The sequence below is a fragment of the Lactuca sativa genome, chromosome 8 (assembly GCF_002870075.4).
Source record: "Lactuca sativa cultivar Salinas chromosome 8, Lsat_Salinas_v11, whole genome shotgun sequence".
NCBI lineage: Eukaryota > Viridiplantae > Streptophyta > Magnoliopsida > Asterales > Asteraceae > Lactuca > Lactuca sativa.
The window spans coordinates 293,919,472-293,991,560 of record NC_056630.2 but is presented as its reverse complement, the minus strand read 5'-3'; the positions used below and the strand labels follow the sequence as shown (position 1 = coordinate 293,991,560).

Genomic DNA, 72,089 nt, shown 5'->3' with positions numbered 1-72,089 from the left:
GAATATGATTGGATGAGAAAACGGGTGTGGGGAAGATAAGGCAGAATAGGTGGGGGCAGGGGGGGGGGGGGGGGGGAGACGTGTGAACAACACGTATCAGCTCCATCCTTATCTTTACACCACTCTTAATAATTTAAGGGACCAAATTGCCAATATCACAAACTTTAGTACCAAAAATTTGAACCATTTAAAATATAAAAACTTATAGACCAGTTTTGCCAAAAAATTGGAATGTTCACTATTCATAAAGATGGTCATCTTTAATATATATATATATATATATATATATATATATATATATATATATATATATATATATATATATATATATATATATATATATATATATATATATGAATTTGTCAATGCCAACCAAAAGCGCCATTCCGACCACTATTGAGTAGCTGGGATTTGCATCTAGATTTCTGAGTACACCGTTAATTGAGTCACGATTCATGTTACGATATATTGGGATGTAATATCATAGTTTGAGAAAGTGATGAAATATTTTGTTATTAGTTTCAAGAAGAAAGATTACAAAATATATACAACGACTAACAACTAACTTGTACCTAACAAACTTTGTTTACTTAACTAACCTTGAGATATAAGTAACTCTATTTTTAACCAACTAACTTTTAACTATTAACGAACGTACAATGTTATTACCCCCCCCCCCCCCCCAGATGAGCTTTGGAAAATGTTTTTTCAAAGACATCTTGAAAACATTTGGAGCAAGTTTGTGTTTTGGTAAAGGCATTGTGAAGATATCTATGGTTTTATACAAAAGTTTGTCCCGAATAAAGTGGAAATCGATTTCTATATGTTTTTTTTTTCTCTTATGAAATGTTGGATTACAATCAAGTTGAATTGTCGATTCGTTGTCACAAAAGACCAGAGTTGGGTCTTTATGATGTATTCCAAAATTGCTCAAAGGATGATGTAGCCTAATAATCTCATTAGTAACAACAATAATTACTTAATACTCTACTTCCGTGGAGATCTAGAAAGAATGGTTTGTTTCTTAGATTTCTATGAAATCAAAGAATATCCAATGAATATACGGAAACCAAAGACAAATTGTCTTGTGTTAGGACATACAACGCACTCTGAATCTATGAAAGGTCAAATTTTCGAAGATGGTTTTAAGGACACAAACAAATCTTGTCTTAGATTTAGTTAAAGAAACTTAAGGAGATGATTAACATCCAAGTGTGCAACTCTAGGATTAGTAACAATTTGCTTGAGTCTATTTACAACATAGATGATATTGGACCTTGATATTATGACATACATCCGTTTACCAACAAATCTTCTATACTTAGTTGGATTTGTCAATAATGGTCCTTCAAAATTTGATATCTTACACACATGATCCATTACATATTGTCCTGGTTTTGCTGCTAATTAAGCAGTATCTTCAAGCAATTTCAATTTATACTCTCTTTAAGTGATGAATATACCTTCAGATGATGTTGCACTTTCTAGTCCAAGAAAAATTTGCAATTTCTAGTCCAATAAAATGTTGTAACTTTGCTAAATCTTTCGATTAGAGTTTGTTAATTAAATTTTGTTAAATTGCATTAATGATAGCTTCTTTTATTACTTTTTTTAGAGTTTATTTTAGCATATTTCATTCATAATTTAGTTAATGTACTTTCTAGTTTCGTGAGCATAATTGCATTTTTAAGGAGACGAACAGAGCGGGTTCTTTGGGTGGCGAAGGATTTGGAGGACGACAAGGATTTTGGGCTTGATAGCTATGGAGATGATGCATAGTGGGCTCGTTGATTATTTGAAGGCTTGGAGGAAACGAACTTTAAATTTGCAAGAAATGTAAGAATATTCAAGTGTGCAGAGATTTTTGATCGGGAGGTTACGCGAGCTATAGATCATTTGGAGAAACCATCTTGGGCTTAAAATAAAGAGAACTTGAAGAAAAATGCGCTAGAAGCTGAGTAGACTCAAACTGGGCTAGTGAACTAAACAGTGCAGGTGCAACAAATGAAGAGGACCATTCTCCATCAATTCACACGGCCCGCATAAGAATACTATGGGGCCCGCTTGTGTTCATGCGAGGGCAAATTCGTGATTTTACTTTTGTCTTCTATTTGAGGAAGTTTGGTGGGATTCTTTTGAGACTCTTGAACATCTGAACTTGGGAGGATTCTCTGGAGATTTTGGAGCATTTTGAAGCCCAAGAACACCTCAAGAACTTCATCTTTTTTCTCTTGAATCTTGTTAAATGTTTAGTACAATCTATCCTCACTTTGTTTTCTTGTGTTTAGCAATGTTAGTCTAAACTAAACTTGGTTGACTTTTGTGAAATCATTTGAATATTAAAGACTCCATGAATTTGTTCTTGAATCTTTATGAGAATGCTTTGTGTTTTTAACATCTTGTTACTACTTGTATGTTTTTATTCATGAGTTTAAATGTACTTGTGTTGATTAGTTGTCTAATTTCTTGATTAAGTAAAGGATCCTCAAATTAGCAAGAAACAAGTGATTTTTGTGTTAGTTTTACTTCCCACAATCATAAAAACATTTTCTCCAACATGGATGTGAAAGCATTTGACTCCTCTTGGGTTTGGTGACTTTTTGGTTAGTAATGCTACATGACTTTCACTAATTACATTCTTAATGGAAATTGTGACTTTGACTAAGGAAATTGTTATGAGCTTTTCTAACTATTTTAACAACTAAGAAAAGTCTAGGTAATCTCAAGCTTCTTGGATTACTATAGCCAAATTAAGGATTTAAAACAAGTATTGTACCATTGGATTTTAATGACATGTTCATTAAATGTTCAAGTGAGGAAACCTTAAGTCAACCATCTTTTTCTTATTGAATTTACATCAAACTCTTTTTTTTTTGAATTGTCTATTTAAATCTTACTTTAGTTCTAGTTTTATTTTAAGTATTTATAAATATCAGAACCTCCATTTCTACTTTTTATTGTGGCTTTACAATTATTTTTGCAAAGAGACTTTCATAGAGTTATAAAATTGAACCAATCTCCATGGATCCGACCCCTTTACCACTATACACTATTTTAGTGTAAAATATTTAGGGTTATTAATTTTGATGTCCTCGACAACCGCCAAATTTTGGCATTGTTGTCAGGGATTGGTTTATGTATAATCTATTTGTTTCTCTATGCCTAGATCTCATTGTGTAGGTAGTGTAATTTAACACCCCAAATTTTTTTTTTTTAAAAAAAAATATGGTTCGGAAATGAACACTCCTTGCATTGAAACCCAACTTTATGAGCTAGATTAGTTAGTTATGATGACTGTGACCAAAGTGTGCAGCATATGCCTCTTCTTTGCGATGTTTGTGCCTAAAATGGAGATCATTTCGATGTGTGTCCATATTTACAAGGAGAATGGGAAGAAGTGCAAGAGAAGGGAAGCTACTACTACTCAGACCAATGGAGTTATGATCAACCTCAACATGATCAATGATGAGACAACCACCAAGCGTGGGGATACAACCAATAATAAAGCCCATACCCGGCTTAGAGAAGTGACCAATACCAAACAACTCCACGATTCCGACATCCATATCCTCCACCTCCTCAACAACCTGGAATGCTAAGCATGTCGTTAGAGGAGATTATGAAGAGCATTGCCACCTCTTCCCAAAATTTATAGGAAGCAACCCAAGCTAGCCTCAAAATCTTAGAGCAACAAAGAACACAACTTGATCCAACAATAAGTATAACAGAAGCTTAAGGAAAACTACCATCTAAAGATAGACCATGGCATAGCACATATGCTATTCCTTTGAAAGATGAGAAAAGTTTTGATGGCCCAAGAGTGTTATATGAAGAAGAGGAAGAAGGAGTAGAAGTGGAAGAAGCTATCAAGGAAGAAGAAGAAATTAAGAAAGATGTCAATGAAACCATAGAAGAAGTGTTGGGTGTTAACGAAAGAGAGTTTGAGCCAACCACTAACATTGAGAAACTAAATCCAGTGGTAGACCAACCACAAGAGCCGAAAATGATAAAACCGTCAGACCCTTTAAAGGATACATATCACGAGAAGGAAGACGCCTAACCAGTCACCAACTTGACCACCATGTCAAATATGGAAGAGTTGGTCACCTTACTGAACAAGTACAAGAAAGAATATGGTTGGATGATTACTATTATCAAAGGCCGAAGTCTGGTATGGTTCTCCTGTAAAAAGAAAGTCAAATACAAGAAAAGAGTACGAATGGAGGTGTGGAAATTAGAAAAAGTCGACACTGGGCAAGTTTTCAAGGTTAATGGACATTGATTAAAGCCTTTGTATGGGGGTTTTGATGAAAATGTCAAATTCATTATCCGTTTGGGCACCCCAAAATATTGACGAACAGTTGGTAAGACGTCTCGTCGAAGACGTTAAAGAAGGACATTTTTGGGAAGCATTATGCTTTCATCTTTTATAAACTAAATAAAATGATTTTGAAAACGTTTTTTTTATTTGAAGGTGTTCATTTTTGAAAATTTCTAGCCTCATTCTCACCTTTGGTCTAAACTTTTGTTGTGATTTTGAAACCGGGACTTTACTAGAATCATTTTGGTCAAAAATCAAGTGCTTAAAAAAATGTCAAATTTTGAAGTGCAGGATGTTGTTCGGCCCGCGTGAGGATCCCCGCGACCCGTGTAAGGTCATGTACGACTTATGTGCAGCCCATTCCTTGCCTTCGTAGAAGAATTACCACCAACCTTGTTCAGCGCATGCGGCCAGCGTGCGGGTTCCATGCGGCATGCGTGGCTGGTTTCAACACTTAATATTTTTTTGTGCTTCAGTTCACGCGGCCTTTACGCGGCCATTGTGCGGATCGCATGGTTCGACTCAAAATTCTTCTAAACCTTCTATGGACTCGAGAGAAAAGAAAGAATGTTGCACGCGGCCTCCAAGTGGCCCGTGCCCCGCTCACATGTAAGGTGTTGACCGAAATTTTAAGTAGTTTGACTTCAGTTGACCAACGTTGACTGATGTTGAATTTCTTGAGCAAATGAATTAAAAGTCCAATTCACCATTCTTCTTCCCAACACCATTCTCTTTTAAAACCAATGTTTTAAAAACCGGTTTGAACCCGTCGGTCGAACCGGTGGGACCGGGAACCGGTGGAGGGAGCGGTTCAATTATTACATGTTTTATGTTGATTTCTGAACCGGATTGAACCGGCCGGTTTTTAGAAAAAATCCGGTTGAACCGGTCAAAATAAACCTGTTGAACCGATTAAACCAAATAAAAACACATGAAAAAGAATCATTTACATAATAAACTTTGGTGATTTTTTTTTCAAATCTATTTAGTTTTCTCTAAATAAAAACATATAATAAAAGTTATAAAGTTTTTTGATGTGCTTGTATTCATCTAAAACTATATTTTTTTTCAGTATTATACTTTATTTTCTTTTTGACAAATATGGATTTATGTAAAACACTAAAACCTATGGTTACTTGTTATTTTAATGTATTTAGATTCATCTACAACTTATTTGTATGTGTATTTTTGATATTTGAACTTGTAAACATCAAATTCATGATTTATATATGTATGTATGTGTAGGAAAATAGGAAAAACATGAAATATTTTTAAACCGGTTGACCTGGCGGTCGAACCGGTTGAACCAGGAACTGGTCACCATACTGGTTCTACTAAAAAAACGGTTTTTAAAACATTGCTTAAAACTCCGTTGATTCCTCACATAAAAACTCGATTTCTTGGAGATCTACCGCTTAGAATCCTACGAGACCACCCCCATTCTTTACTATTTTTCCTCCTCTATCAAATCCATATCCTCCTTCTGATCCCTCGATATAGGTACATTTGCTCTTACCTTAAGCTTGAGGACAATGATTGTTCTTAAGCTTGGGGTGGGGTATTACCTTTGCTTTTTGCTTTTTCATGTATTTTTTTAGTTAGGTTTGATATCATATTAGTTTAAGCTAGTTTCTATTCATTGTATTTTTATTTTATAAAATTCCAAAATATTTTATTTTCTTCTTTTCCACTTTCTATTTTTTCATAACATTTAGCTTATGACATTAGCATGTATGCATTTTTGTTGTCTATTTACGCTCACCCCTTGGATGCCATGGAACAGGTTCATAAGTATTGTATCATTATCGGTACAAAATCTTGTTGTTATCTCAAACATCGAACCAGGACCATTAGGTTCAGTTTGGGACTTCATACTTGGGATCAACTGTTGGAGCTTTAAGAGGTATGTGATCATGGCCAGGTAGTTTTCATGAAGAATTATACATGCAATACTAACATCTATAGGATATACTATATCAATGGGTGTTCTTACACTGTGGTCCATGCCGCCGAGAGGATCATACTTGATCATGTTTGAATCATTAGAATGAAGCACTAATGCTTGTCCCCGAGTAGAATCCATATTCAGTCTCTTTACATCACCATTTTTTTGTGATTTCCTTAGGGTTTTAAAGAATCTTTTAGCCTACATTTAGACATTTTCATTATATTTGAAAAAATCACAAGTTTGAAAAGGAGCCTACATCTCTATCCTCCACATATGGTAATTTTCACACTTTGACCATTCAGATTATTATTACATTTCGGTTCCACTTACATACTTTTCGGAACCAAATTTGAAGTCAAAAAGTTTTATTGATAAAAAAAAAAATTCGATATGTTAGTGCATTACCTTCAAGTATCTTCTCAAAAAGAAAAAAAAACTAAAAACTAAAAAAATTAAAAAAAAAACAAATTTTAAGTTGCAAGTATTTTAGATGGGTGACCGGTTCAATTATTGAACAAAATTTTCTTACATTTTGGTCACCCAATGTTTGATATTCATTTATATAGGTATATTTTAAAGTATATAGATTGGGTTGTTTTTTCACAAATTGGTGATTTTAGGGAGTCGGTCGAGTCGGATACTACGCGTGGTTCGGGCCAACACTAAGTGAACTAATTCCTACAACGGAGCCAGAGCGATTAAACCCAATCACAGATAAGAGTGGTTGGCAGATGTGGAATCACACAACTTTTGTGATAAGAGTGTACACTTAAAGAAGAGCTCCACACGAGCCTATCTATCTACTTTCTCCCTACTAAAGATGTTCTTCATTGTATGCATTTTCCATTGGGGCTGCGACTGACCATCATTCCTTACTCACTTAGAGGAGTTGTCATGGCTGTTGCTTATGGTTCCATTATCATCGGATGATAAATTCTTAGGTTAATAGCAAGATAAATTCTGGCCATGTTGACTAACTGCGACCAGGTTCTATTGTTCTGTCCATTTTTTTTATTTTTCTTAGGATAGTTCATCCCAAGTTCATTTTAGTCTTGTCTTACTTGAGGAAAAGTACGGTTTAAGCTTTAGGTGATTCGATAGTTTCATTTTATTTACTTTTTTATAGTTTATTTTAGCATATTTCATTCATAATTTAGTTAATTTCCGTGCATATTTTTCTTTTTGTTATTTTATGACCATTTCGGGTACTTTCTTGTTTCGTGAGCATAATTACAGATTTTAAGGAGACCAGCAGAACGGGATCTTTGGGAGGCGAAGGCTTTGGAGGACGACAAGGATTTTGGGCTTGAAAGCTATATAGATGATGCATGGAGTGGGCTTGTTCATTATTTTAAGGATTGGAGGAAACGAACTTTAAATTTGTAAGAAATGGAAGAATATTCAAGTGTGCGGAGATTATCGATCCAGTAGTTACACGAGCTATGGATCATTCGGAGAAGCCGTATTGGGCTTAAAATAAAGAGAACTTGAGGAAAAATGGGCTACAAGCTGATCGGACTCAAACTAGGCTCGTTTACTAATCAATGCAGGCCCAACAAATGAAAAAAGCCCATTCTCCATCAGTTCACGCGGCCTGCAAAACAATACTATGCGACCCGCTTGAGTTCCTGCAAGGGGAAATTAATGATTTTACTTTTGTCTTCTATTTGAGGAATTTTGGTGGGATTCTTTTGAGACTCTTACACTTCCAAACTTGGGAGGATTCTCTGGAGATTTTGGAATATTTTTAAGGCCAAGAACACCTCAAGAACTTCATCTTTTTTCCCTTGAATCTTGTTAAATGTTTGGTACAATCTAAGCTTACTTTGTTTTCTTATGTTTAGCCATGTTATGCTAGAGTAAACTTGGTTGAATTTGGTGAAATAATTTTAATGTTTGTTGAATGCTACAGACTCCATGAACTTGTTTTTGAATCTTTATGAGAATTTTTTGTGTTTTTAACATCTTATTACTACGTGTATATTTTTATTCATGTGTTTAAATGAGCTTGTGGTGATTAGTTGGCTAATTTCTTAATTAAGTAAAGGATCCTGAAATTAGCACGCAACAAATAATTTTTATGTTAGTTTTACTTCACATAATCATAAAAACATTTTCTTTAGCATGGAAGTGAAAGCATTTGACTCCTCTTGGATTTGGTGACTTTTTGGTTCTTAATGCTAGTTGACCTTCACTAATTACATGTTTAATTGAAATTGTGACTTTGACTAAGGAAATTGCTATGAGCTTTTCTAACTATTTCTACAACTAAGAAAAGTCTACTGAATCTCATGCTTCTTGGATTACTATAGCCAGATTAAGGATTTAAAACATGTATTCCACGATTAGATTCTATTGATATGTTCATCAAATGTTCAAGTCAGGAAACCTTATGTCAATCATCTTTCTCTTATTGAATTTACATCAAACTCTTGTTTTCTTGTATTATGTATTTAATTCTTACTTTAATTCTACTTTTATTTCATGTATTTTAAAAATATCAAAACCCCCATTTCTACTTTTATTGTTATTTTACAATTATTTTTGCAAAGAGATTCTCATAGAGTTATAAAGTTGAGCCAATCTCTGTGGATTCGATCCCTTTACCACTATACATTATTTTAGTGTAAAAGATTTTGGGTTACTAATTTTTTGGCTTCAACAAGCACCAATTAATTCCTTTCAAAGAAGCACTTGTAAGCACTATGTGATCAACATACACTAATAGGGCTACATATGTACTTCCATGTCCTTTGTAAAGTAAGGAATAATCAGCTTTGGATTGTTAAAATTTCTCAATAATGAGAAAAGCGGAAACCAGTTCATACCACTATTTAGAAGCCTGTCGTAAACCTTACAATGGCTTCTATAATTCACTGACCATAGCAAGGGATGAAATTGGACATTTATACCCTCGGGAAAATTTTTAAACGTGTGGCAACTCCATGTAAACCTCCTCTTCCAAATCATCATTTATGTGGGCATTGATAACATCTATATGAATAGAAGACAATGATCTTTATGCTGCTAACGAGAAAAATAATTTAATAGTCATTAATTTGCTATAGGAGAATAGGTGTCAAAAAAATCAATATCCTAAATTTGACTGAAACATTTACCTTACTAACCTGGCTTTTAATCTTTCTATTGTGCCATCTGATTTTCTTTTAATTTTTTTATACCTATTTGGATTCAAGAGCCTGTTTTCCAGATGGAAAGGGTACAACACTCCAAGAACTATTTGATGGGTTACCTATATTACTTCTATGTACTTGTGGAATTTCACATAACAAATTATGGACACATGCAACCTAGAATTTCTATGGCTTTTCTCATAATAGGAACATACTTCAAAAATAAATAACCCTAGAAAAATAAAAAATCAAAAAGGTTAGATTACATACCTTATTGCTATTATCGAAAATAGCAATATACTTTAAATATCCCTTCTTGGAATGCTAGCCTCAACAATGTGGAAGCCTCTAATGAACCGCACCCAAACCATAGGAAAAACCTAGGATCGAAATTTGAGAGAGGGAGAGGGATTTCGAAAATTCTTTGTGTTTGTGTAGGTGTCTTGAGTCTTCTGGAGGTCACTACTAATAGTTGTAGGAAACCCTAATTTCAATACAAGATAATAATATTATATTGCAATTCAAATTCATTTTCGTTATTAACCAAGAAGGCTTCCAGAAGCCCTAGATGGGACCCCAAGGGAGGTTCTAAAATGCTTCATTGTTTAACTTTTGAACAATTGCACTCTAACCGTTCGGCCCATTAATTAATTTTAATTAATCTAAAAGAATTAATTAAATTACCTCTGATTAATTCTTAATTAGTTAATTATTTTCATTCGCAATGATATTAATCCAAGAATATATTAATAACTTATATATCTCTCTTTTAACATCAATCCATGCCATTTACTAGTTATGAGGGCAACCCCAAAAGGACTTTTGTATTATTCACTCATTATACCATTTTAGTTAAGACCTTAGACACCATAGTTGAACAGTCTCCCACTTGGATAAGTTGTCTACTACAATAGTATAACACTCTAAATAACTAGTAAAGAGTGCAATCAAATCCACTATGAAACTCTGATTAAATTTGACGTTATCCTTAAGATAAGTGATCAATAATTGCTATATTCTCATGATATCATATGGAAAGGAGACATGTATTAGAATCAATCTCTTGGTCCAATATTATGTTTCTTGATTTACTGATTTGTGATGATGTCACCAGACTACTAATTGAATACATCAATTTAGTCCTGGTTGGGTTCATCACTATAATGCTAACACCAAATCACTAAGGGCCCTAAAGATATTGCTTACCCTCAATATGAAAAAGGAACAAATAAAGTTTGACAGTATAATCATATATTATACTTATCATGCCATACATGGAACTACCCTGCAATTGTTGTGCAATGCCTAATCCCCAAGGATAATCTAAAAACACTTTATGATAGTCTAATATCAATATAAGCTTCCGGAAGTGTGACCGACTGTGGCATTTCGAATAACTTAATATTTAGGAAGTAAAACATGAAAAGTGAAACACAAGAATGAATTAACTGAAAAATGGTATCACACACTTTTAACATAAATAGATATCTATTTATTAATCACCATTCAATCACAATTTATTATTGTTTCGTTATTTCAAGACTATCAACTAACTACCAAAATCTAGAATCTAACATCATCTCTTAGCCTAATGTTCCTTGCATGCTCAAAGTGCTTGATTTTGCTTAATCGCTTTGTGAAAGGATCAAAACTCAAATCCTGGCACCACTCAGGCCTTGTGGCCATGGAGGTTCGCCTGCAGTGATTCTAGTGTATGAGGAAAAGCCTCATGTATGTAGCGGGGGATTAGTCAGTTTGCGAAAGCTAACCCGAAAACCCTCGTGAGGGAAGTTCCCTTTCAAAAAAAAAACGATTATCTTCTGATGATAGCCGAGTCACTAGATCTTTCCTTGTTATAATCAGTGTCGGATATAATGGTATTTTATGTTGATATCCCTTCATATAATATGTTATGTTGGTTCTTTGGTCAAAGAAATCTCACCTTCGTTATCGCACAAATGTCCATTCATTCTTGGATTGAAGAAATAATTCCAATATCTCCAATAAAGTTTCTCAACCATGTTGCTTCCTTTATTGCCTCACTTGTTGTGAGGTACTCGGATTCAGAAGTAGAATCAATCACCGTCCGTTGCTTGGAACTATTCCATGTAACCTCTCTACCATTCAATAAAAATACCTAGCTGGATTGCGAATAACAATTATCGCGATCCGTTTGGAAGCTACCATCACTATAACCACTCATTTTAAGTTCATATTTGCCACCAAATACTAAGATCATATCTTTTATCTTTCCAAAATACTTAAGTATATTCTTCACTACTGTCCAATGAGCCATGCTAAGATTTTCCTGATATCTACTAACCATGCTCAAAGTAAAGGTTGCATCAGGTCGAGTATAGGTCATAAAATACATGATTGATCCTATAGTCGAAGCATATGGTTCTCGACTCATCATATTTATTTCCTTATGACTACATGGAAATTAAGTATTGATTAACTTAACGATATGATGCATGGGTAAGTCCCTTTTCATGGAATTCTCCATATTGATTTGTTTCAATATTTTATACAAATAAGTACTTTGGCTAAGCCCAAGCAAATGTCTTTGTATGTCTCTATAAATCCATATTGCATGCATGTGTTTAGCCTTTTTTAGATCCTTCGTAGCAAAACACCTTCCAAGCCAAGACTTCACCTCTTGCAAAGTAGGAATGTTGTTTCCGAGAATGTCATCAACATAAAAAATTAAGAAGGTCACTACACTCCCACTAGCTTTGACATATATTCAAGAATCATCCTGTGACAACCCGAAGTTATTTCGTCGCCGTAACCCGTTCCGCCCGTGAAACCCGTCTTTAGCAATTCATTCCAATTTCGTTTTTGGGCAAAGTTATTTAAATTTATATGTTTATTATAATCTCATGAGTGTTCAAACCCTTGTAAAACTCATGTAAACGACCCAAATTATTAATTTGAAAATTTTTAGAATCAGTTCCGTTGTGTTACGACAACTTAATCGGGTGCGACCAGAAGCCCCGTTTAACGTCGGCATCGGGTAGAATTCCACCGTGTCCCAAACCCGAACCATATATAAAGTGGTTTACACCTCATTTGAAGCTTTTTCACTCTCTCTCTAACCTCTCTCCTCAAATCCAAACTAAAGGTCCAAAAATCACCAAATTAAGGCTCCAAATCATCAAGGTAACTACCCTAACTCCTAGTATAACATCTTTAGCCTTCAATTTCGAGTTCAAATCATGATTTAGGACCATAAACATGTGTTTACGGCCCTGGAACATTCTTGGGCCGTGAACACATATAAATGGGGTTTTTGAGCCTTAAAACCCTTCCAAACCACCATTGGAGCTTAGACATGGCTTATAAACTTATAGGATTGGACTTAGAACACCTTAAACTCATCATTTATGGAGTAAAAATGAGTTTACTGCCCAAGAACATGCTTGGGCCGTAAACACCGATTCATGGGTAGTAAACTCCTTCTAAGGTGTTAAATTACCACTTACACACCTCCTAAGCCTTGAACTAAAATCTAGAAGCAACCACAAACGAATTAGAAGCCTAAAACTTGATGAAAACAACTCCCTAAGGAGTTCACGGCCATAAACCCTCTAAAGATGGGTTCCTGGGCCGTAAACTCCTAAAACATGATCAAATGGTGCCCAAACTTCACCCCTTGGCTTGTAAAATGGCTTGCAATCACATGTGATTGACTAAGGATCACCAAAACACATTTTGAATATGTATACAAGAGCTTACGGATGTAAACACATAGTTTACTGTCGTAAACTCCTCAAATGGTCCCTAAGATGCCCATACTACTTTCCCATGCCTTGAAACCAAACCTAGAATTAACCCTCGAATGATACAAGGCCATTTAGCACCCTATAACACACCACCATGAGTTTATGGCCGTAAACTCATGGGTAATGGGTCATTAGGGCCAAAAAATCTCTTGAGAGCTTACTCTTGAAGAGTAAACTCCATATCCAAGCTATATGTGTCCATAGATGTCACCCGGGTCCCTCCAAACACTTGTGATGAAGTGTTTTCGTACCTAGAAGTGTATGTCCTCAATAAATTAGTGTTTTAAATCCTAATTAGATACAAATTTGTATCTTTTCATATTACATAGGAATCTTGTGTGTTTGCAAACCCAAAACCGACGTTTAGGATCCAAACCGATGCGTTCCTCAACTGGTGAGTTCATACCCCTACCCTTTTCCCGTGTTTTTCAAATGTTTTCAGGGGGGGGGGGGGGATACAAGCAAAAGTACAAGGAAATCTTGTACTTAAACTTATTATTTTCAGTTCAAATGTTTCATATTATGCATGTTTTTAAAATTCAAAAATCGTACTAACAAATAGTTCGAATTGTAGAGTAAACTGTCAGACTAAAATGTAGATTTCTTTAAAAAGTGATATAATCTATGTTACATATTATGTTTTGCAAAGGAATCGTACTAATCATAAAATAAGATTAATAATAATTAAGTACCAACAGAATGAATACGAAACGAACAGGATAGAACGAATACGAATACGAAAGTAACGAATAAGACAGAACGAATACGAATACGAAAGTAACCAATAGGATAGAATGAATGCGAATACGAAAGAACCGTTAGGATAGAACGAATACGAATACGAAAGTAACCAATAGGATAGAACGAATACGAATACGAAAGTAGAACGAATATGAATACGAAGGTAACGAATAGGATAGAACGAATACGAATACGAAAGAACCATTAGGATAGAACGAATATGAATACGAAATAACGCCTTTGGATGACACCAAGACTTCGGAAATACAGTTTGTGTACACCTTGAGTGTCACCAGAGTTTCGAAAATAATTTGAAAGTACGCCTCTAGACATCGACTGAGTTTCGAAAACATACGCCTTTGGATGTCGCCAGAGTTTCGGATATACGTCTAATGTACTCTTTTGGAAGTCACCAGAACATCGAATATACAGTTAATGTACATTTTTGAGTGTACCCAAATATGCGCAAATACAACTAAGTATAGTAGATAATCGACATTCGTGTGTAGGATAACTAACATATTAGAATACCTAACTAATACTATAAGTATGGTAGTTACTAGTACATCGAAATCTAAACTAAGAACTAACCACAACACTTACAAAAATATGGGATTTTCCTGGGACAACATAACAACTTGTAAACGAATTGAGTAACGAATGGATAACTAAACAATTAGGAAAATATGGGATTTTCCTGGGACAACATAACAAATCGTAAACGAATTGGTAACGAATGGATAACTAAACTGTTTTTATAAGAAAATATGGGATTTTCTTGGATAACAACTTTTTCAGAAAACCAAAATGGGAACTCATTCTTTTCAAAACGAAACCGCTTATGAACTCACCAGTTTTATGCTGATTTTCAAACTACTTGTATTCTTAGGTCCGCCTTAGACAGGTACACCGCCATCTTTTGGAGAAGACGGAGCGTTAGAAGATTCGTCTTTGCTTTAGTTTATATGATATATGTGTATAACAATTGTATAACTTTACTTTCAAACAAATGTAAATGATTCTATGTAATGTAATGTTTTGTGTTTACTGTGTTACTATGTACATTGGTTATGATATTCAGAATGAAGTCACCTCCGCCCCAGAACGTTTCCGCCTTGGGTTTCGGGGTGTGACACATCCTTACATCTAAAAATTTAAAAGTGCTTGACCTTTTCAAGGAAGAAAAGATCCCAGTCGCGAGATGCTTGTTATAATCGATAGATGGAGTTCTCAAGCATGCACACCTTATTAGGGAATTTGGCATGTTCAAAACCTTTTGGCTGATCCATGTCAACATCCTCAATCAGTTTTCCATTAAAGAAAGCAGTTGTAACATCCATCTGCCACACTTCATAATCATGATAGACAACTATGTCAAACATTACCCTAACTGACTTAATCTTGGCAACTGGTTAAAAGGTCTCATCATAGCCAATCCATTGGGTTTTAGTAAATCCTTTTGCAACCAAATTTTCCTTAAAGGTCTATACATTACCATCCAGGTCGGTCTTCTGCTTGAAGATCCATTTGCATATTACCATATTTTGTCACAACTAGCAATTTAGGACTTAAATTGTGAAGCCTGTACATAACAATTTCCTCTATATAACCTTGTTGTATCTAACTAGTGAAATTCAAACTACAATGTTAAATGAAATCATATGTGCATACATTCAGGAATCAAGTTGAAATAGCCTCTCCTAAGACAAAGATGGGTCCAATAGCTCAACAAAATCAATCTTGGGCCATGGCCCTAAAGTTCTCGGCCCAACACCCTATTGGACCGAAAACTCTTCCTTGGGACTTATTGGGACGTAAACTTTTCTTTGGGCCTTATTGGACTGAAAACACTTTTATTGGACCCAATTAACCCCAAAAAGCCCATACACACTCCAAACTAAAAACCCTTCTACCTTTGGGCTTTAATGGACCAAAAACCTCTTAATGGGCCAAGCCAAAACCCGAAAGCCCATGAATTTAGCCCACTGTCGCCGAAAACCCTATAGGGTTTCGGTTAGGACATAAATAAAAAAAAAGAAAATCAAAAATCTTGCCACTTCAATGCTTTACCCTCTACTAACCTTAAGACAACCAAGCAATGCATGTGACTAACCTCCATGCCTCCATGCAACACCTACCATTACCCCCATGAAACCAAACTCTCTCTTTCCCCTCCCTCTTATACTTTCGACCGAGACACCACACACCCCCATTAAACACTTTCATTCACTTTGCTCTTACGTAATTCCTCTCACCTTTTCTCTCAAAATTTTAAGCATCACCGTCATCAAAATCGGTCCATGGCATTTTTGTAAGTTCCTTGTGAAACTTAAAGTGTTTTATGCATGTTAGTGTTAAGATCACTCCATTTACACACCAATTTTTGTGCATATGATCCATAGAACACCACCCATTTTCGAGTAGCCTTCAAGTTCCACAAAGCTAGGCTCAACAACTTCTCTCTTCTTCTTCCTATCACACAAAATCAAGGTTAGCTTCATATCCCACGCTTTTTCGTGTTTTTCATGTATATTCGGGGGGGGGGGGGGGGGGGGGGGGGGGGGGGGGGGGGAGGAACAGAGAGACAAGTCAAGTTTCGTTTAACCATTGGATATTTGCATGCACCTACATATTTATGTTACAATTTGAGCTTATATTGTTGAATATCTCAGGTTGATACACCATAAACTCAAGATTTACAAGCCTCATGTTTTCTAGATTAAGTTTATCTTTTGGACAATTGCATGCATCATGGTTATGTGTTGAATGTGAAACAAATACTTGTGTAAAAAGGTTATTATCTTAAAAAGCTTAATAAAAATTGTGATGAACATGTTCATTAACACATTTGTTATATAAAAATTTGTGGACATGGGTTGGTCACTTTTGGATACATACATACTCCCCTTTTTAAAAAAACCTACACTAATATTTGGATAAAATATTGAGTTTATCATTTATGGTGTTATGAAAGTCGTGACATGTTTGATTTAAACTTAAACAACATATTTGGTGTTATTAACTTGCAAAAATCAGTAAAAAGGATGTTAACATAATCACAAAGTTTGATATTTTACTAAAAATAATATTATTAGTAAAGTAGTTGTAAACTTGTCGTCATCATTTTTTTTGATGGTTTATAACCCCAGATAATATGCTATTTTTTCAACGTACGTTACAACTAGACATATTCACTAAAGTCAATTTATATAAAATTTTGTAAATAATTTAACCGAAATCATATACATAACATTTTTATGACAAAGAAATGTGTGTGCCATAAACTGTCTGTCATAGAACTCACATTGCATAAGTCATAGGCTACATGTCAAGAAATCTGGGAATCGCGTGTCATAAAACAGCATATTACAAAATTCTGTAAAATGCGTGTCATAAAATATCTGTCATGAATTTACACTAGTGATACAATTTCAATATTCAATAAAGAGAGTAGAACTTTACATAAAATCGTTCATGCTCTAGTGAGACACTATCTTCACCGTACCTACATAGCGTACACTCTAATCCTGTAATTATAACCAGAGTCTCCTAGAGGGAGAGCGAGGTAATTGTGTATATATCTATAAAGGGTATGACACCCCACACTTGAGTTGTTCGCTACAGCTAGACGAGGCCAGTCTAGGGTGACAAATATCTTACCGAATCTAACGTCTGAAGAACGTCATGACAGGCATAACAGTCACATCAAGCATGGTTATAAGGACTCACATAGTGATTAACAATTCGATCGTGATTTACAGGAAAACTTACACTTCATTGGTTTTATAAAGTATAAAACTACACACTATTTTCAGTACTCAATTGTCACTATTCCAATCTTATGGTCTAAGACTACAGTGTCATACAATCATATAATATGGGATTTTCTGGGAACATACATTCACGTGATTCAAAGAAACAAGCATAAATATATTCATGGTTTTGGAAATGAACATACAATTCACTTTTATGGAAAATATTGGATTTTCTGGAAGCATATAACTTTTTTTGACAAGCAAAACAGATACAAACTATTTTCATACAAAAATGCTTATGAACTCACCAACATTCTATGTTGGCGCTTTTCAAAAGGACATGTGTTCTTAGGAAACCAGTAAGAAGATACTCGAGCCATGGATTTTGGATATTTTGCTGCATTATGAAATTTACGATTCTGTCGCTTTTGTGTAACATTTGAACAATTACAAATTGTAAATTTATGAAGACTGTAATCTTAATGTATGTCTTTTGGTTTCTATGTCCATTTATATTCAATTGTGATGATACAATACAATGGCGTCATCCACCCCCGGACGTTTCCACCTTCCTGGTTCAGGGGTGTTACAGATTGGTATTAGAGCATTATTTATAATGAAGTAGTATATCTATCCATACAAGATATATAAGTATAAATACAATGGGACTAAGACACTCTGAATAAAAGTATGCTTTAAAAAAATATAAGTATTTTATAAAAAAGTATACCTAAGTGTGAATACATTAACATTATAGTCCTAATATGAAAACATATAAAAAGTATTTAGAGGAGTTGGACATCATGACTAAACTTAGACAGCTATGTTGTCATATCTAGGGTAAATATAGCCTGATCAAAAATATTTATTCGAGATATGACCAACATGTGTTTAGGAGTGGTCGAGGTAGACAACAAAATCTAAAACTTACCAACCATAAATCAAAAGAGGTCTAAAAATAAAACTAAAAGAAATAAAGTACTATAGAGTTATTTTGGTATTCTATCAATTTTCTCGTACTTACATATATTCTCGTATAGACGCCATGGCAGACTTTCATCACCCAGGAGATCCTTTTCCCCTAAAATAAGGGAAACAGGGGATCAATAATGGAGGATCCGGAATAGATTGAGGAGGAGGAGGTCGAAAATGAGGTGGAGGATGTCTCGGAAGCAGAGTCCGGAGTCATCGACCCTCCTTACATGGCTAAGGCAGCAACACATCGATGGGGTTACAATGGCCCTACGCCTCTCTGGGCTTATGATCTAGGGATATGGAGCAGGCACCAAAGGCATCGTCCACTGTTCGGGATGGATTGAGGGTTCTATGATCTTCGCCATGATGGTTCGCCCACCGAGCCCTTCCAGTCTTGGTCTGGCGGATCTCACATATCGATGATCTAGCTCAGACGACATCAAACCAAGCTGGAGAGATGAGAGCTGTTGTGGAGCTCACGACATCACGAACCTAGGACCTCGTGAGGGATCTCCACCCTATGGACCGACTTGTTGAGGACCTTACTACCGCATGAGCGGAAGTAAGGGAATACCATATGACATATGGTGCCCTTGATGAAAGGGTACTGGCAGCCGAATGATGACTTGCTGAGCTGCAAGGTGCTTCCACTTCATCCCAGACACCGCATGGGACTACTCGGCGAGAGTAGGATCTATCCTACTCCCCCGTTATGATAGGCTAGACATTGGTTATGTGTTGGTGCTACCCCTTTCTTTTTATTGTGTATGTAGGACTGACCCTACACTTAAGTGATTACACTACTCGGAGGGTCGTTATGCTGCCAGACTATTAACTTGATGTACTATATTATGTATCACTAGTTTATTACTAATGAAACAAATATGTGTTTTATTTCCAAACGTTGTTATCTGCTATGTATTATCTGTTCATTTTATTTGGTACAACAGGATTTTAGTTATAGGTACAAAGTAATACTCAATAGCCACTAGCTTGATATACATATAAATGCAATGTTACATTAGAATAGTGTTCAAAATGTAACTCTTATAAAAAACATAACATAAATTCCATCTGTGGCACTAAAATGCCGCCCCGAAAGTACACCAAGTGCAAGAATACCATAGCAGCACCACTACCACCATCGCCGCCCGCGCCTCCACCACAAATGGATTTGGCCGCATTCCACGCAACAGTTTTAGCTACAGTCACCACGAGTCTGGCACATATCAAAAACAATGGTGCTAATGGAGGCAGAAGTGGGAATGAAACGGACAGTTCCAACCACGGGGTTCATTAAGGGCCTCAATGAGTATGCTCATATAAAGATTTCACAAATGGGAAGCCAAGTCCATTCAATGGAAGCGGGGGTGTCATAACCCTAACTTGATGGTTTAAGAAGACAGAATGAGTGTTTGAAATTCGCAGATATCCAGAAGAAAGCAAAGTGAAATTTTCAACCTGTACTTTTGCTTATAGAGCCCTTTCGTGGTGGAATGGCCACATCAAGGCTATAACACTTCCAGTGGTGAACTCGATGGCTTGGGAAGACCTTAAGGCCATGATGCTTGAAGAGTACTATCCTAGATGGAGTCTCACTGTAAAGGACTTCAACATTGAATCTTACATTGCCAGATTCAACGACCTGGAAATCTAGTGTCCTAGAATGATCACCTGTGAGAGTAAGAAGGTCGAACGTTTCATTTGGGGGCTAACTCCCCCGATTCAAGGGAATGTAATTTCTTCAAACCAAACAATGTTCGACAACGCTAAACGACTCGCATAAAAGCTATATGACCATGGTGTACAAAAGGGTGCAACGACTTTCGTCATTGAACCGGAGAAAGGAAGTGATAACAAGAAAAACTTGGGAAACAAGAGAAAGGGGCAACAAACTCTGGAATATACAAAGAAGCAACAGATAGTGGCGATTCACACTGCTACCACTCCTGCTACGCTAGCACAGACCAAGCCGTATGCATGTAATCTCCTGAAGTGTGATAAATACAACTTCCATCATGACGGTGCATGACAAGAAATGCATTCCACTAGCTGCAATAAGAAAGGGCACACTACCCGATATTGTAGAACGCCAACAAAACAGACCAATCAACCTTTGAATGCTGGTGTAAGTCAAGTATGTTATGGGTGTTGAGAGACTGGCCACTAAAAAAGAAACTGTCCAAAGGCCAACAATCGAAATACAGGAGGAACAGGAAGAGTCCTAGCAATAGGACATGAGGAAGCTGTGAAGGATCCGACAGTGGTTACCGGTACATTGTTCGTCAACAACATATATGCATCATTTTGTTTGATAGTGGGTAGAAAGAAGTTTCGTGACTCATCAATTTAAACACATACTCAATCAAAATCCCCAAAAATTAAACGAAACCTTCACGGTGGAAATGGCTAATGGGAAAATAGAAACAACAAATGACATATTCATAGGGTGCACATTAACTTTAAATAACCACTACTTTCAAATTGACTTAATGCCGGTTACTATAAGGAGTTTTGATGTGATAATCGGCATGGATTGGTTATGCCCCCACCGTGTTGATATTATGTGCTACGAGAAGGTCGTTCGTCTTTCACCTACCCAATAATGAAACCCTAGTTATATATGGTGGCAAACTTGGTATGAATCTTTGTCTCATCTCGTGTATCAAGGAACAAAAGTGCTTACACAAAAAGAAGCATGCCTTTCTAGCCCATGTGGTGGATAAAAAGAAAGAAGAAAAGAACATCAAGGACATCTCGGAGGTGCGTGATTTTCCAAACATGTTTCCTGAAGACCTTCCAGGAATACCTCCCGAACGACAAGTCGAGTTTCAAATCGACTTGATACCCGGAGCGACAACGATCGCCAAATCTCCATATAGACTAGCTCCTGTAGAAATGCAAGATGATTCCAGTCAATTGAGTGAATTCCTGGACAAGGGGTTTATAAGTCCAAGCTTTCCTCTTTGTGGAGCTCCAGTCCTGTTTGTCAAAAAGAAGGATTGTTCGTTTCACATGTGTATCGATTACTGTGAGCTAAACAAGCTCTCCGTCAAGAATCGATATCGTCTTCCCCGGATTGACGATCTATTTGACTAGCTTCAAGGAGCAAGTTACTTTTCAACAATAGATTTAAGATCCGAATACCATCTGCTACGGGACATCCCCAAAACTGCCTTCCGAACTCGATACAATCACTATGAATTCGTAGTAATGCCTATTGGTCTAACGAATGTGCCTGCAACATTTATGGACCTGATGAACCGAGTCTGCCGACCCTATCTTGTCAACTTCATGATTATATTTATTGATGATATACTTCTTTATTCATGAAGTAAAGAAGAACACAACCAACTTCTGCGACAGGTTTTGGATGTGCTAAAGGCGGAGAATTTGTACGTAAAATTCTCCAAGTGCGAGTTCTGGATCTGGAAAGTGTATTTTCTGGGTCATGTAGTCGGTGAAGAGGGAATACATGAGGATACCTCTGAGGTTTTGGAAATTAAAGGCTGGGCAACTCCATGAACCCCAATGGAGATCAGGAAATTCTTAGGCCTCATTGATTATTATAGGAGGTTCATCCAGAATTTCTCTAAGATTGCCAAGCCACTCAACGCATTAAAGCAGAAGGGTGTACCTTTCATCTGGTAGAAACAAGAGGTTGCTTTTCAAAATTTGAAACAAGCTCTCTGTAGCGCTCTGATACTATCTCTCACAAAAGGAATAGAGGATTTCATGCTATATTGTGACGCTTCCAATCAGGGTTTAGTTTGTGTACTGATGCAGCGAGGAAAGGTTGTACCATATGCGTCAAGGCAACTAAAGACCCATGAGGTGAACTATACCACTAATGATCTAGAGTTGGGAGTTGTGGTCTTCGCTCTAAAAAATTTGAGGCGCTAAATGTACAGGACAAAGTGCACTAACTTCATGGACCATAAAAGCCTCTAACACATCCTGAACCAGAAAGAACTTAACGTGAGGCAACGATGATGGGTTGAGTTGCTAAACGATTACAAGTGCGAGATCCATTACCATTCGAGCAAAGCCAACGTGGTCGCAGACGCCGTGAGCAGATAGGAATACTCGGGTCGCCGAGCAAGAACGCCAACAATAACCATTCATTCCTATTTGTCATCACAAATCAAGGAGGCTCAACTGGAAGCCTTGAATCTGGAAAACATCGCAAACGAAGCCTTGCATGGAATGAACAAGAATCTTCCAATCAATGAGGACTACTACCTCGTGGACCGGATTTGGACCCCTAACTTCACTGGTTTCAAAGATGTGGTCATGAACGAAGCCCACAAAACAAAGTACTATGTTCATCTGGGTTCAGACAAAATGTACCTAGATCTCAAACAACATTATTGGTCGCCGAATATGAAAGTTGAAATGCCTACCTACGTGATTAAGTGCCTAACTTGCGCAAAAGTAAAGGTAGTATATCAGAAGCCCTCGGGTCTACTACAACAACCGAAAATACCCGAGTGGAAGTGGGAACGGATAACAATGGATTTCATAACCAAGTTACCCAAGACAATGGGCGGACTTGACATTATTTGGCTCATCATAGATCGGTTGACCAAATCCACCCACTTTCTGCCAATAATGGAAACTGATAAAACAGAAAAGTTAACTAGGATCCACATAAGGGAGATTGTAAGATTACATGGCATGCCAATATCTATTATCTCAGATAGAGATAGTATATTTACCTCTCGGTTTTGGTAGTCGCTTCAGAGGTCACTGAGGACCCAGCTCGATATGTGCATCGCCTACCATCCCCAGATAGGTAGACAGAGTGAGAGGACCATGAAAGCTTTAGAAGATATGCTAAGGGCCTGTGTGATAGACTTCGGCAAGGCATGGGATGTCCACTTCCCACTGATTGAATTTTCGTATAACAATAACTATCATACAAGCATCAAGGTCTCTCCTTTCCAGCCCCTATATAGACAAAAATGCAGATCACCTCTTTGTTGGGCGGAGATAGGAGACACACACTTGGCGAAGGGAATTGTACCCAACAATACTCTAACTGATCCTGAAATCATCAGAGAACAACCGAGAAGATCGTCCAGATTAGAGAACGACAAAAAGTGTCCACGGACATACAAAGTCTGTCCTTCGAAAGGGATCATACGCTTTGGGAAGCGTGGAAAGCCGAACCCAAGATACATCAGACAATTCAAAATCCTTGTCGGGATTGGTCCGGTGGCTTACAGGATATAGTTACCACTAGAAATCAACAATATACACCATGCCTTTCATGTGTCAAACCTTAAGAAACGCCTATCTGACTAAACTCTCGTTGTTCTGCTTGATGAGATTGTGGTGAATGAAAACCTTCATTTCGTTGAGGAACCCATTGAAATAATGGATAGGTAAGTGAAGCGGAAAAAGCAAAGTCTATTCCCATCTTTTCACTAGTCTTTGAAGGCTGCTTTAGTCCGGGATAAAATTCCCTCTAACGGGGCGATGATGTCACAACTAGCAATTTAGGGCTTAGATTTTGAAGCTTGTACACAACAATTTCCTCTAGGTAACCTTGTTACATCTAATTAGTGAAATCCAAACTACAATGTTAAATGAAATCATATGTGCATACATTTAGGATTCAAGTTGAAATAGCCTCTCGTAAGCCCAAGATGGCTCCAATAGCTAAACAAAATCTATGTTGGGCCTTGGCCCTACAGTTATCGGCCCAACACCCTATTGGACCGAAAACTCTTCCTTGGGCCTTAATGGGCCGAAAACTTTTCTATGGGCCTTATTCGACTGAAAACACTTTTATTGGAAATAATTAACCCAAAAAGCCCATACACACTCCAAACCAAAAACGCTTCTACCATTGGGCTTTAATGGTCTGAAAACCTCTTAATGGGCCAAGCCAAAACTCGAAAGCCCATGAATTTAGCCCACTATGGCCAAAACCCTATAGGGTTTAGGTTAGGGCATGAGTAAAAAAAATCAAAAATCTTGCCACCTGAATTCTTTACTCTCTATTAACCTTAAGACAACCAAGCAATGCATGTAACTAACGTCCATACCACCATGCGACACCCACCATTACCATCCATGCAACCTAGCTCTTTTTTTCCCCTCCCTTTTATACATTCAGCCAAGACACCACACACCCCCATCAAACACTTTCACTCACTTTTCTCTCAAAATTTCGAGCAGCACCATCATCAAAATTGGTCCTATGCATTTTGGTAAGTTCCTTGTGAACCTTAAAGTGTTTTAGGCATGTTAGTACTAAGATCACTCCATTTACACACCCATTTTCGTGTGTATGATCCTTAGAACATCACCCATTTTCGAGTGCCCTTCAAGTTAGGCTCCACAACTTCTCTCTTCTTCTTCCTATCACACGAAATCAAGGTGAGCTTCATATCCCATGCTTTTTCGTGTTTTTTCATGTATTTTCGGGGACGGGTTGGAATACAAGTGAAGTGTCGTTTAATCATTGGATAGTTGCATGCTCCTACATGTTTATGTAACAATTTGAGCTTATAATATTGAAAATCTCATGTTGATACACCATAACTCAAGATTTACAAGCCTCATGTTTGGTAGATTAAGTTTATCTTTTGGAGAATTGCATGCATCATGGTTATGTGTTGAATATGGAACAAATACTTGTGTACAAAGGTTATTATCTTACAAAGCTTCATAAAAATCGTGATTCACATGTTCACTAACACATTTGTTATATAAAAATTTGTGGACATGGGTTGGTCACTCAAAATTTTCTAAATCATAGTATGTATATATCCATGTATGCCATAAAACTCACATTGCATAAGTCATAAGCTGCATGTCATGAAATCTGGGAATTGCGTATCATAAAACAACATATTACCAAATTTTGTAAAATGTGTGTCATAAAACATTTGTCAGGAATTTACACTAGTGATATTATTTTAATATTCAATAACGAAAGTAGAACTTTGCATGAAACCGTTAATGCTGTAGTGAGACATTATCTTCAACTTATCTACGTAGTTTATACTCTAACTCCTATAAGTGTAACCAGAGTCTGCTGGAGGGAGAACGAGGTAATTTTGTATAGATCTATATGGGGATGGACACCCCACGCCTGAGTTGTTCGCTACAACTAGACGGGGCCAGTCTAGGGTGACAAATATCTTATCGAATCCGACGCCTGAAGAACGTTATGACAGGCATAACAGTTACATCAAGCATGGTTATAGTGATTCACATAGGGATTAACAATTCCATCTTGATTTATGGGAAAACTTACACTTCAATTGTTTTATAAAGTAAAAAACTACACACTATTTTCAGTACTCAATTATCACTATTCCAGTCTTAGGGTCTAAGTCTTAAGGTCTAAGACTATAGTTTCATACAATCAGAAAATATGGGATTTTCTGGGAACATATATTCACATGATTCAATGAAACGTGCATACATATATTCATGGTTTTGGAAATGAACATGCAATTCACTTTTATGGAAAATATTGGATTTTCTAGAAGCATACAACTTTTTTCAAGTGAAACAGATACAAAATATTTTGATATAAAAATGCTTATGAACTCACCAACATTCTATGTTGACGCTTTTCAATATGACTTGTATTCTCAGGCCATGGATTTTGGATATTTTGTTGCATTATGAAATTTACGATTCTGTCGCTTTTGTGTAGCATTTGAACAATTACAAATCGTAAACTTATTAAGATTGTAATCTGAATGTATGTTGTTTGGTTGCTATGTCCATTTATATTCAATTGTGATGATACAATACAATGACGCCATCCGCCACAAAAGTTTCCGCCATCCTGGCTCGGGGTTGTGACATCTTTCGACCAGGTGTCTAATCAAACAATGTCCATACCTGGTTATCATAAATGGATTAGAGATCAATATTTATTGCATCCTTCCATTTTGAAGCCTCAGCGGCTGTAATCGCTTCCTTGTAGTTAGTTGGCTTATCTAAATTTATCAGTGTACTATTATTGAGAAACATGTCCTCATCTGTAGTTATATGGATACCGTAAAAGAAGGTGGCATGATAACTTTACTGAATCGACGAAGAGGTTATGAATCATCAATGAGATCAACAGGTTTAACCTAATGTTGAGAGATAGTGTGATCAAAGTTTCCTTCATTGGATGACTCTTGAAGCTCTTCCAGATCAATGGTACTCCCATTGTCCTCTAATATGAGATCATTCTCACGAGAGACTCATCTTCGAGCTATGAAGACCACATTCTCACTTGGTCTGTAGAAAAATTATCCGAAGGAATTCTATGTATAACCAATAAAAATACACTTCTTGAATCTAGGTTCCTGTTTATCAAGAGTCTTACGCCAATGAGAACCTCACAATCCTTGGCCTTGATATGTGCGACCGAGGAAGGTTTCCCTGTCCATGTATCATGAGGTGTTTTGGAAACCTTCTTGGTAAGAACAAGATTAAGGATATGTGTGTTATCTCTAAGTCATACCCCTAGATTGTTATAGGAAGCGAACCTCGACTCATCATGGAATGAACCATTTTAAGAAAGGTCAAATTTCTTCTCTCATCTATACTATTAATTTATGATTTCCTTTGTGAAATGTTTCTACATTCCTTAAGATAGTCTTTAAACTAGATACTAAGATATTCTCCACCTCTATCAGATAGGAGCGTCTTTATCTCCTTACCCAACTGATTCTCTACTTCGTGCTTAAATTCTTCGAACTTTTCAAAGGTTTCTAAATTATGCTTGGTAAGATAGATATACCCATGTCTGCTATAATCATTAGTAAATGTCACGTAGAAGTGATTGGCATATCTTATGGAGGATCTAAAAGGCCAATATACATCTGTATGTATTAGGTCTAATAATCCTTCACCTCTTTCACAAATACTAGTGAAGGGTGACTTAATCAGTTTGCCTAATAGAGACGATTCACATTGACGATTTGACTTAAGGTCAAATGACTCCAATACTCCATCCTTTTGGAGATGGGAAAATGTTTCTTGTTTATATAACCTAGACGACAATGCTATAAAGATTTCTTCTCTAAACTATTAGAAGAATCAATATTATAAACACAATTGCTATGTTTATACATACATATAATAGTTTCATAGACACTACTATAAGGAAAATAGTTGAAAATAAATGCATCATTTTTATATACTAAAATTAGACCATTGTCATTATCCAAAAAATTGTGATAACCTTATATAAATAAAGCATGAAATTAAATTATGTTCGTGTTCATTTCTTACGAATAACAATAATTGTTTAAATCAAACCTAACACTGTTATCAAACATTAGCTTATGAGTCACAATCCTAGTGATATCCAACTTTCCTATATTCCCCATGATTAGGTCCAATTATCCATGCTCAACTTCTGAACTTTCCCTTTGTCTTTGCATATCAAAACAAGTGTGGAAATCACATCTCACATCAAGGAACCAAGAGTTTGAAACATAAGTGTTATTAATTCAATAGAGTATATATCAGATGAAGAGGCAAACACCTTGTCCTTAGCCTATCTTACTTCTTGGAAGTACTTCGGGCATCTTCTCATCCAATTTCTATTTTGGCCACTATAAAAGTAAACAACCTCTTTTGGTTCACCTAGACGAGGAGCATCGAACTTAACATTTCCTTTTGATCAACCAGACTCACTAGTATGGGCTTTCCCTTTTCACTTAGGTTGGGAATAGGCCTTAGTCTTCCTTCCCTTTCCTTGTTGAATATCCATGACTGGGTCACTTGCAGAACTTTGGAATGAGACATCTTCATTCCATCTTCAACGGTTTACAATAGATTATGAATCTTAATCAACGTGGTCTCACTATTGTTCAAATGATAAGTCAAAATGAACAGACCATAACTACTAGGCAAGAAGTTGAGCACCATGTCAATGGAAAGTTCCTTGTAAAAGGTCACACTCAGCTTCTCTAGCCTTTTTATGCGTGTCTACATTTTTTGCATGCCATAAGGGCCTTTAAAACTTCATGACACTCTTACCTAGCTTTCTTGTGAAACATTTGAGCAAGAGCGAAGTTCATCTTGTAAGGCCTGTAGTCCTCATAGGACTTTCAAAAGTTAGGTGGCATGGTTGCAATCATTATGCATGGTTACTTGGTGGTATCATCAGTGTGTTGATTATAATCATCGAGTTCCTCAGGAATAGAAGTTTCTATTTTTATTTCTAGAATTGGATTGTTGAGAATACTCTGTGTTCTCGTAACTCAAGGTCATCATCAAATTTCGCATCCGGTCAATGTAATTGGGACCATTAAGCTTTGCTTTTGAGAGGACTAAAAAGAGATGGAAGTTATAAGTGGGTGGAAGAGGATGAGGAGGACGAAGATCACCATTTCCAGGCATCTAAAATAAGATATAAGGTTTTAGTTTGTTGAATATCCTTAAATATTTTAACCCAATTTAATATTCAAGACTAGGATCCAAACATACATTTCGAAATGATAAAGAGGGATGTCGTAATCTAATTGCGAATTTATTTAAGGTAGGTAAGGAACTTCACGAATTTCGATATATTATGAAAATCCTAAATCTTTTGAGGTTCTTTGAACTTTTCAATGTCATGTTTAATCTTAGATTATTCTCTTCGATGTGATTGGGATGTCGAGGATCAAAAACAAGATGTGAATAACAACGCAAACCTATGTGACAACCTCGTTCCCATTTATGATTTCACATTGACGTGCCAGTTAACTACACATGCTCTATTAGCAACTATAAACTCATGTTTTTCCATTGTTAAACTTTGTAGTTCCCAATTAGTATGCCGGTTAACCACGCATAATCCACTAACGACTCACAAAGAACCAATTTGCGTTTTCATGGATTAGCATACAATTTAACATTTTTATCCAAATTAACTAGATTGGGATTTCAGAAGGTTCTACTACTTATATATATATATATATATATATATATATATATATATATATATATATATATATATATATATATATATATATATATATATATATATATTATACTTTTAGTATGATTATGTCCTATCAAACCCGTTCGACTAACAACCCTTAATCACAAAAAGAAGCGTTGGATGAAAATGACACCTATCCATCGAAAAGTTTATAGGTTGTTTCCTTATACCTCTCTTGTAGTTTGGCTTCGTGAATGAGGTCTGCTATCGACTAAAATGACCTTTTATTTACACAAATAATATTAATTATATCATAAATAAGTATAATGTGTATTTTAAATCCTTTTGAAAATACAAGTTTTAAATTTAATTATCTTGGTTAGCAATTAATTAATAAAAATTTTAAACCATCTTGATTTAATAATTATCATTTAGTTAACACTTTACTTAAATGAATGAAATCATTTAAGAATTGAATAATTATCATTAATTAGACTATTAATTAATTAATTAATATATTTAACTTTAATCTTTCCTTATTTTCGAAATTAGGGTTTAGGTTATCCAGTTTTAGTTGTTCCAACTTGAAGGAAATTAAAATAACAAATAAAGAAACTAGGAAACCCTAGCAATGTTTGAAGAAGGTAAGGAGCCAAGGAAATTTTCGAAACCCTTAGAGGACTAGGCATTTTCGATTCATAGGTTTTTCTTAAGGTTTCGCAAATATGCAAATTATAGAACTAGCCTAAGGCTCTGATACCATTGATGATTTCCTAGATTATTTTTATTTGCTTGCAGAATTTCACAAAACAAATTGCAGAACATGTTACCTAAAAATTCTATGGCTTTTCTCATACTAGAAGCATACTTTGGAAAACTAAATAACCATAGCAAAATCAAAAATCAAAAAGGTTTGATTACATACCTTAATGTTATTATCTAAAATAACAATGTACTTTGAAGAACCCTTCTTTGAATGCTAGCCCCAATAGTGTGGAAGCCTCTAATGAATCTCACCTAAATCCTAGGAAACCTCTAGAATCGAAAACTGAGAGGGGGAGAGGGATTTTCAAAATTCCTTGTGTTTGTGAAGGGTTCTTGAGTCTTATGGAGGTCACTATTTAATGTTCTAGGAAACCCTAATTTTAATACAAGATACCAATACTATATTGTAATTCAATATAACTTTCCTTATCAACCAAACAGAGTCCTAGAAGCCCTAGAAGGGACTTTAGGACCGTCCCCTCCTGGGGAGGTTCAAGCATGCTTCCTTGTTCAACTTATAAGCAATTTCACTCTAACCCTTAGACCCGTTAATTAATTCTTATTAATCCAAAACAATTAATTAAATAACTATGGCTAATTCTTAATTAATTAATTAATTATTTTAATTTCTAATTAGTATATGAATCCTATAATATATTAATAAATTATATATCTCTTTCTCAACATCAATCGAGGCCATTTCCTGGTTATGAGGGCAAACCAAAATGGACTTTACTATTATTCACTCAAATACCAATTTAGCTAAGCCCTTAGACACATTAATCCAACATTATCAACTACTATAGCAAAATGTTCTTCTTGCATAACTTTAACCCATTATGGTGACTTGGCTGCTTTACCATATGCTTTTGGTTCACGGTTAGTAGATATATCATGGGTATAAGCTTAATATCAAGGAGAAAGCTTAGAATATGATAGAACCTAAGACAAAGGGTATACAAATAATTTTTTATTTTTTTAGTGGTAACATTGTCAACCAAATTACAATGATAATCTCTGAGATAAGATGGAGTCTTATTTGCTCTATTTGGTCTTGTTGATACTGTAATAGGAACAATGGGTTTCAAAGGAGCCTCTTCATATTGAACATTAAGACTTTCAGGTATTGGAGTTTCATATGTATCATGTAGATGATCATCACAAGTAGAAGGAATAACAAAATCTTGAAAAGATCAACTTGTCCCCTTTACATGAAATGATGTAAAGGGAAAATATCCTCTTGAAAACCCACATTCTTGACATGAAAACCTCCTTTGATTCAATATCTAGTAGATTATAAGTCTTCATGACCATAAGTTATCCCAAAAAACTCAACATCTTGCTCTTGGAGTAAATTTGTGTCTTGTACTAAGATTAGTAGATGTGAAAGCTAAACAACCAATGGTTTTGAATCTAGAATAATCGAGTGAATTATGATATATTTTTTAAGGTGACATGTTATGAAGGATTTTTGAAGGAATTCTATTTGTGATGAATGTTGTACAAGTAAAACATTCATACCAATAGGTAGTAGGAATGTTATATTGAAAGAAAAGAGATACTGCCATATTAAGAAGGTGTTGGTGTTTTCTTTCAACAACATAATCATTTTCTGATCTTTCAACACAAGAGAATTGATGAAGAACTCCTTGGTTGTTGAAAATATCTATAAATACTAACTCTTTTGCATCTTTTGATCACAAAAGCTTTATTTTGGCATTCAATTGATTGGATATCATAGCAAAGAAGTGTGGAATAATTTCGTTTACTTTATATTTATATTTCATCAAGTATATCCACGTGAAAGTTGTGGTATAATCTACAATTCTGACAAAATATGTATGCCCTTTGTGATCAGTTAAATGATATGGTCCCCACACATCCTAATGTATCAAATCAAATGGTCATCCATCAACATGATTGATAGAATCAAAATAAAATCTTATTTTCTTTGCTAAAGGAAATACAATGAAAAAATGATTATTTCTTGTCTTATTTAACAAAAAGTAGTACTAACAGATTGTGTTTCTCATTTGCAGGGTGACCAAGCCCTTGGTGCCACTAATGAAAAGAAATAGAGTTGATTGAGATTGCTTAAAGAACATCCTCAAACACATAAAGCCAACTCTAAACTATAGGTCTGCCAATTCGGTTCTTGGTTAAAATATGTTTAACAATGGCATAATCATGATAAAATGTAGCCTTGATAATTTTATCTACTGCTAATTATAAGACTAAGACTAAGTTGATTTCAAACTGTTGAACATGTAATACATTCTTAATTATAAGATGTTAATTAATTCGAATGTTTCCCTGTAATTCCTCTTGAATTATTAACTGATTTGGCAATCTAAATTTTTTCCAAAAATTCCCTTTATGTTAATGAATAGATCTTTGTTCTTTTAGATATAACAAGTTCCACCAGTATCTAAGATCCAAATGTTGGATTGATAACAACCAGAACTAAGAGTAAGGACACGACCGGGCACATGATTCTTTTTTTATTAGTAATACTGACAAAATTTTCAAAAGGAAGTTGTCCTATAAGCATGGCATTTAACCGTTCGAATTGTGAATATGTGAGATTTATGACATTATTGCTCCGTTCTTTATCAAACTGAGATGAGGATCAATGGAAATAATATTGATACAAGAATTAGGATTTGACTTTTGAATAAAATCATAATTACGAGGAAATCCATGCAACTTGTAGCATTTGTCAATAGTATGATTAGGCTTCTTATAGTGATCACATATTGGTGATGATTGATTCTTTCCATGTAACTCTCCAATCCAGGTATTACATTTTCTACCTTCAAGTATTTTAATTTTTGCAAAAGGGACCCTTCCAACATATGTTGGGTGTACATTTGGTACTCTTAGCGTACACGAGATCTACGTAACGGGAGTATGAGCTGGTATGTAGGGCATACATGTTAGGTGTCTAAAACCTTCATATATTGACTTGCACCCTATTTAAGCAACCTTATATCATTTGGACCAAACCCTAATCAGAATCCATAACCTCATTTCATCTCTTAAACCTAGTTGTCATGAAAGTGTGATCCTTGAGCTTAAAGAGTGTTTTAGTGGCCATTTTAGAGAGCGTTTAAGAAGGAAAAGGTGGTGAGCAAGTCTTGGGTGTCATTGAGCTTCTAGATCCTACATCTAGTTCATATTGGGGAACTTATGGACGTATAAAGTCATAACCTTGTCATCACTTTTGTTAGTTTGAGCTAAGGTTTTGTTATGAAGTCCCCTTTTGGTTCTTGGACCTTCTCTTGGGAGTTGAGCAACTCCAGAAAGTAGGATTGTTAGATCTAAGCTCTTTCAGCATGGTTGATGCGTAAAGGTGCCATCTTATAGATTGTTTTGATTCCATGTGTGACAACCTGATACTTTTACACTGAGCAATCGATCCATATATCTATAATTCACTTGAATTTAGCATCTTTTAATAGTATATTGAGTCCGCGCTAGTGCTTTAGACTAAATATAACATAGATATGGACCTTAGGAAGGGTTAGGAAGGGTGTTGCATCACAACATCCAACCAAACATATCAAGAGAGGTGTGTGCAGCCGCACACTAGTGTGTGCGGCCAAGCCAGCCGCACACCCAACAGCAAACCCCTCCAGCCTCACACTCAACCCTATATAAAGTAGAGGACCCCCTTCCATTCACTTTTGGCTGCATCCTTTCTCTCTCTAGAAAACCACCCAAGAACACCTAGAAGACTCCCAAAACGTGAAGAACACCATCATTTTACTTGTCATAGAGGTGAAACACTTGAATCCACGTCTCAAACTCATAATGTTCTTCGTGTTCTTCATCCTATGAAGGAGTGCGGCCGCACACCTTCATCAGGTGGCTGCACACACTCATAATACCCTCCAAAGTGAGAGTAAGGCTGCAAAATCGACACATGGGACTCGAACAAGGAGTGTACGGCCGCACACCCCTGTGTACAGCCGCACACACACCCTGTACAGCTGCACACTCTAGTGTGCAACCTCACTCACAAGTCTGGCTGCATACCCCAGCCGCACACTCATCTTTATGGCCATACACACACCCTAATACTCATATTTGGCCTTAAACTTGCATAGATCATTGGGTATAGAACATGGGACACTTAGTCTTAGTAATTACATGCCCTTAGTAAGGATTTCCTCTTATTTTTAGTCATGAAAACACCTTAACTCTAACTTATATATGTGTCACCGTATGATTAATAGGGGCTGCATGCGTTCAAAACATTCGTTCACACTCAGCAGCTATACGAATCGCAAACTTGAACCCTACAGTAAACGGTGAGTTCATACCCCTTAATGGACCTTTCTAATGTTTTCATATGTTTTAGGGGGGGGATACAAGTCAAATATACATTTTTATGGGCATCAATCACATGTGATTTACTATCCGTAGTTCAAATCACATGTGATTTATGACTATGCTTTATAAAAGAACTTTACGCTTTCAAAACTACTTTAGAAAAAATAAACTATTTTCCAAATGTTTTCTTTGGTCAAGATTTTTATTAAATTACTTTTCTTATAAAATGTATCCACACTAATATATTTATATAAGTAAGACTTGAAGGACTTAGGACCGATAGCTCGCCTTATTTCCTGTTCTTGTTTGATGTGGGCTTAGGGTATTTGTTATCCGTTCGACTGTCGTTGATTTCTTAGTTATATATCATGTATATTGGTGTTAGATACGAGCATTTTCATCTCATTCGATGCCTATATTACTTAATTCCCAAGAACCATACACACTAAGTTAACTATAATAGGTATAGTTAAGGTCACTACTCCCTGTTACCGCCACTACTATACATGCTATAATTCATACTATTACAAAACGATACACGAATAAGAGAACACACTACGAACTACATAAAAGACTACTACACTATATTACAAGAGAAAGCACTAATTCGGAAGATAACACACTAACTCTCTATAAGATACTCTACGCGCTATATATTGTGACCAGAGCTTTCCGGAAGGAAGGCGACGCTACATGTATAGATCTATACGGAGCAGACACTATTAGATCCCGACTGTTAACTTCAGTCCGAGCCGAGCAGGCCCAGGGATGGCACTACTTCACTACACTGTGCATGACCGGGAAGGTCATGAGATCCTCTATTACTCACACTATTGGTCACATAAAAGGAATAGACTATATCCACACTAAAATACTAAGACTAAAGTCTCAATTAATATCCCGAAGTAAAATAAGTATCTATTACTAATGGAAGTTCGCACTACTATCACTATCAACATGCATAACTTTTCTTTACCTACACTACGTACTGGAGATTTAGTACCCCACTTTTACAACAAACAGTTTTCAATGATAAAACTTACATGCAACTTAGAGTCTTTCACTTACGATGTATTTTCTGGAAAATATAGGATTTTTCCAGAGTTTTCTACTACTTATAAATGTAAATTCCAGCTTTTCACACTATATGTTCTAATACATTTTATACAAAAATTCACACTAAATTCTTATGAACTCGCCAGCTTTATGCTGATACTCGTTTTCAAAATAACTTGTATCCTCAGGTCAATGATAGACAGGTACAGGTGCAACATTTTGGAGAAGATGGAGCATACAAGATCCATCTCTTATTTTTGTAATACTTTTGGTGTCTATTGAAACTTTACCGAACACACTTGTAATTAAACTCACTATGTAATGAAATGGTTGTATGTTTCTTTTTTTACTATTATGCAATTGTGATGATACTGTACATGACGTCCTCCGGCCCGAAATGTATTCCGCCGTTATCGGTTTTGGGGTGTGACACCATGCATGAGCTTGGGGTCTTAAACAAGGTCTTAATGGGCGTAAAGTAGCCAACTTTATGCCCTAGGACATCTTAATGAACTCAGATCTGAAGGTTAAAGTTGAAATTCCATGTATTAAGCACTTAATGGTTGTTGGTGCATAATTAGCATGTACGTCAGGCGAAATATGATATATGTTGCACGTATAGCCATGGGGCTTAGTACGCTAAGCATACTGGAGTGGTATGTTGGGCCTACGCACCTTAGATGGGGTTGGGTTTTGTTTGGGATTGTGATTTTATTGGGCTTGGTCCCATTGAGTGTTAAGTGGACTGTTATTCTGTTTTGGGCCATAGTTGTATTGGTTGGGCTTATTGGGCCATGTAGCCATAGCTTTTAACATGGATCCTAGGCCCATTAGTAAAGGAAAGACTTTCGGGCCATCATGGACGGGCTTAGGCTTAAGTGTTTGGACTCTTTGAATAGGTTGAATTATAATCCTAATTTAGGGTTATATTTATTATTGTTCAGTCTGAATTTTCAGACTCTTAGACGAGTAGCTATTATGTTCAGTAGATTGAGGTGAGTCTTCTCACTACACCCATGGATCAAAAGCACTAAGGTTGGCCCATTATTTGTTGTGAGATTTTAGTAATTGATTATGCCATGGTTTGAATTGACTGATGTGAATACCATGGAGGGAGCCTATGACACTCGCTAAGACCTTGGGTAGAGCCCATGGCAATGTGATACAAGACCATGGGGGTAGCCCATAACATTCCAAATGAACACCATGAAGGGAGTCCATGACAAACTTATCTTTATGTGTGCATGGAAATAATTGGTTATGTGTTTATGTGTTTTTGGAAAACTCACTAAGCGTGTTCTTACGGTTTTTTTGGGTGTTTCAAGTACTTTTGGTTCTAAGCGCATGGACCCGACATGATGGCGTAGTTTGCACTCCCCAATATATATGCACTTACTATTTGAATACTCTAATCTTTTAAACAATGTGGTTATGTAATGGGATTTATAGAAAACAAATGTGGTTGATATTATTACTTATTTAATGCAAAATTTCCTATGATATTTGGGTTTTTATAAGTTGGTATCAGAGCCTTGGTTTGAGTGATTCAGGCACACTATTGGGTGTGTCAGAACACAAACTGAGGAAATGGTAAACCCTTTTCAAAAAGAAACCAAAAGTTACAAATTTTCTTGAAAAAGGTTTTCGTAAGTAAAAGGGGAGAGTGCAATGTGCGTAATCGTCTGAGCACAATTAAGTGTTCTCGATGTGCTAGCCATGCTATAGTTATATTTAGAAATTTTTTTGGAATTGATTACTTGCTATTAGTATGCTTTTGAAGTTGCACATGTCTAGGATTGCATAGACCTAGAATGATGAATTCTGCCTTATTCATGTTCCTTGTTTGGTTGTGGTTTAGGGTAGAAGCTTATTTGACAGTCTATGTGATCCTACTTGTGTATAACTTGCATGCATAGTGCAACCTGCTACGATTGGCTTGGTTTTCTGGTTAAGTAGGGATTTAGAAATCCTAGAATAGTCTAGGATATAAGTTGGTGTTGTATTTTGTGGGTCATGTTTTGTGGCTGAGTGAATTACATGTATTAGGTAGGGCCTTAGGGAAGGTACAGGTAAGTGTGGAAAGTAGTATTGGACCTGGACTACTTGAAGCATAGGACCTGTACCCGAAACAATGTCAGACCTGGATGCTCTAAATAGTTCAGTGAGGAGGATTCCCTTTTTAATTCCTTATCATTTTTATCATGTGGTATTTTTCAGTTGAGGATGGTGATGATCATGCAAGGTTTGGGTTCAAGATCAGAATCAGGATCAGGTTCAGGCTCTAGTGCAGAGCGCATTGCTGAGAGGTTGCGGAATCATGTCGTGGCTGAGGTTACTCGTGGCATCCATGACGCTACCCCAATGATCTTTCGTACCTTCAAGGAGGGCATCATGTAGATCATGGAGGAACAACTTAGGTCTTTCCAAATCGAGATCGCTGCTGACCAGATTGGGACTAGAGATTTGTCGTTTAGGAATTTAAGGCATGTGGGGTGCCTAGGTTCTATAGGTTCAGGGATCCCATCACTAGTTCACGCTGGGTAGCAGACATGGAGAATGCCCAGTGCATGAGCTTTTTCCCCGAGGTGGAAAAGTTGGGGTTCACAGCTTGTATGTTGAGAGATCGAGCACGATACTGGCGGGAGGAGGTTACCCGCAAGGTGGGATTAGCGGGTGTGGATGATATAACTTGGGAGGAGTTTGTAAGGGGATTTGATTAGGAGATCACTCCGTCCATCGAGGTGCAGCATTTGGTGAGAAGGTTTCAGGATCTACCGCAGACCACGGAGACTTTGGCAGAGATCACCGCCAAATTTCGTGAGAGAGCACTTTTGGTCTCGCAGTACGATGTGAATGAGGAGAAGAAGGAGATGAGGTATCATTCCATATTGAGGGATGATATTTAGGAGTTTTTAAGATTTCCGTGGTGCAAGACCCTGAATGACATGGTGGAGAAGGCCCGAGAGCAGGAAATTGAGTTGGAGCTCCAGACAAAGTGGATGTCGGAGCAGGTTCAAGAAGTAGTGGGTTAGGCCAAGAAGCCTAAGACCTTTGATCCTCCCAGCAGAGGCCAGCATGGCCGTGGAAAATGTGCCAACTGCGGTAAGCCGCACTATGGAGCCTACCGAGCAGCTAGCTCGGTATATTATGCATGTGGCCAACCGGGTCACATGATCATGGGTTTCCCCAAGAAGGGTTTGATTTGTTTCCATTGCAACTAGACCAGTCATAAAAAGATCGATTGTCTGAGGTTGGTGAGAGGAGGAGGAGCGGTAGTAGCGCCTGTGCCCACAACGATGAGGACTACTGATGGCTTCCCGGCAAAGGCGAAATCTCTTCCGATGAAGAGCCACACATTTTAGTTGAATAAAGAGGAGGCCTGAGCAGCGCCAGACGTCATGATCAGTATGTGATCTATTTCTGTTTTACTTATTTTATTGTTTATGCTTATATGGTTATAATCTTGTATAGGGATCATTTTGGTCAATGGTTTTTCGGCTCATATTCTTTTTGATTCGGGGGCTACCCGATCATTTGTGTCTCTTGCGCTCGTCAAGAAGTTTCGAGATGCTCTGAGGACTCCGGACTCCCCTCTTGAGGTGGAGATTATGAATGATCGTACCGTGAGGGCTGCTAGGGTATTTCAGAGGAGTGTCTTGAATATGTTCTGGGCGAGGTTTCTTATTGATGGTTTTGATTCCTTTGAGAGGATTGAAGGTGATCATCAGGATGGATTGGTTAGCGTCCAATGGGGCCATGAAAGATTTCGAGCGTTAGCAAGCGAGGGTTTGAACCTCAAGTGGGGGAGAACTGGTTATCCAGGTAGAGAGCGCCTCACATGGGCCAACTCTCTGTTCAGCTACGAGGGCTAGGAGACTCCTTCAACAGGGTTGTTCTGGGTTCATGGCTTATGTCTCATATGCGAGGGTAGAAGCCACGTTAGTGATGAGCAGTATACCTATTGTGTAGGATTTTCCGGATGTATTACTAGAGGAGTTTCTTGGAGTGCCTCCCGATAGGCAAGTGAAGTTTAATATTGATTAGGTGTCTGGTGCGGCTCCGATAGCCAAGGCGTTGTATTGTCTAACTCTTCCCGAGATGCAGGATCTGTTTATGCAGCTTCAGGAGCTGCTAGACCGAGGATTCATTCGTCCGAGTAGTTCCACGTAGGGGGCACCGATCATGTTCGTGAAAAAGAAGGATGGGTCGCACATGATGTGTATTGATTATCGAGAACTGAACAACCTAACAGTTGTTACGTCCAGGATTCTTAAAGCATTCAGGATCCTCAAACCTCATCAGATATTAAGGATCCTCATCTATCTCAGGATCCTAACTATTACCATTATTATTATTTAACAACATTTATAATGGTTAGATTTTGTTCTTAATTAATACTTGTGCTGAAATAATCAAGAGAATAAGTATTCTCATAAGAGAGTCGTCTCAACTATGCTAAAGACCCGACATACGAAATAAAACAACGTTCACAAAGCTGGTCATAGAGGATCCCGGGAATATCAAACATCTTGTTAGCTAGTTTATACTATAAATTGACACATGTATCTCGCACACGACACACTCTACCTACTCTTAGCTTACTTTACGATCTTTCTCACTTGTTCTTATTGAAATACTCTCTGTAATCATCGTTTTATATTAATAAAATCATCAAGGCAGGTGATCATTATCACCTCCCAAGGTTTTGTGACGGAGATCATAGGAAGGATCAAGGGCTTTCCTTATAAACAATCATGTCATTCTCTTTACCTCACTCTATTGCACAATTCAAACATCACAGCTCGCATTCAATTTGATTGATTTATATTTGTCTAATTTTTTACCAAAACAATTTGGTGCCCATCGTGGGGCCATGGTGTTTAAAATCCTCGAAAGATCATGTCTACACAATCGATCCTTTCTTCTTCCTCTGGTCCTTCCACTCCAAACAAAAACCTACCACCTGCTCCGAGTGGACCCCCTGGTCATAGGAAAGTGTCTGTTACTTCAAGAGAAACATCCTTCCGGTCACTAACCAAAGAAGTTTAGGATCTTTAGAACTCAAGGATCTGAATGCTCAGGTCACTACTGCTAAACTCTTCGCTATGATAAAGAAAATAATGCAACATATAACTCAGCAGCCTGATGAAATTACAAAACTACTTAGAGAAGTGGAGAGGATTAAGGAGGAATTTTGAAGATCCCATGAAACGATGCCCACAGTTGTATAACTAAGGATCTTGAACTTCGACAACGCAGGATCCTCTGGAAATCAAAATTGGAACACGGCTCTTGCTACTACTGCGTCTCCCTGGGTGACAACTACAAACAATCGAGCATCTATGACCAATGATCTCGATGAGCATGTCAATACTCCTAGAATACCTGACTCTAGTAACTTCTGAAATAGCAATACTATCATTACTAACACTATGAATGTTGATTCAGGAATAAGTCCAAACATCGCTAGGGAACTTCAGCAGTTGAGGCGGATGATCTCAAGCATACACGGGGCAGTTCAACCCATTCCAGAAGCATCTCCAACAAGTCACAAGACCTCAAGATTTACTCCTACGATAGTCGTTACCAAAGTTCCTAAGTGCTTCTAGACTCCTAGCATGAAACCTTACGATGAAACTACGGATCCTGAAGACCACGTAGCACAATACTGAGAAAGTGTAAGGGTCGAAGATATATTCTAATGTGTCGAAGTCTGTACCCTTTTTATATTTTGTAATGTATTTACTAAGGTTCTTTTTAGTTGAAGCTTAATGTCATGCCTTAGTATTTTTTGTATACTTTCACTTCTCCTATAAATAGGGACATTTCTTAGAGTTAGATAAGATGTCTTTACAGATCTTGTCTACTTTACTCTCTGTAAAACTGTGAGAAGTATAATTGAGTTGAAACCAGATTCTATTTACTCCTTGTACTCTTACTACATTTCTGTTACTCTGATTTGTTTAATACTCGATTATCACTTCATCAATTGGTATCAGAGCAAGAATCATTACTGCGATCTGATTTTTAGTTGAATCTTTTGTTTTTGAATTGTAAAAATTGATTCAAAAGTTTTTGCACTGTTAGATTCAGAAAATCATCACTGATCATCAGTTTTGATTCGATTCTGCATTTGATTTGCATAATCGAGTGTTTGATTTTGAGTTTCTATTCAATTCATTCAATCTTGTTCAAATTCCTTTAAATTTTCTGAAAATATTCGTACGTACAACAATGTTAAACTTCAACATGAACACGATGACTTCCTTTTCTCATCTGTTAGGTTCTTCCACAAAAATTCTGATGTTGATTACTGAGTATTACGACCAATGGGCCGATCGAATGGAGGATTATGTAAATGGTTTAGATGAAGAACTCTAGAATTATATTTCAGGAACTACTCAGCCTCCATTGAATGTTCAAAATATCGAATCTTCGAATTCCACTACTATTGTTGATGAACAATCCACAAGGTTCAAGAAAAATGAAAGGCGATGTATGAGAGAGTTGAAAGTTGCACTACCTCCTGTGGTTTACAAATACGTGTGTGGTTGTAAGAGTGCAAAGGAAATCTGGAATACTCTCAAGGAGAAGTATTAGGGAAGCGAGAAGTCAAAAATTAATTCTGTAAAACAGTGTCTTATGGAGCTAAAGGAGTTCAGACAAAAGGATAGTGAAACTATTGAAGTTTACTATGATCATCTGAATGAGCTAATTTATCGATGCAATCGATATAGAATCATCAGGTCTGTTATGGAGTTCAATCTTACATTTTTAATGGGACTTCTTAAGGAGTGGAGAAGTGTTAGTATGATGGTGAAGAATCAAAAAAGTTTCGACACATCATCCATTAATGACTTGTACAATCAACTGAAGACTCATGAAAGTCAGGTGAATGAAATAGCAGAGGAGTCGAAGCTCAGTCTGGGAGTTCCTCTAGCACTTGTTTCTAAGTGTATGAGAAAGAAACTATCAAAAAAGGTGATTCCAATGATGAAGAAGGATTCATCATTAATTCTAATGATGAAGCAATTTCTTCTTACTCGAACAACAGAGTTAAAAAGTTTTTCAAGAACCGTTCAATCCGAATTTAAAACAAAACGAAGCAAAAGTAAGTTTTGTGAAAAAGGCTGCAGGAGAGGAGAAGAAGAAGTTTGAAAAGAAGGATGGGAAATTTGTTGAGGAAAAGAATGAAAGAAAGCTGAAAGGAGATTCTGGTGTAGATTGTCATTACTGAAATGGAGCCAATCATTTAGCAAATGATAGCATGCTTCGCAAAAAGGAGGAAAGGAAGAACAAAGTTAAAGACGAAGCATACTATTCTGAAAGGCTAGAATAAGTGAAAGCGATGGCGAAGAACATGTCCTTGGTGGCTAGATGAGAGTAGGAAGATGATGGCACTTATCAAATCTGGTCTTCGGGCTCAGATGATGAGGAAATGCGTAATCCTACGCATAGTGCTATGAATACGAAAATGGAGGATGATTCGGATGAAGAGGTGGAGGGTCGATGCTTCATATCGAAATCTGCTGATAAGTCTCCAATGAAAACAAAAGTACGTTCTATTCTTGAATCTTTCAATATTCCTTTGAGTGCATATAATTCTCAAATTGTTGCTTTTGATGATATTGTTGCTTACTTTGATTCAATTGTGGTGTCCGCTAGTAATGAAGCTAAGAATTTAGAACACAATTGTTAGAGACTTAGAAGAAGATAATCTCGAAAATAATCAAAATATAATGTTTAGAAATGCAGGTTACAAACATCATGTGTGATAGAGATTCCCTTTTTAGTGATGTAAAACTTCTTTGAGCTCAACAAAACATTTACTGTAACTCTGCTAAACGTCTTTATGGGAAACTTACTGCATTGCATCATTCAAGTAACATTAGCAAAGAACAACATAGAAAATTATTTCCTTTTCTAGCATATGAAAGAGAGAAGGTTGATAATATTTCGTATGATTGTGAGAAAAATATTGCTGAATTTGACAATGTTACTGATGATAGATATGCATATGGAATTGTCAAAATTGATGAATGTCTTGATTCAGATGAATTAGTTAACATAGTGAATGAAACTTTGACTAAATCTGAACAAATCAAAATTTTGAAAAAGACTGAGAATTCGATATCTGATTCTTATTCTAATTTTTCTGATATTGATGATAATTCTGATAATATTAGTCTAATTAGTGATATTGAGGATGTTGATTGTTGTCAGTTGTCTATCATTAATGTTACATCAAAATCTAGAGGAAAAGAAATATTTAAGAATTCGAATGTTAAGATTGACACTGACAAACCTTCAACTTCGAAAGTTTTTTATTCTAATTTTGTGGATATCCGAGAGAGTCAAACGGATGACAGTGATGATGTAAATGATGATGAAGTTCAACAGGAGCCTACATCCAACAATGATTCGAAAGAAAATGAAATTCCACAAATTGTTTTTAATCAAGTGTTGGGAGACACTGACAAATTCGACAAAGGTTGTCCGAAAAAGGAGCTCATTATTTGGAAACCAATACTATGGTTTATCTGAATTTCAAGTGCACTGATGATGTTAGATTCCCAAATCAAGTATTTGTTACTACTGGTAATGTTGAAAAAGTTCAACCGGAGTTTAAGAAATTAGTTGAGGAAGCCAACAAGAAAACAATAGAAGAAGGATACTTTTCAAATCAAAACATTATTGAAAATAATCTAACAAAGAATTCGTATGGTTTTCAAAGACAAAAACCTCAACGCAAATGGGTTGAGGAATCTAAAATTGTGAAAGTGTTTTTAAAACAAGTTGTTGTGGAAAAAAATGGTGTCAAATTAAATTTAAAACAATTCAAAGCACAAATTGACAAATTTTCTAAAGAAAATGAAATCTCAAAAAGGAAAACATAAAAAAAGATTTTTTGGCAAACCATTGAGTCTCAAGTGAAAAAAAATGGTTTGACATCGAAAACATTTGCAAACACAAAGACTACATTTGCTAGAACAAGATTTCGTATTCAGATAAAAAGGAAAATCCCGCTCAAAGAAATACATCAATGTCTGAATTAAATCCACAAAACAAGTTTTCGAAACATTAGAAAAATATCATTTTCTTCAAGAACTAATCATTCATCAAAACAATTTCAAAATCAAAAGTTTGAAAATCGTTTTTTGTCTCATTCACAACAAAGATTTTCGAAAAATCAGAATTTACAATCAAAATCATTCTCATATCAACCAAAACATTTTCAAAATATATCTTCTTCATATACAAATGTTGATAACAAAATTAATGGTAGATATGCTCATGCATTTCGTCCAAAATCTAATGCTGATTTTATTCCACAAAAACCGAATTTTCCAAATCCTTCGATGAAACAACCCTCAAAGGTTTCGTACACAAAAGGGTTATCTCTAGAGAAAAAGGTTGATCACTGGCTTGAAGGAAAAGGTTGAATGTATCAATCAAGGAAATACTCTCAACAACAAATTCAAGAAGCTTATGAAAATCATGTAAATACTTCGACGACTGAAAGCTCATCTTTGAAAGATTAGAATGTTTCGGTAAAGATTTGGCAATCGGTTTCAAAAGAAAAGAATGCTCAAACACAATCTAAGAAGACGAAGGCATATGTCAGTGACAATCCTAAACTAACGAAAACTTATGTTCTGATTCCTTTACCTAGTGATGTAGACTTAATTAATAGTCTCAAAAGTAAAGTTTATGATTGGGTTCAAATTTATGCATTACATTCAATTTTTAATACTAATTTCCACGAACCCAAAGAGCCTTGGGTACCAAAATTCCTTCATTGATCGCAGGTGTTATGTGATGAGCAATATGATGAGAAATTGTATATCGAGAGTGGATGCTTACGTCACATGACTGGTCGAAAAGAAAATTTGAAAGACTTTCGAAGTTTGGAAAATGCTGGAGTTGTGAAGTTTGGAAACAATCACAAATGTCAAGTCAAAGGATATGGCAAAGTTACGAATGGAAAATTCACAGTAAATCGTGTTGCTTATATCGAAGGACTTAACCATAATTTTATAAGTGTTTCACAGCTTGTTGTGGGCACTGGTAATCAAGTTGTGTTTAACGAAGCGGGAAATATTATCTCAAAGATTGAAATGAACGAAGTGTTGCTGAAATCAAAACGATATGGTGATATGTTTACTCTTGATATCAAACCAATTGTTAGGAAACCTTTAATTTGTTTACTTTCGAAAGCTACAACTGATGTTAGCTGGTTATGGCATCGTCGTTTATCGCATTGAAGTTTTCGAAATTTAGATATTTTGGTTAATGAAGATCGTGTTCAAGGTTTGCCAGTATTAAAATTTGATAATGATACTTTATGTGCAACATCCAAACAAGGGAAACAACATCGACAAGGACATCCAATTGTGATAGATTTGAAAATTTTTGAATCGTTGGAACTTCGTCATATTGACCTTTGTGGACCATCAATTGTTGAAACTCTCAACAAGAAACGATACATTTTCGTTATTGTTGTTGATTTTTCACGATTTATGTGGGTTTATTTTCTCAGGTTAAAATCCGAAGTAGGTCAAACAATGATTTAGTTTATCAAACAAATTGAGAAATGTCTGAGGAAAAGTGTTCAAAACATCAAAAGTGATAGTGGATCAGAATTTAAGAACAAAACGATTGATTCGTACTTAATTGAAAAAGGAAATTTGCATATTTTTTCGTCACCATATACACCACAACAAAATGGTGTAGTTGAACAAAGGAACATGTCACTTTGCAAAGCAACCATAACAATGTTGACTTATGCGAATCTTCCACAATATTTTTGGGCCGAAGCAGTGTCGGCATCATGTTTTACTCAGAATCGTTCTTTCATTCGTCGACGTTTCAATATCACTCCATATGAAATTATCAATAACCGATAACCAAATGTTAAATTTTTCCATGTGTTCGGTTGTAGATGCTTTATAATGAATCACAAGGATTATCTTTCGATGTTTCAAGCTAAGGCTGACGAAGGAATATTTTTGGGGTATTCGCATAATTCAGTTGCATACAGAGTGTTAAACAAGCGCACAAGAAAAGTAGAAGAGACATTCAATCTTACTTTTGATGATTATTATGTTAAACAAGTTGACAAACTTTTCGAACAAAGGCAGATTATTAATGAATCAAATGATGAATCTGAAATTATGGGTTCATCTGATTTTGATTAGGATTTAATTTTTGGTGTTCGTGACTGGGATGTGAATGCCAAAGATCATGCGAATGATAATAAACAATCTGAATCTTCGAAGAATATTGATGATTCAGAACTTATTCAAATTATTGTTGATAATAATTCAACATCGAATTCTCCATGAGTTTGCGAAAGTATGCCTATTAGTCCAGTGGAGGGGGAGCACTTGGATTAGAATAGTCTAAATGAGGGGAGCAACATAATAAAAATAACTATGATACGATAAGTCTTGATCAAAATGATGAATGTCACGAAATTAATGATAATCTTTCGAATGCAGGTTTAGAAAATGAAGATTTATACGATGATGCACATTTGAATTTTGATCCTTCATATCCACCACTCGAAAAACGGATAAGAGATCATCCAAAGGAACAAGTGATTGGAAATCCACAAATTGGAGTCTTAACAAGAACTCAACTTCGTGAAAAGAACGAGGTACTTAATACTCATTAAGAATATTGTATGTTCAATGTTTTCATTTCAAAAATCGAACCAAATACAGCTAAGGATGCAATGGAACACTCAGATTAGGTTGTTGCAATGCAATCTGAATTGGATATGTTTGAACGAAACAAGGTTTGGAAATGAATTCCTAAACCCAAAGATGTTTCGATTGTCGGGTTAAAATGGACTTTTAAAAATAAAACCGACAAGGATATATATGAAATAAAGCACGATTAGTTGTTAAAGGTTATTCACAACAAGAAGGTATCAATTATGAAGAAACCTTTGCTCCTGTCGCAAGACTTGAAACTGTTCGAATATTTTTAGCATATGCAACTCATAAAGATTTTGATGTTTATCAAATGGACGTAAAATGTGCATATTTGAATGGAGAACTCGAAGAAACTGTGTATGTAGAACAACCTCCAGGTTTTATTAACGAAGATCATCCTAGTTGTATTTATGTTTTAGATAATGCAATTTATGGGTTAATACAAGCACCAAGAGCATGGTATGCAACTCTGACATCTTTCTTAAAACAATCAAAATTTAAACAAGGATCAGTTGATCCCACATTATTTCGAAAGAAAGTTGGGAATCATCTAATGCTTGTTCAAATTTATGTTGATGATATTATTTTTAGCTCTACTAACCTGCTTTGTCTAATGAATTCGAAAATTTGATGAAAAGCAAATTTGAGATGAGTATGATGGGAAAAATAAATAATTTTCTTGGTCTTAATATTCGTCAAAATAGAGAAGGTATTTTTATCAATCAAGAAAAATATACGAAGAATCTGCTTGAAAAGTTTGGATTGATGAATAGCACAAATTTGCAAGTTCCAATGGAAACAGGAACTAGACTTACACCTTCGTTAGATAAACCATCAGTTGATTTAACTCTTTACAAAAGCATGATAGGTTCGTTACATTACCTCTCGTAAAGTCAGCCTGATATTATGTTTTATGTTTGTTGTTGTGCTAGGTATCAGTCAAATCCACGAGAACCACATCTCACTGCAGTTAAAAATATTTTCCGTTATCTCAAAGGCTCGATTTCGTTAGGAATGTGGTATCCTTCGAAAACTGGATTCTTTATACATGCTTTCTCAAATGCTGATTTAGGTGGTTGCAATCTTGATCGAAAAAGCACGAGTGGAGGATGTCAATTACTTGATGGGCAATTGGTGAGTTGGCAGTCAAAGAAGCAAACTTGTGTTTCAATTTCCATTGCAAAAGTAGAATATGTTGTTGTTGCAGCTTGCACATCACAAATAATATGGATTCAAATTCAATTGCATGACTATGCAATAAATATGAAGAAAATTCCATTATATTGTGATTCTCAAAGTGCAATTCGTATTTGTCATAATCCTGTGCAACATTCGAAGAGCAAGCATATTGCTCTTCGTTATCATTTCATAAAAGATCATGTGGAAGATGGTAATATTGAAGTGCATTTCGTGAAAACTACTGTTCAATTGGCATATATTTTCACAAAAACCTTAGATAAAAAATCATTTGTGAGAATTTTGGGTGGACTTGGAATGATCGAAGGGGAGTCTGTTTGAAAGGATAGTGAAACGTGGACAGCTGTCAAAAGTCAAAGGTTACTGTTCCTAGTCAACGCTTCGACATGCTTCATATTCGAATAGTTTGGTACATATTTTTTCTTTTCGAAAAAAAATTCAAAAATGTCAAAAATATTTTTTCTTTGTTTTGTCATTTCTTTTCGAAAAATTCAAAAACATCAAAAAGATTTTTTCTTTGTTTTGTCATTTCTTTTCGAAAAACACAAACACAAGAAAAAGATTTTTACTTGTTTTCTTTTATTTTTGGAAAATCAAAAAGCACAAAAATATATTGTTTTGTTTTGTTTTGTTCTAATATTTGATTTCAGATAACAAAGATGAATCTCATTGGTTGATGCTTTCAATTCTAGAGTCAGGTAAATCTTTCGAAACCTATGTACTAGTTTAGGTGTCCCTAGAAGCATGTTGCTGCATGTTGACTGAAGCCTCAATGGACACAATGTGTGTTTACAAAAGCCTTAATGAATATTTCATATGAAAATTTCTTCCCAAGTCTGGCCTATATTCACATTAGTCAAATGAGCTACCTTACTGTTCTCACATGAGTTAAGAGTTTTATGTTTAGTCTGAAAATAACAGAGCTACAATTTGTTTCTCAAACCAATCTTTTTCATCTACAAAGTTCTTACACGATCACACACGAAGACATATGTCCAATAGGTCTTTGATACAACCTATCGAGACTTAGACATATCAAAAATCTGTGTTTATGATCTGACATCATGAGACCGTGATGAAAGTGAAACCCAATTCTCTAACTTTTTAAAGAATTGATGGGGAACTATGTTCCAGATTTTAACGAAACATTTGTGTCTACAACAATTTCGAAACTCCAAATCATATTCATTTCGTATGAGTGATCCTGATCAAACTATCGAAACCCACGATGTTTGTTATCCAATAGGATCCAGTACACATATTTGTTTGTGAATATGATTTTTGTGTGAGTTTTGTTTGATTTCAAAGTCACTTTCAAAATCACTCCAAAGCATACTTGTCACTGCCTACACCGGTCAAACAACTGATTTCAGTTACAATTACTGACCTTATGTTTAGGTTGAAATGTAACGAAATTTGAAAGCCACCCACGAAGCCTTGAAAAAGAAGCCCTTCGACACTTCTTCATGAGTATTCTATTGTAATTCACGGGAAACTACACAAGCAGTTGGTCATCTCTCTTGATGATTAATGAAGCAACCTTTGCCCGGGTATTATTGCTTTTTTGTCAAAATTTTATTTTTTGACATCACAAAATCCAAAATTTTCGTTAATTTGCTTCTTATCTTATTCTCTTGGTACAATGCACTCGCGAAATCTTTGAGGTCTCTGTAATACCAACTCATGGTAATATTTCGAAAGTCTGGCACATGACTTCTCTTTAAATCCCAAAAGTGAAAGAGCCTTACTTCCATCCGAAGGTTAGTGACGGTCACAATTCTATTGGGAGAAATAAAGAGGTTGTTTGATGTTACGTCTTGTATTCATTCTGGTTTTTGAGGAGAAGTGACAATTACTTTTTCACGCATGGCTACTTTATCGCCATATTAGTGCGAGTTTCAAGGTGCCACATCGGATTTCATTAAATACACATCCCGCTTAAAATTCAAACTTCAGGGTTACATATAAAAGGAGATTCAAGGGTTTATTATCGGTTTACGCTTTCAGAAGAAAAATTCCCAAATTCTTTCTGTAAAATCCAAATTTTCTTCTGTAACACCCCGGAATTCCAGGTATCTTTATTGATTTGATTATTTTGTGTTTTGAGAGGGGACTCGACGAGTTGGAGCTCAGACTCGCCGAGTAGGGTCGCGATTCTGGACGAGGGATTCGTTTGGACTCGACGAGTCCAGGATATGGACTCGGCGAGTCTGCGCTGTTTAATGAAACCCTAATTTCTCGGGTTTGGGACCTATTTAAAGGGCCTTATAGCCGTCATTTGTGCTCACCAGTCCCTTGAGTGAAACCCTAATCGAGTGTGAGCGTTTGGAGCATAGAAGGAGGCTATTATTGATCTTGGAGGTGTCATTGTGCAAGGAAAGAGGAAATCAGCCAAAGGGAAAGCAAGAGGAGCCATCTTCTGAGGATTTGGAGCCCAGAGCATCTCTATTGGGGTAACATTTTGAGCTATTCCCTTCTATGTTGGTGTTTTCATTGATTTAGGGTTTATTGAACCCTTTTGTGGCTAGATCTTGTGCTCCCTTGGACCCCTAAGAGATTTAGACTATAGATCTGGACCCCTAAAGGTCAGAGTGTCCCTTTGCCCATGTTTTTTGGCAATCAATGGAAGTTTTGGGTTGGAACCCTTATGCTTTAGACCAAAATGTCCATTATAAGCCATGGGGTGTGTTATGGACACCAAGATAGGGACTTTACGTGGTGAATCAGTCTTGAAAGGCTAGATCTATGAATTGATGGAACAGATCTGACCTTAGAAGCGAGTTTGAGTAATTGCATGGCATGGACTCGCCGAGTCCGATGAGTAGACTCGGCGAGTAGCTTGAATATTTGCCTTGGATCGGCCAGTGAGTGATCCAGTCGAGTCACGGGTTGACTCAGTGAGTCAGGATGAGTTAGAGAGGGTCGACAGGTGGTCTGAGTCGAGTTGGGACTCGCCGAGTTGTTCTTGAGACTCGGCGAGTTGAGTCGGGGTGGCCCCGCGACTCTCCAAGGTGGAACTCGTCGAGTCAAGGGAAGTACTCGACGAGTAAGAAGGGAATCCTATGGAGTCGGCGGATACGTCTAGACTCACGGACTTGCCCTTGTGCACTCGCCGAGTCCGGTCAAGTTGACCGTTGACCGTTGACCAGAGTTGACCTATGTTTGACTTCTTAGGGATAGTCAAACTTAGAAGATAAAAGTGTTAATAAGAGATGTATGATGTTATAGGGAGATTGTAGATCGGCGGAGCGAGCACGAGTGACTTTGGGATTTGCTAGCTTTCGATATTCACGAGGTGAGTCTTCTCACTATACTGTACCCGGAAGGGTTTGACTGTGTGACCGGAAGGTCGGATGTGATATGTGATATATATGTGCTATATGTGATAAGTTAATTGTTATACGTGCTATGTATGTTATGTGGGCCGGAAGGCGTGTAATGTGGACCGTAAGGTTGGCGTGGGTAGGACCGGAAGGTTTACCTAGCAGGGACGGAAGTCCCCTGAGACACATGGACCGGAAGGTCAGGGCCTGGAAAGGCGTATGTGCGTAAGTTGTATTTTGGGGAACTCACAAAGCATTTATGCTTACAGTTGTTGTGTATGTGTTTCAGGTACTAGCGAGGACCGTGGGAAGGCGCCGACGTGATCTGTACATATTGATAGATGTTTTGTGATCTTGGGATTCATATGATTTGTATTCTGACATGACACTTGGAATGTTTATGTCTTGTTTTGAATGAAAATACTTTATTTTGAAATGAAAATTTTGTTTGAAAATTTATGTTGTAACAATTTCGTATCAGAGCCTTGGTTTGAGGGATTCGGGTGCACCTTCGGGCGTAACTGGACTCAAACCGAGGATTTGAGGAAAACTTTTAAAATGAAGGCATAAACTTTTGTAAATGATTTTGTGGTAAACAAGAAAGAAGCAGTGTGTACGATCAGTCAGTGCCCGAACGATAAAGATCCCCAAAATACCTTACAATGTTATGTTAAGAGATAAGATATGATGTGAACTGTTATGCATGCTAGAAGACTAGGTATTCATGATAGGACTAGAGTGGTCTGATTTGTGATGCCTTAGTCTAGGGAAGTTTGCCGATGTGAGGTGCTTTGATAGCGTGCAGGTAGATAGTGCATAACAAAAGTAGAGTACTCACTATCTGGGGTTTGGGGAGGAAGACTTGGGATGAATGCTGATGCGGTGTGGTTGGTAGTATTGGGCCCGTACTACCGAAGACACGGGGTCAGTGGGAGACCCAAGTAAGAATCCCTGGATATCGGAGACTGAGTAGGGTTGCGTTATCGAGTGCGATTATACTCGATGGAGTCTCTGATAGTTTTATGTTGTAATTCAGAGACATCATGGTTGGACCACGCCACAGACCGAGTGTGAGCGGTGTGAGTGACGAGGAGATTCGTCGGATGATTCATGAGGAGGTGGCTGCAACAATCCCGGCTGAGATTCCGGAGATGTTTGGGTCTATTAAGACCACCTTGATGGAGACTTTTGATGAGCGGTACGCCGCATTGACTGAGGCTGCAGCTGCTGCAGCTACCGCAACTGTGGCCGCTGCCAGGCCACAGGGGGGTGACTCGTTGCTGTTTCGGGAGTTCAGCAACACGAAGCCACCTGAGTTTGATGGGACGCAGGATCCGATTGCTACAATGAGGTGGATCGCTAATATTGAGGGGTGCTTCTACACTTGTTCATGTCCGGAGCATCTGAGGGTACGGTTCGCTTTGAACCAGCTTCGTCTGGGAGCAAAGGATTGGTGGAAGTTCGTGACGGCGAACTTCACTTTGGCAGAGATTTCAGCAGTGACATGGGAGAGGTTTACCTCTATGTTCAGAGACAAGTACGTTCCCCCGGTGGAGAGGGAACGATTGGTTCAGGACTTCTTGACCCTCAAGCAGGGTACTGATTCGGTTGCGGTGATCACGCGGAAGTTTCATGAGAGGGCAATGTTTTGCCCCGAGCTGGTGTCCACAGAGCAGGCTCGGATGAGCCGGTACTTGGGTGTTTTGAGGAGGGATATCCGGGAGTTTGTGTCAAACTCCACCTATCATACCTTTGCTGAGCTTCAGGCGAATGCCAGGAAGCGCGAGATCGAGTTGGAGACCCAGGCCAAGGAGGAGGCCGAGTCTCAGCGGGTGGACCGGCGGCCGACTCAGTCTCAGCCGGCAGCCAAGAGGACTAAGTCCGCCGATTCGAGGACGGGAGGTCCGAAGGGCCGCACTTGTGGAAAGTGCGGCAAGGGTCATGAGGGGACATGTCGATCTGGTGCTTGCTACAAGTGTGGCAAAGAGGGGCACATCGCTAGGGATTGCCCCAAGGGGTTTATGGTTTGCTTTCATTGCAACCAGACAGGCCATCGGAAGGCCGAGTGCCCTCAGCTTCTTCAGGGATCTGCACCTACTGCCAGGGCTACTGAGACTCGACCAGTGAAGGCCGAGGCCCCGAGGGCTCGTGGGAGAGCCTTTCAGATGACTGCGGAGGAGGTCCGCGCTGCGCCCGATGTTGTGGCAGGTACTTTCCTTGTGAACTCTGTGCCTGCTTTAGTGCTATTTGACTCGGGTGCGAGTCGGTCTTTTGTATCTTTGGCCTTTAGTCAGTATATCAACGTGGGTCGTGAGCCGTTGAGTCGGCCTCTGAGAGTTTCTATAGCTGACGAGAGGGTGATTTGTGCCACGGAGGTTCTCCGGGGATGTGTGTTAGAGATTTTCGGGGTCGAGTTTCTGATTGATCTGATTCCTATTGCGATGGGTGATGTCTGTGTCATTGTGGGCATGGACTGGTTGAGCCGATTCGGCGCTGTCATCGACTGTGAGCGTCAGCTGGTGACTATACGAGACCCTAGTGGGGGAGTTCTTTCGGTGTACGGCAAGGGTACCCGTTCAGGATCAACTTTTTGTTCGGCCGCTAGGGCGAGGCAGTGTTTACAGCAGGGCTGTAAGGGTTTTGTGGCGTATGTGATGGATACGCGGGAGGCTTCCGAGAGACCGAGATTAGTTGAGGAGGTTCCAGTGGTGCGTGAGTTTCCAGATGTTTTTCCCGAGGAGCTGCCGGGAGTACTTCCTGTGAGGCAAGTGGAGTTTGGTATTGATCTGGTTCCGGGGGCCGCGCCTATCGCTAAGGTGCCTTATCGTCTTGCACCTCCAGAGATGCAAGAGTTGTCCTCGCAGCTTCAGGAGTTGCTGGGGAAGGGATTTATTCGGCCGAGCAGCTCGCCGTGGGGAGCACCTATTCTGTTCGTCAAGAAGAAGGATGGTTTACACCGGATGTGCATTGATTACCGGGAGTTGAACAAGTTGACGGTCAAGAACTGTTACCCGTTATCGAGGATTGACGATTTATTCGATCAGTTGCAGGGAGCATCTTGGTTTTCCAAGATCGATCTGTGGTCGGGGTACCATCAGGTGAGAGTGCGGGATGAGGACGTCCAGAAGACAACATTTAGGACGCGATATGGGCATTACGAGTTTGTGGTGATGCCTTTCGGGCTCACCAATGCCCCGACTGTGTTCATGGATCTCATGAACAGGGTATGCAGGCCGATGTTGGATCGGTCAGTGATTGTATTTATCGATGATATTCTGGTGTATTCGAGATCTAGAGAGCAGCATGAGGAGCATTTGAGAGAGGTCCTTGAGGTATTGAGATCGGAGAAGCTTTATGCAAAGTTCTTCAAATGTGATTTCTGGTTGCGGGAGGTCCAGTTCCTAGGACATCTCGTTAACCAGGAAGGGATTCTGGTCGATCCGGCCAAAGTCGAGGCGGTGATGAGCTGGGAGGTGCCGAAGTCACCATCGGAGATCAGGAGCTTCCTTGGGTTGGCAGGGTATTATCGGAGATTTATCAAGGATTTCTCCAAGATCGCAGTGCCGCTCACTAGATTGACCCGGAAGGGTGTTGCATTCTCATGGGGTCCCGAGCAGCAGACCTCCTTTGAGACACTTCACCAAAGGTTGTGCGAAGCCCCGATATTATCTCTCCTAGAAGGGATGGAGGATTTTGTAGTATATTGCGATGCATCGATTTTGGGGCTGGGTGCAGTATTGATGCAGAGGGGTCATGTGATAGCTTATGCATCGAGGCAGCTGAAGCCTCATGAGACGAGATATCCCACGCATGATTTAGAGTTGGGGGCAGTAGTGTTCGCTCTCAAGATTTGGCGTCACTACTTGTATGGGGTTCGATGTACGATATACACGGACCATAAGACCTTGAAGTATTTGATGGATCAGCCCAACCTAAATATGCATCAGAGGAGGTGGTTGGATGTGGTCAAGGATTATGATTGTGAGATCCTGTACCACCCAGGCAAGGCTAATGTGGTAGCCGATGCGTTGAGCCGCAGGGCGGAGAGCACTCCACTGCGAGATGTATGTTTGAGATTGACTGTGATAGCTCCAGTATTGGATGCTATTCGTGGGGCACAGGCCGAGGTTGTGCGACCAGAGATGCAGAAGAGAGAGCGGGTCGTTGGTTTGGTTTCAGAGTTCGTTACGGATGGACGAGGGCTTATGACGTTTCAGGGTCGGATTTGGGTACCGTTCGTGGGTGGTATGCGTATTACTTTGATGGAAGAGGCTCACCGGTCGAAGTTTTCGATCAATCCGGGGGCTACAAAGATGTATTTGGATTTGAGGAAAGAGTATTGGTGGCCCTGTATGAAGAGGGACGTCGCATGGTTCGTTGAGAGGTGCTTGACCTGCCGCAGGGTTAAGGCCGAGCACCAGAGACCGCAAGGCAAGTTGCAGCCATTGGAGGTTCCCGAATGGAAGTGGGAACATATCAATATGGATTTCGTCACCAAATTGCCGAGGACTGCCAGAGGAGTTGATGCAATTTGGGTGATTGTGGATAGGTTGACGAAGAGCGCTCACTTCCTTGCCATCAGTGAGAGTTCTTCAGCGGAGAAGTTGGCGGAGATATATGTGAGAGAAGTGGTATCTCGGCATGGGGTGCCGATCTCGATTGTTTTAGACCGTGATGTGCGTTTCACTTCCAGATTCTGGAAGAAATTCCATGAGGAGCTGGGTACTAAATTGCATTTTAGTACCGCATATCATCCCCAGACAGACGGCCAGAGCGAGCGAACGATTCAGACGCTGGAGGACATGCTTCGAGCGTGTGTGTTAGATTTCGGGGGTAGCTGGGATGCGTATTTACCCTTGGCAGAGTTTTCCTACAACAACAGCCATCATTCGAGCATTGGTATGCCGCCCTTTGAGCTGTTGTATGGTAGGAGGTGGCGGACCCCCATTTGCTGGGGAGAGGTTGGGCAGTACAGAGATCGTGCTTCAGACGACAGAGCAGATTCAGCAGGTCAGGCAGAGATTATTGACAGCCCAGAGCCGACAGAAGAGTTATGCAGACAGACGCCGGTCCGAGCTTGAGTTTCAGGTCGGCAATTTCGTTCTCCTGAAAGTTTCTCCTTGGAAAGGAGTGATTCGATTCAGGAAGAGGGGCAAGTTGGGGCCCCGGTATATTGGGCCATTTCGTGTGATTGCAAGGGTAGGTCGGGTATCCTATCGTTTGGAGTTGCCAGCCGAGTTGGGGCAGATCCACGACACTTTTCACGTGTCGCAGTTGAGGAAGTGTATATCCGATGAGTCGGCAGTGGTTCCATTAGAGGATATTCATGTGGATGCGGGTCTGAATTATGCTGAGAGGCATGTGGCCATCAGGGATCGGAAGATCAAGGTTCTGAGGAACAAGGAGGTACCTCTGGTGTTGGTTCAATGGCAACACCGGAAGGGATCGGAGATGACCTGGGAGTCGGAGCGCGAGATGCGGGAGCAGCATCCAGAGCTATTTTCAGAGCGAGACTTCGAGGGCGAAGTCTAGTTCTAGTGGGGGAGAATTGTAACAGCACGGAATTCCAGGTATCTTTATTGATTTGATTATTTTGTGTTTTGAGAGGGGACTCGGCGAGTTGGAGCTCAGACTCGCCGAGTAGGGTCGCGATTCTGGACGAGGGATTCGTTTGGACTCGGCGAGTCCAGGATATGGACTCGGCGAGTCTGCGCTGTTTAATGAAACCCTAATTTCTCGGGTTTGGGACCTATTTAAAGGGCCTTATGGCCGTCATTTGTGCTCACCAGTCCCTTGAGTGAAACCCTAATCGAGTGTGAGCGTTTAGAGCATAGAAGGAGGCTATTATTGATCTTGGAGGTGTCATTGTGCAAGGAAAGAGGAAATCAGCCAAAGGGAAAGCAAGAGGAGCCATCTTCTGAGGATTTGGAGTCCAGAGCATCTCTATTGGGGTAATATTTCGAGCTATTCTCTTCTATGTTGGTGTTTTCATTGATTTAGGGTTTATTGAACCCTTTTGTGGCTACATCTTGTGCTCCCTTGGACCCCTAAGAGATTTAGACTATAGATCTGGACCCCTAAAGGTCCAGAGTGTCCCTTTGCCCATGCTTTTTGGCAATCAATGGAAGTTTTGGGTTGGAACCCTTATGCTTTAGACCAAAATGTCCATTATAAGCCATGGAGTGTGTTATGGACACCAAGATAGGGACTTTACGTGGTGAATCAGTCTTGAAAGGCTAGATCTATGAATTGATGGAACAGATCTGACCTTAGAAGCGAGTTTGAGTAATTGCATGGCATGGACTCGCCGAGTCCGATGAGCAGACTCGACGAGTAGCTTGAAGATTTGCCTTGGATCGGCCAGTGAGTGATCCAGTCGAGTCACGGGTTGACTCAGTGAGTCAGGACGAGTTAGAGAGGGTCGACAGGTGGTCTGAGTCGAGTTGGGACTCGCCGAGTTGTTCTTGAGACTCGGCGAGTTGAGTCGGGGTGGCCCCGCGACTCTCCCAGGTGGAACTCGTCGAGTCAAGGGAAGCACTCGACGAGTAAGAAGGGAATCCTATGGAGTTGGCGGATACGTCTAGACTCGTCGACTTGCCCTTGTGCACTCGCCGAGTCCGGTCAAGTTGACCGTTGACCGTTGACCTGAGTTGACCTATGTTTGACTTCTTAGGGATAGTCAAACTTAGAAGATAAAAGTGTTAATAAGAGATGTATGATGTTATAGGGAGATTGTAGATCGGCGGAGCGAGCACGAGTGACTTCGGGATTTGCTAGCTTTCGATATTTACGAGGTGAGTCTTCTCACTATACTGTACCCGGAAGGGTTTGACTGTGTGACCGGAAGGTCGGATGTGATATGTGATATATATGTGCTATATGTGATAAGTTAATTGTTATACGTGCTATGTATGTTATGTGGGCCGGAAGGCATTATGTTATGGGTCGGAAGGCGTGTAATGTGGACCGTAAGGTTGGCGTGGGTAGGACCGGAAGGTTTACCCAGCAGGGACGGAAGTCCCCTGAGACACATGGACCGGAAGGTCAGGGCCTGGAAAGGCGTATGTGCGTAAGTTGTATTTTGGGGAACTCACTAAGCATTTATGCTTACAGTTGTTGTGTATGTGTTTCAGGTACTAGTGAGGACCGTGGGAAGGCGCCGGCGTGATCTTTACACAATGATAGATGTTTTGTGATCTTGGGATTCATATGATTTGTATTCTGACATGACACTTGGAATGTTTATGCCTTGTTTTGAATGAAAATACTTTATTTTGAAATGAAAAATTTGTTTGAAAATTTACGTTGTAACATCTTCATACGATTTTAAAACCCTAGTCATGGCTACTCATACTGATGTTCCATCACAAACCACTGAAGATGTTACTTCTCAACCGATAATGAAGATTTAAGGAACAACTATCAAGTATATGCAGATGAATCTCTCTACCCTGGGGGTTTGAAGATGTTAGTGGTTGCCCTGAGGAGCTGTGTTCTTTTTGACGACCATGTTTAACTCTTTTGCAGTACCTCTATCCTGCCTTTCACAAGCAGGTTCTACTGCAACATACTCTAAAGACCTTGAAGTCATCACATTCAACCTGGTGAATGACAAGAAGGTACGTTTGACGAAGAAGCTGTTTTATCATATTTTGGAGATTCCAAATTCTCAAACGTTTACAGATCTTTCTTTTGCACAAGTGAACCGTATGTTCAATGAGATGGGTCATCAATCCCCGCTCACCAAGATCAATGACTTTAAGAAGTTTGGTCTTCTTACGATCTGGAATTTTTTGTTTGGAATCTTTCTACGATGCTTAATAGGTCGTAGTGTTGGGCTTGATAAAGGACGCATGGAAGTATACGCCATGGTTGCAGGTATATATTATGACATACTGGTGCACTACTCTACACAATTATGGAAAGAGTTTCAGAAGAGTGTTGAGATTACAAATGTTGTGCAAGGTATTTCATTTGCACGCTATTGGTGTTTTATTCTCAGATATTTCTATGATAAAGAGGGGATTCAGGTGAATGCTAAGGAGGAAACTGCAGACTTTTTGAAGTATAATTTTCCTAAAGAAGTGTCTGATGATGAAGAAATATTTACACATGACGAACTCGTGGTAACACCGTGACGAACTCGTGGTAACACCGTACATTACCAACCACTTCTTCAGAACGGTCCTTGTTGACGCAGAATCCTCGATCAACATCATACACTTGGACGCACTGAAGAGGATGAACATCCCTGAATCAGAGATAATCAAAAGATCCTCGGTCCTCATAGGATATAGCGGAGAAACGAAACACACCATCGGGGAGATAAAGCTACCAATATACATAAAGGGGTAAGCTCTATACAAAATTTATGTGTTATTGACACCTTATCTCCTTATAATGTGATATTAGGTAGACCGTGGATCCATGAGATGAAAGCGGTTCCATCAACATATCATCAGTGTTTAAAGATGTCTGCTCCGTTAGGAACAGTGCAGATCATCAGAGAACAACAAGAGTAAAATGAATGTTATAAAACCTCTATGAAGCATATGACGAAACCCCAACAAGCATAAATTAAGGCAGAGAGCATGACATGATCTAGAAATGAAGGAGAAAATTGTGAAGGAAGGGAGCGATGATCCTGAAAGCAAAGTCCTCATAGGATCCTCAATACCCGAGAAAATTGAGCAACACATCTTAAACTTCCTTCAAACCAGAAGAAAAATGTTCGAATGGAAACACAAAGATATGATAGGTATAGATAGGAGTATTATCACTCACAAATTTAATATTGATCCTTCTTTTAGACTGATACATCATAAGTGAAGGAAGTTTCCAGTCGAAAGGAATCAGATCATCCAAGAAGAAGTGGAAAAGCTCTTCAAGATAGGCATGATGAAGGAAGTGAAGTTCCCGAGATGGATAGCTAATGTAGTTATCGTACAGAAGAAAAACGGAAAGCTAGGTGACACCATGGAGGTCTACATTGATGACATGGTGGTGAAGTCCATGAAAGCTGAAGATCGTCTTAGGGATCTGAAAGAAGCCTTCGACATTGTAGACGATTACAACATGAAGTTGATTCTGTCTAAATGCAACTTTGGTTTGAACTCGGGAAAGTTCCCTGGGTATATGGTAACTAAGAGAGGAGTAGAAGCAAGCCAAGAGTAGATCAAAGCAATCATCAAAATGAAATCTCCATCTTCAAAAAAAGACATCCAAAGGCTAACCGGAAGAGTAGCAGCACTCAACAGGTTCATTTCAAGATCCTCATAAAGATGTAAGCCCTTATATGATATCCTAAAGAAGAACAAGAAGTTTGAATGGACCGAAGAACATGAAGAAGCTTTTTAGGAACGCAAAAGATACTTATGGTCCGTGCTGGTGCTGGTGAAACCTATAAATGGAGAACCACTTCTCCTCTACCTCTTGGTATCCTCAAGTGCAGTAAGTGTTTTCCTAGCGAAGAATCTTAATAGGGACCAACATCCTATCTACTATGTAAGTAAAAGTCTTTTAGACCCTGAGACCAAGTATTCTCATCTTGAAAAAATAATTTGTGCATTAGTAATTTCTTCTACTATGTTAAGACATTATTTTGAGCCACATACTATACATATGAAAAATAATTATCCTGTTAAGAATGTGATAAGAAAACCAGAGATGTTAGGAAGGATGGCAAAATGGTCAATGAATTTAAGCACGTTTGACATCAAATATCAGCCAAGATCTGCCATAAAGTCACAAGGATTAGCAGAATTTGTGGTTGACTTTAGTGATGATCTACAAAACGAAGTAGGCATTGAAGCTAAACAACTCTTAGAAGATGAACACTAGGGAAAATGGACACTATTCATGGATGTAGCTTCAAACTAAAAAAACAACTGGGCTAGATATCATACTAAAATCGCTAGAGGGGGACATTCTATCCCAGGCAGATAGTTGTGAATTCAACACAACCAACAAAGAAGTGGAATGTGAAGCACACATCATGGGACTATAATTGGCTAAGGATCTTCAAATCAAGGATCTTTAGGTATTTGTTGATTCTTTATTATTAACTAATCACTTCAATGGATCTTATGCAATGAAAGGTGAAAGATTAGCATTATACCTTGAGATCCATGAAAAATCAGCCTCTGATTTTGAAAAATTTAGCCTAACCCAAGTTCCCAAAGAAGAAAACACAGAAGAAGATGCATTAGTTAACTTAGGATCCTCCCTAAGGATCCTACTAGAAATGAAGATCCTGTTGGATAAGGTGTCTAAGTCCATAATTATTTCTGGTATGTACTTGACCCGACCCGGCATGGTCCATTTGGGTTGCATGGCACCATGCAATTGGATAAACTAAATGAGAGAAATAACGCTTGGAGATTATTAATATATTATAAGTTCTAATATATTAATAATATTATTTGATTAGTTTGATCAAGAATTAATTTAGAATTAATTAAGTGATCAAAAGATAACTAATTAAATATATGGGTTGATTAAGTAAATCATCCATATCTTGTATAGTGGGCTAAAAAGGCTCCATGGATCATCAAGTTGGGTTCTATCCATAGGATGCTCCATGGATGCTCCATGGGAGTTACAAACCCATGGGTCATGGAAATGAAGAGTCATGACACATTAGGGTTTAACCCTAGATGTGTCAACACTATATAAGAAAGATAATCTCCACCAAAATCGGTTGACACAAAGAAATAGAGGGCTTGGCCGATTTGAAGAAGTGAGTATACTCTCATAAGTTCTTCCAAGAGCATTTGGTGTTGTGTGAAGCATTTGAGGCATCACCACTTGAGGTGCTAGGCTCACAAGGTTTCAAGGAACACAAGCAACAACAAGGTAAGTTATTCTATCTATACTTTATGTTGAAATTGTTCCCCATGTATGCTAGATAGGATATAACCTTGGAATACAACTTTGCATGACAAATTAGACAAACATAGATCCAAGGTTATTAGGGTTGCATGTACACTTAGGAAGTGTTAGAATGCTCAAAACCCATCAGTGGTATCAGAGCCTAGGCTTGTTTGTTCTTATTTTTTCTTAAAAGTTGAAAACAGAATCGAAAATTTGCTGTCTGCGATCGGACTCGTCGAGTCCATAGGGGGGACTCGTCGAGTCCATGTGTATCTTCAACCAACTCGGCGAGTCATGTTCATGCACTCGGCAAGTAGGGTCGAATGAGTGCAGAATTTCGATTCAGTTGCTGGAAAATGATTAGAAACATTACCCTAAACTGTTTTAGTAAATATAAACTTGTTTTTGGTGGTGTAATGTTTTACTAATTCATTTACAACAACTAGTTATCAAAATTACAAAGTTTTATGTAATTTTTGATTATGTTCATATTCATGTTCTTGTTCTTATGATGTTTTAGATGATCATAGGAATTATTTGTAACCTATTTGGTAGTTTAATTCTTGATCATAATGTGTTTTAATGGAGTCCATAACTTATCCTTAAGTTATGGAAAACCAAGAGTCACTTGAGTTAAAAACCATTAAGAAAAATACAAGAGTTATAAAAATGAAGAGTCTTCATTTTATGACTCTATTAAACTCATAAGTTACAAGAAATGAAAAGTTTTGAAAGTTACAAAACTTGCCCTCAAGTTTTGGAACAAGTAAAGTTAAGTTAAAACTTTAGTTCCAACCCCTAGAATTTTAAAAGTTAAAATTCAACCCTTATACTTATATTATGATAATTTAATAATTATATATATATGTATAAGAACAAGTCGTCTTACCGCTAGTACGCCTCATTCACGAAGCCGGTCTATAAGGTGGGTATAAGGTTGTTGCCTATAAAATGGTGACTTAATGGGTGTATATTCTCACCCACCGCTTGCTTGACTGGTGGAGGGTCGTTAGCCGAACGGGTAAGACAAGGACTTATAAATTCTCATTCAAAGTATGATGAATATATAAAGTAACTAAACGTTTTATTAAATTCCCAATCTTAGTTACTTTAGGAAAAATGTGAATAAGGTGCTAATCCATGAAATTACACTTTACACTTTGTCTGAGTCGTTGGTGGAGCGTGTGTGGTTAACCGGCACACTAACTTGGACTTAACAAGGTAGGTAAAGGGTGACTTAAAAGTTTATTATAGTATCGGTGGAGCGTGTGTGGTTTACCGGCACATCGATTGAGTGATAAACTTTAAGGGTACCAAGTGATTAGCATGGTTACTTCACACCTCGTTTTGTGATCCTCGGCATCCCAGTCACAAAACCTGGAGGGCACTCCCGAGATCGAAACATGCCTTTGAAAAGTTCATTGGATCTCAAAGAATCTAGGAATTTCTAAAACCAATAAAAACTAAATATTTATTATTTCGGTTTTCGTGGTGGAAATTGGTGAATCGTCATTCACCTACCTTTCAAATATGGTATAGCTTAGATTACGGCATACCTCTTCTAAGTTATATTATATTGTGATTGGGTCCTAGCCTTAATATTACATTTGGGTGTTTTATTAAGGACTCTCTTAAATCTAAACTAAACTTGTTCTTCTTTTCAGATGTCTTCATCTAATGCTTCTGGCTCAAATCCTAATGGCTCCTTTACTCTTATGAGTCTATGTGGGAAAGTCACCTTTGATGGATCCAACTTCAATAAGTGGATCAGAAACATCAGGATGATTACTCGCTACGAGGACAAAGAATATGTCCTTGACAAGGAGCTTAAGGAAATTGACGAGTCCACTGTAACTCCCCAGGAGATCGCTGACTTTCATACTCATGAAAGAGATGCAACCAAGGTGGCTTGCATCATGTTAGCCACCATGACAGCTGAACTCCAAAAGTCTTACGAAGACTTCTACCCTTATGAAATGCACCAAGACTTGATGGAAAGATACCATCAAAGTGCACGACAAGAGAGGTACGAAGTCATCTGCTCCATGATAACAACCATGATGAAGGACGGAGAGTCCGTCACGAGCCACATGCAGAAAATGCAAAGGTATGTGGATCGGTTGCTGAAGCTCAATGTGAACTTCCCTGAGGAGCTTGCAATAGATATCATTTTGCACTCCTTACCATCGTGCTATGATCAATTCCGCATGACATATCACATGAACAAGGAAGAGGTCACCCTCAGCAAACTTCAGGGACTTCTCAAGACCGCAGAAACAGGTCTTAAGGGGAAGTCGGTTGCTATCACTCCTACTCCAGAAACAACTCCGGTCTTGGCAATCGGGCAGAGTCGAGGGAGGAAGAGAAAGAGATCTTCAAAGGGTACCAAGGCTCGGACCCTTGATGGCTCTTCTTCAAGTGGAACCAAGAAAGGTTTCATTACTCCTTCTTCTGACCCAAAAGAGGCTGAATGCTTCTATTGCCACGAAAAAGCTCATTGGAAGCGGAACTGCCCAAAGTACCAGCAAGATGTAAAGGATGGGAAAGTCAAACCCAACCATGCAGGTATTTACACTATCATTTCTAATAACTCACCCCATTCGAAATCTTGGGTCCTTGATACAGGTTGCGGAATTCATATTTGCTATGACTTGCAGGGACTAGGAAGAAGTGAGAATGTGGAGCAAGGAAGAATAAACTTAATCATGGGGAATAGGAAAGTTACACCTGTCACCAAGATTGGAGTTTATACTTTATCGCTAAGTAGTGGGTTAAATTTAGATTTGAATAAATGTTGTTATTCGCCAGAAATGGCAAGAAATATTATTTCCTTTCATGCATTGTACAAACAAGGTTTCACCTTTTCGTTTGATAATGAAGTTGGTTCGATTAATGCTTTCTTTAATAATGTACTTTATTTTAAAGCATTACCTTGTGATGGTGTGTATGAAGCTGTATCTATTATAGATAACTTAGGAAATAATGTTTTGTGTATTGATTCTAATAATAATAACTTGGATAAAGCATCGTTATGGCATTGTCGTCTTGGACATATAAGCAAGAAACGCATAGGCCAACTCCAAAAGGATGGAGTCTTGGAGTCGTTTGACCTAAAGTCAAATGATAGTTGCGAATCATGCTTACTTGGAAAAATGACAAAGTCACCCTTCACAGGCTCATGTGAAAGGGGTGAAGGTTTGTTGGACCTTATACACACGGATGTGTGTGGACCATTCAAACATGCCACAAGGGATGCTAATCGTTATTATTTGACTTTTACCGATGATTACAGTAGATATGGATATGTCTACTTAATCAAGCATAAGTCAGAGACTTTCGAGAAGTTTAAGGAATTTAAACAGGAAGTCGAGAATCAATTGGGCAGGAACATTAAGATGCTTCGATCCGATCGAGGTGGTGAGTATCTTAGTTCAGAGTTCCTCGACTATCTAAAGGAATGTGGGATTGTATCACAATTGACACCTCCCAGGACACCGCAGTTGAATGGTGTAGCTGAGAGGCGTAATCGAACCTTGTTGGACATGGTTCGTTCCATGATGAGTCGAGCTTCCCTACCAATCTCATTCTGGGGGTATGCCTTAGAGACTGCCACCCATATCCTCAATCTAGTCCCTACAAAGAAAGTTACCAAAACTCCTCACGAGATGTGGACTGGTAAAGTACCTAAACTAGACCACATCAAGATTTGGGGCTGCGAGGCTTTCGTGAGACGCGAGACTCATGATAAGCTCGAACCCCGAAGCGAGAGGTGTATTTTCATCGGCTACCCACAGCAATCCTTTGGTTACCTCTTCTACAGACCCAGTGACAATGTGGTCTTTGTAGCAAGAAGAGGAGTCTTTCGAGAAAGAGAGTTTATAAGCCAAGGAGACAGTGGGAGGCAAGTTGATCTTGAAGAAATTCAAGAGTCAAGTGGTGAAGGAACTTCAAACTCTAGCCCTCAACTTGAGGAGGAAACTCCTGTTGAGCCAATTGACGAATCTGTACCTCTGAGGCGTTCCACGAGAGTTAGGAGTGCACCTGAGCATTACTATGGATTCCATATTACTGCAGAAGGTGAGACACTTATTAGTGATGAGACACTAGTAAGTCAAGATGACCCTAACAGCTACGAGGAAGCCATGGCAGGCCCCGAGTCTGCTAAATGGAAAGAGGCTATGGATAGCAAGATACAATCCATGTATGACAATCGAGTTTGGAACTTGGTTGAAAATGTACCAGGTCGAAAGACTGTAGGGTGCAAATGGGTCTTCAAGAAGAAGACCGACATGGATGGTAAAGTACACACTTATAAGGCTAGACTGGTTGCAAAGGGCTTCTCTCAAATTCCTGGAGTGGACTATGATGAGACCTTTTCTCCAGTAGCCAAGATTAAGTCTATTCGGGTTCTGTTAGCCATAGCCGCATTTCATGACTATGAAATTTGGCAAATGGATGTCAAAACCGCTTTCCTTAATGGAAAGTTGGCTGAAGATGTTTACATGAGTCAGCCAGAAGGTTTTGTCAGTAACGAGTACCCTAATAGAGTGTGTAAGCTTGAGAAATCCATTTATGGATTAAAGCAAGCACCTCGCAGATGGAATCTTTGCTTTGATGAAAAGGTCAAGGAATTTGGCTTTTCTAGGAGTGAAGATGAATCTTGTGTATATGTCAAGGCTAGTGGGAGTATAGTTAGCTTTTTGGTATTGTATGTGGATGACATACTACTCATAGGAAACGACATTCCAACCTTGCAGGAAGTAAAGTCCTGGCTTGGAAAGTGTTTCGCTATGAAGGACCTTGGTGAAGCTGCCTATATTTTGGGGATAAGAATCTTGAGAGATCGAAGTAAAAGACTAATTGGACTTAGTCAAAGTACCTACTTGGAGAAGATTCTGAAGAGATTCAGAATGCAAAACTCCAAGAAAGGAGAGTTGCCCATCCAGAGTAGTGCCAAGCTGAGTAAGACACAAAGCCCTAGCACTGAGGCTGAGATAGCAGAAATGAGTCGATTACCTTATGCTTCGGCTGTAGGTTCGATCATGTATGCTATGACGTGTACTCGACCTGATGTAGCCTTTGCCTTGAGCATGGTTAGCAGGTTTCAGGGGAACCCTGGCAAGGCACACTGGATTGCGGTAAAGAATATTCTCAAGTACCTACGAAGGACTAAGGACTGGGTCCTTACCCTCGGTGGGAGTGATGACTTGAGGGTTGTAGGGTATAGTGATGCTAGCTTCCAGACTGATAGGGATAACTTCCGCTCTCAGTCGGGCTGGGTCTTTACCCTAAATGGAGGAGCAATTTCTTGGAAGAGTTCCAAGCAAGAGACAGTGGCAGATTCTACTTGTGAATCAGAGTATATTGCAGCTAGCGAAGCGGCAAAGGAGGCGTTATGGCTGAGAAACTTCATTGGAGACCTTGGAGTTGTACCAGCTATTAAAGAGCCGATGGAAATTTTCTGTGATAGTGAAAGTGCTGTTGCCTTAGCCAAGGAACCAAGGGATCACGGGAGATCCAGACACATCGACAGAAAATACCATTTCATCAGACATCGGATCGAAGAAGGACTCCTCGTGGCAAAGAGGGTATCATCGGATGAGAACCCGGCAGATCCCCTCACGAAGGGACTGACTCGGGTTAAGCATCTCCAGCATGCTCGGAGCATAGGGCTGAAGGATGATATTAGATTTAGTAGTTAGATAATCTTGAAATTTGTAAAGTGTAATTGACATTTGATGATGAATAAAAGTGTTTTATTTATGAGTAAAGTGTTGCTATCTCTTGTCGATCGTTTACTATATTTCTTTTGCATGTTTTGACTTCCAGAATAATTTTGTTTGGTATAAACATATTATTCAAACCTCCACAGTCGGTCATATGTCGGAAGTAGGTATGAATCAAGACTGTCATGTTTGGTTGTAGAGGTCTGGGACAAGGCTACAACAATCATGAGTGCTCATAAGTTCTGAGCATTGGACTCAACCCACGCTCACTGGAATCACTTCATGGAATTCTATCTCGAGTGATCGTGAGACGGTAATATCATATAAGTCTTTAAACCTAGAGATATGATTTGTTACTTACGAGTTGGTTATGCATTGATTGTACGAAAAACGCATTGGTAACTCGATGTTATAAAACGTGCTCTTATGTGTAATTCAATGAGTAGTAGAACAAACATATGAGTCGAAGTTTATCTGTTCCTTCTTGGATTAGAAGCTGATATCTGGGCCCCTCGATGATTTTGTTTTGACCTATGTACCGGGCCCGGTCAGAACTAGATTGATGTGTTCAATAAAGTTCTTTGTCAAGCAAATCGGAAATCGGGAAACAAATGTTGGACAATAAGTAAGACATTGTTCCATGTATTTGTCCGACTGATATCTAGAACAGAGGATTATATGATCACTTATCTTAAATGGCGTACCATCATCTTCTCAAGTTTCGAGAAACCTTGTAAAGAGCTACGATTGCCGATCGGTTCCTGAAGTCATACTTGCAGTAATAGTTACTAGACTTATCCAAGTGGGAGACTGTTGGATAAGGTGTCTAAGTCCATAACTATTTCTGGTATGTACTTGACCCGACCCGGCATGGTCCATTTGGGTTGCATGGCACCATGCAATTGGATAAACTAAATGAGAGAAATAACGCTTGGAGATTATTAATATATTATAAGTTCTAATATATTAATAATATTATTTGATTAGTTTGATCAAGAATTAATTTAGAATTAATTAAGTGATCAAAAGATAACTAATTAAATATATGGGTTGATTAAGTAAATCATCCATATCTTGTATAGTGGGCTAAAAAGGCTCCATGGATCATCAAGTTGGGTTCTATCCATAGGATGCTCCATGGATGCTCCATGGGAGTTACAAACCCATGGGTCATGGAAATGAAGAGTCATGACACATTAGGGTTTAACCCTAGATGTGTCAACACTATATAAGAAAGATAATCTCCACCAAAATCGGTTGACACAAAGAAATAGAGGGCTTGGCCGATTTGAAGAAGTGAGTATACTCTCATAAGTTCTTCCAAGAGCATTTGGTGTTGTGTGAAGCATTTGAGGCATCACCACTTGAGGTGCTAGGCTCACAAGGTTTCAAGGAACACAAGCAATAACAAGGTAAGTTATTCTATCTATACTTTATGTTGAAATTGTTCCCCATGTATGCTAGATAGGATATAACCTTGGAATACAACTTTGCATGACAAATTAGACAAACATAGATCCAAGGTTATTAGGGTTGCATGTACACTTAGGAAGTGTTAGAATGCTCAAAACCCATCAGATCCCTATAACCCACATAATAACCCTAGCTACAAAATCCCTTTCCGACAATCCTGATGACCCTGGACAACCAATAAGTGCAGCAGCCATCAGATATTCTGACCCTCAGATCGCTCCTCAAAAGGATCCCGATGAACAGCATCCTCGAGGAAGTCCACGATCATGGATCCAACCCATTATGGAGTATTTCCAAAATGGCACGATCACATTCAGAACATGAGTATTAAGATTCGTAATACTCCAAGGTAAACTCTAAAAAAAATCAATGGAAGGTCCATACCTCAGATGCTTAAAAGATCCTAAAGCTGCAGAAGTCTTGAAGGATATACATGAAGGAGAATGTGGAAATCACATTGGGGGTAGATCCTTATGCTCCAAAGTATGGAGAACATGATACTACTGGCCAACCATGAAGAGAGATTCTTTTCTACATGCTCCAAAGTATGGAGAACATGATACTCTTTCCACGTTCATTCATGAAATGGGGAATGGATATAGTAGGAAAAACACCAATAGCTCCAGGAGGAAAAGAAATCATGTTTGTGATGACTGATTACTTCTCTGAGTGGATCAAAGCTGAAGCCTTCATTCGGCTTAGAGACAAAGAGGTAGTCTCATTTACTAAACATAATATATTGACCATGTTGGGGATCCATGCTGAAATCATTTGCGACAATGGATCCCAATTCATATGTGAGAGGACAAGACACTTTTGCGCGAGTTGGGGAATCAAAATGATAATATCCACTCCTATTCAGTCCCAATCAAATGGTCAAGTAGAATATAGCAACAAGATCATTGTAAACAACTTGAAGAAAAGGCTAGATGAAAAGAAAGGAAGATGGGCAAAAGATTTTCCTTTATCCTATGGGCAGATAAAATTACTTCCAAAGTAGCCACCGGTCAGACCCCATACTCTTTGGTGTTTGGGACAGAAGCAATGTTTCCTACCAAAGTTGTGATCCCGACAATTAGATACTTGCTCCAAAATCAAGAAAACAATGATAGGATCCTAGCCCAGGATATTGACATTGTTGATGAATCAGAGATCTTGCCAAGATATGCATTGCTGCTCATCAACAAAGGATCATCAAGGCTTAAAAACAAGAACATAAAATTCTGAATATTCCAAATAGGAGACTTGGTATTAAGGAAAACATTCTAAAACACTAAGGATCCTAGCACAGGTAAATGAGCTCCTATGTGAGAATGACCATATCTCATAGATGCTAAAGCTAGAAAAGGAGCATATTGGCTTGGAACACTCTAAGAAGACATTTTCTATGATCCTAGAATGCTATACATCTCAAAGAAAACTATATGTAAATAAGATCTATTGATCTTCAAGAATATCTAGGTGCACATGTTCTTTACCTTAAACTTTTCATCATTACTTATTTTCTCCTCAAGTACATTCCTAACTTAAGCATCGGAGGGGCGTTAGCAAGACTAACGCCTATCCCTAGCTAACTTTTTCTATGCAAAACAACGTATAGCTAAGGATCTCTATAAGCAATGATCTTGAAACGTAAGGATCCTCAAGGTTGAAGATCCTAATACATAAGGATCTTGACACACAAAGATCTCAGCATTTTAACACTTGGACAGTTCAATTATATCAACGGTATGATCTTTAAACTATCATATACAAAAGTTAGAGACTGATCATCTCTCCTATGCTTAAGTGTACTTAATCCCCTCTAAGGTTTTAAGAGCTAATTACCTCTTTCACACAAACTAAGGTTTATACACCTCGCTTGAACGCACAATATCTAACTATGGGACACGAATAAGGGGATCAACTCACAATGTCGTGGCTTGGTAACCCTTTTATCTTTGAACATAAGTTAAGATCCTTAACGTATATAAATTTCCATGTTATCTAAAGTTGGGATCCTACCCTAGAAATTACATAAGGTTTATAACATCTTCATGTTATCATATGTTGGGATCTTTCAATAA

General features: G+C 38.2%; 1 protein-coding gene across 1 annotated transcript; it reads left to right on the top strand.

Moving 5' to 3' along the window:
- The first annotated feature begins 42,354 nt into the window (after nucleotides 1-42,354).
- Nucleotides 42,355-48,570, top strand: LOC128128007 (uncharacterized). The gene is made up of 9 exons (XM_052766761.1): nucleotides 42,355-42,823; nucleotides 43,640-44,160; nucleotides 44,265-44,494; nucleotides 44,999-45,125; nucleotides 45,522-45,864; nucleotides 46,012-46,252; nucleotides 46,655-46,890; nucleotides 47,214-47,371; nucleotides 48,505-48,570. Exons 1-9 carry the CDS (start codon nucleotides 42,355-42,357, stop codon nucleotides 48,568-48,570), a joined length of 2,391 nt encoding a protein of 796 aa, XP_052622721.1.
- Nucleotides 48,571-72,089: the final 23,519 nt, after the last annotated feature.

Excerpts from the sequence above, each read along its gene's own strand:
- LOC128128007 (XM_052766761.1), top strand. The coding sequence starts at position 42,355 with ATGGAGCTAAAGGAGTTCAGACAAAAGGATAGTGAAACTATTGAAGTT. Across the intron at positions 45,126-45,521 it reads GGTTATCTCTAGAGAAAAAG|GTGTTATGTGATGAGCAATA; the intron begins GTTGATCACTGG and ends CATTGATCGCAG. Across the intron at positions 46,253-46,654 it reads ATGTGGGTTTATTTTCTCAG|ATGCTTTATAATGAATCACA; the intron begins GTTAAAATCCGA and ends GTTCGGTTGTAG.